The following is a 72,089-nucleotide window of genomic DNA, read 5'->3' on the forward strand; positions in this document are numbered from 1 at the left end:
TGTGTAGGTGCGAGGGACTCGTGCGTGGCCTCCTACTGGATTGATACCTTGGTTCTCAAAAACTGAGGGAAATACTTACGCTGCTTTACTGCATCACCCTTTCCTCTTCAAGGGAAAACCAACGCAGTGCTCAAGAGGTAGCACAAGCCAAGCAATTGTTTCATACTTTTGGTGTTCTCAAACTTTTTCAATCTTCATGCAATACATGAGAGTGAGCCATGGACATAGCACTATATGTGGAATAGAATGGTGGTTGTGGAGAAGACAAAAAGGGAGAAGATAGTCTCATATCAACTAGGCATATCAACGGGCTATGCAAATGCCCATCAATAGATATCAATGTGAGTGAGTTGGGATTGCCATGCAACGGATGCACTAGAGCTATAAGTATATGAAAGCTCAATAAAATAAACTAAGTGGGTGTGCATCTAACTCGCTTGCTCACGAAGACCTAGGGCATTTTGAGGAAGCGCTGCATTGGAATGTACAAGCCAAGTTCTATAATGAAAATTTCCCACTAGTATATGAAAGTGACAACATAAGAGACTCTCTATCATGAAGATCATGGTGCTACTTTGAAGCACAAGTGTGGTAAAATGATAGTAGCATTGTCCCTTCTCTTTTTTCTCTCATTTTTTTGGCCTTTTCCCTTTTTTATGGCCTCTCTTTTTTTTATTTAATACGGAGTCTGATCCCGACTTATGGGGGAATCATAGTCTCCATCATCCTTACCTCACTTGGGACAATGCTCTAGTAATGATGATCATCACACTTTTATTTTCTTACAACTCAAGAATTACAACTCAATACTTAGAACAACAATATGACTCTATGTGAATGCCTTCGGTGGAGTACCGGGATATGCAATGAATCAAGAGTGACATGTATGGAAGAATTATGAACGGTGGCTTTGCCACAAATACGATGTCAACTACATGATCATGCAAAGCAATATGACAATGATGGAGCGTGTGATAATAGACGGAACGGTGGTAAGTTGAATGGCAATATATCTGGGAATGGCTATGGAAATGCCATGATAGGTAGGTATGGTGGTTGTTTTGAGGAAGGTATATGGTGGGTTTATGATACCGGCGAAGAGTGCGCGGTATTAGAGAGGCTAGCAATGGTGGAAGCATGAGAGTGCGTATAATCCATGGACTCAACATTAGTCATAGAGAACTCATATACTTGTTGCAAAAATTTATTAGTTATCGAAACAAAGTATTACGCGCATGCTCCTAGGGGGATAGATTGGTAGGAAAACACCATCGCTCGTCCCCGACCGCCACTCATAAGGAAGACAATCAATAAATAAATCATGCTCCAACTTCATCCCATAATGGTTCAGCATACGTGCATGCTACGGGAATCACAAACTTTAATGCAAGTATTTCTCAAATTCAAAACTACTCAACTAGCATGACTCTAATATTACCATCTTCATATCTCAAAACAATTATCAAGTATCAAACTTCTCATAGTATTCGACACACTCATAAGAAATTTTTTACTAATCTTGAATGCCTATCATAATTTAAGCAAATTACCACTCTGTTTTGTAGGACTCTCAAAATAATCTAAGTGAAGCATGAGAGAACAATAGTTTCTATAAAACATAACCACCGTCGTGCTCTAAAAGATATAAGTGAAAGCACTAGAGCAAAAACTATATAGCTCAAAAGATATAAGTGAAGCACATAGAGTATTCTAACAAATTCCGAATCAAGTGTGTCTCTATCAAAAGGTGTGTACAGCAAGGATGATTGTGGGAAACTAACAAATAAAGACTCAAATAATTCAAGACGCTCCAAGCAAAACACATATCATGTGGTGAATAAAAATATAGCTCCAAGTAAATTTACCGATGGATGAGGACGAAAGAGGGGATGCCTTCCGGGGCATCCCCAAGCTTTGGCTTTTAGGTGTCCTTAGATTATCTTGGGGTGCCATGGGCATCCCCAAGCTTAGTCTATTGCCACTCCTTGTTCCATACTCCATCAAATCTTTACCCAAAACTTGAAAACTTCACAACACAAAACATAACAGAAAATCTCGTGAGCTCCGTTAGCGAAAGAAAACTAAACAGCACTTCAAGGTACTGTAATGAACTCATTATTTATTTATATTTGTGTTAAACCTACTGTATTCCAACTTCTCTATGGTTTATAAACTATTTTACTAGCCATAGATTCATCAAAATAAGCAAACAACACACGAAAAACAGAATCTGTCAAAAACAGAACAGTCTGTAGTAATCTGTAACTAACGCAAACTTCTGGAACTCAAAAAATTCTACCAAAATAGGACGACCTAGAAAATTTGTTTATTGATCTTCTGCAATTGGAATCAATATTTTATCACGTTCTGGTAATTTTTAACAATTGTTTTCGTGAACAGAAAGTTTCTGGAATTTTCAGCAAGATCAAATAACTATCATCCAAGAAGATCCTAACCAGAGGCTAGATCAAATACTTATTCCTTAACAGAAGCAAAAAGTAAAAAAACTAAAATAAAATTGGGTAGCCTCTCAACAAGCGCTATCGTTTAACGCCCCTAGCTAGGCATTGATAATTTTAATGATGCTCACATGAAAGACAAGAATTGAAGCGCAAAGAGAGCATCATAAAACACGTGAAAAACACATCTAAGTCTAACATACTTCCTATGCATAGGCATATTATAAGCAAACAAATTTGCAAGGCAAGAAAAAACTAGCATATGCAAGGAAGAAGAAAGGAACAATAGCAATCTCAACATAACGAGAGGTAATTTTGTAACATGAAAATTTCTACGACCATATTTTCCTCTTTCATAATAATTACATGCAGGATTATAATCAAATTCAACAATATAGCTATCACAAAACATATGCTTAACACGATCCACATGTATGCAAAGTTGACACTCTTCCAAAATAGTGGGATTAACATTAGCTAAAGTCATGACCTCTCCAAACCCACTTTTATCAAAAAATTCATAAGATTGAGCATTCTCCAAATATGTGGGATCTAAAGTTGACACTCTTCCAAACCCACTTTCAATACGATTGCAAACATTATTATCAATGTCATATTCATCATGGGGCTTAAATAAATTTTCAAGATCGTAAGAAGAATCACCCCAATCATGATCATTGCAACAAGTAGTGGACATAGCAAAACTAGCATCCCCAAGCTTAGGGTTTTGCATATTATTAGCACACTTGACATTAAGAGAATTTATAGTAAAATCATTGCAATCATGCTTTTTATTCAAGGAGCTATCGTGAATCTCTTCATAAATTTCTTCATCACAATTTTCAGATTCACGAATTTCAAGCAAAACTTCATAAAGATAATCTAGTGCACAAAACTCACTAGCAATTGGTTCATCATAATTGGATCTCTTAAAAAGATTAGCATGCGGATGAGGATCCATAGACCTTTAGGTGATCTATTTAGCAATTAATAAACAACTAATCCAACCTAAACGAGCAACCGAGCCAAGTAAGACATCAAAGCAAACGAAAAAGCCGAACAGAAGAAGGGCGAATAAAACGGCAAGGGTGAAGTTGGGGAGAGGAAAATGAGAGGTAAATGGCAAATAATGTAATGCGAGGGATAAGAGTTTGTGATGGGTACTTGGTATGTTGACTTTTGCGTAGACTCCCCGGCAACGGCGCCAGAAATCCTTCTTCCTACCTCTTGAGCACTGCGTTGGTTTTTCCCTTGAAGAGGAAAGGGTGATGAAGTAAAGTAGCGTAAGTATTTCCCTCAGTTTTGAGAACCAAGGTATCAATCCAGTAGGAGACCACGCTCAAGTCCCTCGCACCTACACAAACAAATAAGAACCTCGCAACCAATGTCATAAAGGGGTTGTCAACCCCTTCACGGTCACTTACGAGAGTGAGATCTGATAGATATGATAAGATAATATTTTTGGTATTTTTATGATAAAGAGAAATAAAGATGAAAGTAAAATAAAAGGCAATAGAAATAGCTAAGTGTTGGAAGATTAATATGATGGAAAATAGACCCGGGCGCCATAGGTTTCACTAGTGGCTTCTCTCAAGATAGCATAAGTATTACGGTGGGTGAACAAATTACTGTCGAGCAATTGATTGAATTGAGCATAGTTATGAGAATATCTAGGTATGATCATGTATATAGGCATCACGTCCGTGACAAGTAGACCGACTCCTGCCTGCATCTACTACTATTACTCCACACATCGACCGCTATCCAACATGCATCTAGAGTATTAAGTTCATAAGAACAGAGTAACGCTTTAAGAAAGATGACATGATGTAGAGGGATAAACTCATGCAATATGATATAAACCCCATCTTGTTATCCTTGATGGCAACAATACAATACGTGTCGTTTCCCTTTCTGTCACTGGGATCGAGCACCGCAAGATTGAACCCAAAGCTAAGCACTTCTCCCATTGCAAGAAAGATCAATCTAGTAGGCCAAACCAAACTGATAATTCGAAGAGACTTGCAAAGATAACCAATCATACATAAAAGAATTCAGAGAAGATTCGAATATTGTTCATAGATAAACTTGATCATAAACCCACAATTCATCGGTCCCGACAAACACACCGCAAAAGAAGATTACATCGAATAGATCTCCACAAGAATCGTGGAGAACTTTGTATTCAGATCCAAAGAGAGAGAAGAAGCCATCTAGCTGGACCCGAAGGTCTGAGGTAAACTACTCACACATCATCGGAGATGCTATGGTGTTGATGTAGAAGCCCTCCGTGATCAATGCCCCCTCCGGCAGGACGCCGGAAAAGGCCCCAAGATGGGATCTCACGGGTACAGAAGGTTGCGGCGGTGGAATTAGGTTTTCGTGGATGCTTCTGTTGGTTTGGGGGTACGTAGGTATATATAGGAGGAAGAAGTACGTCGGTGGAGCAACGTGGGCCCCACGAGGTTGGAGGGCGTTCCTGGGGGGGTAGGCGCACCCCCCTGCCTCGTGCTCTCCTTGTTGCTTTTTTTGACGTGGACTCCAAGTCCTCTGGATCACGTTTGTTCCGAAAATCACGTTCCCGAAGGTTTCATTCCGTTTGGACTCCGTTTGATATTCTTTTTCTGCGAAACACTGAAATAGGCAAAAAACAGCAATTTGGGTTGGGCCTCCGATTAATAGGTTAGTCCCAAAAATAATATAAAAGTGTATAATAAAGCCCATTAAACATCCAAAACAAAATATAATATAGCATGGAACAATAAAAAATTATAGATACGTTGGAGACATATCAAAGTTTGACTACGTCAACCGCATCAACAAACGCTTCCGCTTTCGGTCTACGAGGGTACGTGGACACACTCTCCCCCTCTTTTTCCTATGCATCTCCTATATAGATCTTGCGTGAGCATCGGAATTTTTTTGAAATTGCATGCTACGTTTACCGACAGTGGCATCCAAGCCAGGCCTCTGCGTAGATGATATGCACAAGTAGAACACAAAGAGTTGTGGGCGGTGATCGTCATACTGCTTACCACCAATGTCTTATTTTGATTCGGTGGTATTGTTGGATGAAGCGGCCCGGACCGACCTTACATGACCACGTTCATGCTACCGTTTCCACCGATAGACATGCAACTAGTTTTGCATAAATGTGGCTAGCGGGTGTCTGTTTCTCCAACTTTAGTTGAATCGAATTTGACTGCGGCTGGTCCTTGTTGAAGGTTAAAACAGCAAACTTGATAAATCACCATTGTGGTTTTGATGCATAGGTAAGAACGGTTCTTACTAGAAGCCCGTAGCAGCCACGTAAAACTTGCAACAACAAAGTAGAGGACGTCTAACTTGTTTTTGCAGGGCATGTTGTGATGTGATATGGTTAAGACATGATGTGATATACATTGTTGTATGAGATGATCATGTTTTGTAAAAGTTATCGACAACTGGCAGGAGCCTTATGGTTGTCGCTTTATTGTATGAAATGCAAACGCCACGTAATTGCTTTACTTTATCACTATGCGTTAGCGATAGCTATAGAAGCAATAGTTGGCGGGACGACCACGACGCAACAACGGAGATCAAGGTGTCAAGCTGGTGACGATGGAGATCATGACGGTGCTTTGGAGATGGAGATCAAAGGCACAAGATGATGATGGCCATATCATGTCACATATATTGATTGCATGTGATGTTTATCTTTTATGCATCTTATTTTGCTTAGTACGGCGGTAGCATTATAAGATGATCCCTTAAAATTTCAAGGTATAAGTGTTCTCCCTGAGTATGCACCGTTGCGGCAGTTCGTCGTGCTGAGACACCACGTGATGATCGGGTGTGATAAGCTCTACGTTCACATACAACGGGTGCAAGACAGTTTTGCACATGCGGAATACTTGGGTTAAACTTGACGAGCCTAGCATGTACAAACATGGCCTCAGAACACTGGAGATCGAAAGGTCGAACGTGAATCATATAGTAGATACGATCAACATAGAGATGTTCACCATTGATGACTACTCCATATCACGTGATGATCGGACATGGTTTAGTTGATTTGGATCACGTATCATTTAGATGACTTGAGGGATGTCTATCTAAGTGGGAGTTCTTAAGTATATGATTAATTGAACTTAATTTATCATGAACTTAGTCCTGATAGTATTTGCATATCTATGTTCTAAATCTATAGCTTGCGATGTAGCTCCCCGTTTATTTTTGATATGTTCCTAGAGAAAAATAAGTTGAAAGATGATAGTAGCAATGATGCGGACTGGGTCTGTGATCTGAGGATTATCCTCATTGTTGCACAGAAGAATTATGTCCTTGATGCACCGCTAGGTGACGGACCTATTGCAGGAGCAGATGCAGACGTTACGAACGTTTGGCAAGCTCGGTATGATGACTACTTGATAGTTTAGTGCGCCATGCTTTACGGTTTAGAACCGGGACTTCAAAAACGTTTTGAATGCCATGGAGCATATAAGATGTTCCAAGAGCTGAAATTGGTATTTCAGACTCATGCCCGAGGCGAGGGGTATGAGACCTCTAACAAGTACTTTGCCTACAAGATGGAGGAGAATAGCTCAACCAGTGAGCATGTGCTCACAATATCTGAGTACTACAATTGCTTGAATCAAGTGGGAGTTAATATTCCAGATAAGATAGTGATTAACAGAGTTCTCTAGTCACTATCACCAAGTTACTAGAACTTCGTGACGAACTATAATATGCAAGGGATGACGAAAACGATTCTCGAGCTCTTCGCGGTGCTAAAATAAGCGAAGGTAGAAATCAAGAAAGAGCATCAAGTGTTGATGGTTAACAAGACCACTAGTTTCAAGAAAAGGGGAAAAGGAAAAGAAAGGGAACTTCAAGAAAGAATGGCAACCAAGTAGCCACTCGCATGAAGAAACCCAAAGCTAGACCTAAGCCTGTAACTGAGTGCTTCTACTGCAAAGGGAATGGTCACTCGAAGCGGAACTACCCCAAATACTTGGCGGATAAGAAGGATGGTAAAGTGAACAAAGGTATATTTGATATACATGTTATTGATGTGTACTTTACTAGTGTTCATAGTAACCCCGGGGTATTTGATACCGGTTCATTTCCTAAGATTAGTAACTAGAAACGGGAATTGCAAAATGAACAAAGACTAGTTAAGGGCGAGGTGACGATGTGTGCTGGAAGTGATTCCAAGGTTGATAAGATCACCATCGCACACTCCCTCTACCAAGAGATTAGTGTTGGACCAAAATAAATGTTATTTGGTGTTTGCGTTGAGCATGAATATGATTGATCATGTTTATTGCGATACGGTTATTCATTTAAGTCAGAGAATAATTGTTGTTCTGTTTACATGAATAAAACCTTCTATGGTCATACACCCAATGTAAATGGTTTATTGAATCTCGATTGTAGTGATACACATATTCATAATATTGATGCCAAAAGATGCAAAGTTGATAATGATAGTGCTACATATTTGTGGCACTGCCGTTTAGGTCATATTGGTGTAAATCGCATGAAGAAACTCCATACGGATGGATTTTTGGAATCACTTTATTATGAATCATTTGATACTTGCACTACTAGGGAAAACCTTATACACAGAACTTTAGCAGTAACGCTTGTTAAAAAAGCGCGCTACTGCGGTGTCGCGTGCAGAATAAGCGCGCTGCAGATACAAATGTAGTAGTAGCGCGTCACGTTGTAAAAGTGGTACTACTAAAATTCCCACCACCAAGCCGATAGGCTACACATAGTAGTAGCGGTCTTCCAGAAAACCGCGCTACCGCTAATATTGTTGTAGCAGCGCGTTTAGGTGTAAGGCGCTACTGCTAATGAAAATAAAATAAAATGAATAACAAATAGAAAAGTAAATGAAAATGAAAGAAATATAAAAAGGAAAAAAGTAAAATGTAAATAAAAATAAATGAAAAAGGGAAAAAAGGAGGAAGGCATAGCAGTAGCGCGTTTATTGAAACGCGCTATAGCTAACTTAGCTATAGCGTGTTTTCAGTAACGTGCTACCGTTATGTTTCACTCAACCAGCGGTTTCCCTCCCCCTGGCCACCACTTATCCCCCAAATCCCTTGCCCCACTTCGTCGCCATCTCCCCAATTCGCCGTCGCCCCACTTCGCCGCCGTCTCCTGCCGGCGTCGACGCCCGCAACCTCACCGGCTCCCCCCGAGGCCTCCCTCATCCTCACCGCCGCCGCCCTCGACCTCACCGCCGCCCAAGCCCGCCCAGGACCGCCGCTGCCCGAGCCCGAGCCCGCCCTCCCCGCCCCTGCCTCCGTCGCCGAGCACCTCCCCGCCACCGTCTCTCCCATCTCTGTAAGCCCCCCACCCCTCCTCACTCTCTGCATTTAGAGCAAAAGTTAGTTTATAGCAAAAAAAATTATTAGATCAAAAGATGTTAAGTAGTAGATGTTAGAGCAAAAATTAGTTTAGAGCAAAAAATTTATTTATATCAAAAGTTAGTTAGGGCAGTAGGGTTTAGTTAGGGTTTTTGTTTTCATAGATGTTTTTTAAAGAAAAAAATGAAGAAAATGTTGTAGCAGTGCTGCTAGTAGTATATAGTGATACTAGTAGATGTTAATTAGGTTAGGGCAGTAGTGGTACTAGTAGATGTTAATTAGATGTTTTTTAGTTTGGGAAGTAGGGTTTTGCTAGGTTAATTAGGTTAGTAGTGCTGCTAGTAGTAGTTGCACAGTAGGTTAATTAGGTGAAGTTAAATGAATAACCTTAAATGAATGAAATTAGTAGTTACCTGGATTTTTTTCCTTTCATCATTATAGAGCACTAAAGTTAACTGAATTTTGTTCTATTAGTAGTTAAATGAATTTTCTTCTACACTTAGTTTTTGAATTAGCTTGTGAAATTTGGACATGTATATTTGGACATGTGGTTGCTCGTGTATATTTGGACATGTGTTGCGGTGTCGAAGATGGATATTTGAACACTGTTTCCACGGAATGAAGCCGAGTGGCCTATGTTTTGCCGGAATGTTGATTCATTTCGGCAAATTTCAGGTGCTTGATTTGTCCACTTTTTAGCAAAGGTCATGCCGAAATTTTCCGTGAATTTCGGCATGACTTGTGCTACAAACTAGGACATATCGAGTGCCCTGGATTTTCCACACCGGGAAGGAGTCAACGTTCCTGCAAAACATAGGCCTTTTTTATGTCATTATTCATTTTATTAGGTCTAGAATTAATTGACTAGATTTAATCGTAGGAAACATGGCTAGCAACGATGAAGGACAGGGTTTTCATTGCGACGACGTCTACCTGGAGGCAGACGAATTTTTAGGGAAGCCGACGATCAACGCATGTTGTTGCTAGGCCCACTTGTCGCATCGGGGACTGATACCGACATGCAGACCGGCGATGAGACTGACACCGGTGCCGAGACAGGCACCGACACCGGCGCCGAGACTAGCGGAGCCGGTCTAGAACTGAAAGCAAAGAGGCCACGACGCCCAAACCAGCTCATGACTACTAGACTAGTGGTCACGGAGATGGACGACGGCATTTTTGAGCCAATAGCGCCCGAGGAAGCGCAATCGTGCTACGGCAATCAAATAGGCTGCATCGTACGGACAACCACCACCATCAACGATGAGAAACTAAAGAAGATAGATAATATGAGGCCCTCCCTCCTAAAGAAGCTGCACCAGATATTCTTGTTCCCGGGCCGGAATGAAAAGGATTACAAAGATCTAGATAAGGACCCGGCAATGAAGAAGATAAACAAACACGCCATGACCAAGTTTAGCGACACGTTGGCCGCCCGGGAAGCAAGGGTGAAACATCGGATCGTCAAAAAAAGGAACCCTAGTCCGAGATTGTAAAGGAAATCCGACAATCACGGTAGAGCACTTTGAAATATTCAAGGCGGCTTGCGAGGCCGAAGCTGCCACAAAAAAGTCGAACTACATGAAGGGGCTTCAACAGAGGAACATGGGCCACGGACAAGTTCTTCCTTCGATCCGATTACATCTTCGACATGTTTCACTTGAAGAAGCTGGATTTTACGTTTGTCCGCCTTTATGCCTTGTACATGAACTACATCATCGGGATTGAGCAGATACCTTATATCTGTGTCGCTAACCCGTACTTCATGCACGAGGCCTTCTTGGCAGTCTGCGCAGAGCACCATGAATACGTGAGGGACTACATCGCCAATTTCATGGTCGCCAATAAGGACAAGGAGGCGATTCTCGTGCCTTCATCCCGTGTAACTCATCCATGTGTATATCCTTCCTTCGATTTCAATCATTCATTTGCACGGTGGAGGTTAATTAATTGGAGGTGTACTTATTTTTCGCAGTGGCGGGCGCGCCGTCCTCATCATCCTCTACCCCCGATACTCCCATGCTCTTTACTTGGACTCATCGAAGAACATGAACAAAAAGGATTACACCCACATCAAGTCTGTTCTCGAGAGTGCTATGTTTTACTATAGCGTACGGGGTGGAGAGGTCAAGGACAAGAAGAAAAGGGACGGTAGGGCCGCCTTCAGCCATAAGACCGCCTTCTGCAGCATCCAGCAACCGAGTGATACTCTTAGTGATGGATTCTATGTCCTACACCACATGCTGGAGTACAGACAAAATCATCAGAACCTTCGCATGTCACCTAAATCCAGCGATGCCCATATTCTGCAATGGGCAAAGAACGTAAGAGATATCCCAGATCATCGACTTCGAGGTGAGTTCTATCGCATCCAGCATGAACTTGCCCAAGTCATCATGAAGGAGGTCCTCGACAAGGCAGGTCTGTTCTACGAGGAAGGGCAAATGTCGCGGGAAGACGTCCGAACACGCTTAGCCGCTCAGCTTCTCGACCTAAAGCCTTTCCCTAAGCTCGGGGACTATCTCCCTGACTTGGATGGATGGAACGACATGTTGGAGTGATTGACAATGTGTCCGTTTAGTCCATACTTTCTGAACGAAACTTTGAGTTATGCATGACGAAACTTGTAGTTATGCATGATGAAACTTTGAGTTATGCGTAGCCGCTCAGCTTCTCGTAGTTGCAAGTAATCGAGACTTGTATCGCTATTTTCGAGATGATGACGAGAGACCACTTTGTGTTGGATGATGACATTATTTGATGAGACTATTTGTATGTATATGCTATGTTTACATTTGTATGTGTATGATATGCTAAAGATTATTGTATAAAGCCTGTTCAGATACAAAAAAAATATGCAGAAAAAAATAGAAACTAATAAAACTAGCAGTAGCGAGGGATTAAAGTTAGCAGTAGCGCTCCCTTAGCAGTAGTGCTTCCTTCTAAAAAGCGCTACAGATATTAGCAGCAGCGCATTGCGATAAAGCTCGCTACTGCTAGCCATGTATAGCTGTAGCGTTGGATGACACGCACTACTGCTACATGTTAGCTGTAGCGCCTTATCAGTAGCGCGACATCACACGCTACTGATAGGCAAAATACCCGCGCTACTGCCAGGGTTTTTCCTAGTAGGGTTGTAAACCATGCCTCATGGGAAAGATGACCAAAACTCCGTTCTCTGGAACAATAGAGCGATCCACTGACTTATTGGAAATAATACATACCGATGTATGCGGTCTGATGAGTGTTGAGGCTCGCAGCGGGTATCGTTATTTTTTGACCTTCACAGATGATTTGAGTAGATATGGGTATATCTACTTGATGAAACACAAGTTTGAAACATTTAAAAAGTTCAAAGAATTTCAGAGTGAAGTGGAGAATCATCGTAACAAGAAAATAAAGTTTCTACGATCTGATGGCGGAGGCGAATATTTGAGTTACGAGTTTGGCCTTTATTTAAAACAATGTGGAATAGTTTCACAACTCACGTCACCTAGAACAGCACAACGTAATGGTGTGTCTGAATGTCGTAACCGTACTTTACTAGATATGGTGCGATCTATGATGTCTCTTACCGATTTACCGCTATCGTTTTGGGGTTATGCATTAGAGACAGCTACATTCACATTAAATAGGGCACCGTCTAAATCCGTTGAGACGACACCGTATGAATTGTGGTTTGGCAAGAAACCTAAGCTGTCATTTCTTAAAGTTTGGGGTTGCGATGCTTATGTGAAAAAGCTTCAGCCTGATAAGCTCGAACCCAAATCGGAGAAGTGTGTCATCATAGGATACCCAAAAGAAACTGTTGGGTACACCTCCTATCACAGATCCAAAGGCAAGATCTTTGTTGCTAAGAATGGATCCATTCTAGAGAAAGAGTTTCTCTTGAAAGAAGTGAGTGGGAGGAAAGTAGAACTTGATGAGGTAATTGTACCTTCTCTCAAATTAGAAAGTAGCTCATCACAGAAAACCGTTCCCGTGATGCCTGCACAACTAGTGAGGAAGCTAATGATAATGATCATGAAACTTCGGATCAAGTTACTACCGAATCTCATAGGTCAACCAGAGCACGTTCGGCAGCAGAGTGGTATGGTAATCCTATTCTGGAAGTCATGTTACTAGACCATCACGAACCTATGAACTACGAGGAAGCGATGATGATCCCAGATTCCGATAAATGGCTTGAGGCCATGAAATCTGAGATAGGATCCATGCATGAGAACAAAGTATAGACTTTGATTGACTTGCCCGATGATCGGCGAGCCATTGAGAATAAATGGATCTTCAAGAGGAAGACGGACGCTGATATTAGTGTTACTATCTACAAAGCTAGAATGGTCGCAACAGGTTTTCGACAAGTTCAAGGTGTTGACTACGATGAGATTTTCTCACTCGTATCGACGCTTAAAGTCTGTCCGAATCATGTTAGCAATTGCCGCATTTTATGAAATCTGGCAAATGGATGTCAAAACTGCATTCATTAATGGATTTATTAAAAATAGTTGTATATAATACCACCAGAAGGTTTTCTTAATCCTAAACGTGCTAACAAAGTGTGCAAGCTCCAGCGATCCATCTATGGACTGGTACAAGCATCTCGGAGTTGGAATATACGCTTTGATGAGTTGATCAAAGCACATATTGTTGAATTCATTCATGATGCTACTGAAAATTATTATGAGGGGGGGATATATGCTTGTAGGAATTGCAATAATATCAAAGTTTCCTCTCTATGTGTTGAAAATCTTGAAGCTATGCCTGTTTTTCTTTCCTATGCTAGTTGATTATTGTTCTCATAAGTTGTTTGCTCACAAAATCCATATGCATAGGAAGTGGGTTAGACTTAAATGTGTTAGTAATATGCTTCATGATGCTCTCTTTATGTTTCAATTCTTATCTTTTGTGCGAGCATCATTGGAATCATCTTGCCTAGCTAAAAGGCATTAAAGAAAAGCGCTTGTTGGGAGACAACCCAATATTTATACGTACTGTTTTTGGTGTGTCCACATGATTAAGCTACTGTAGTAATCATGTTTTATAGCTTTTGCTTCAATAAAGTGCCAAGTAAGACCTTTGGGATGGCTTACGGTGATAGTTGTTTTGACCTTGCTGAGAAACAGAAACTTTTGCGCGCACGAAAATAGTTTTCATAATTCACAGAAGCGTGCTATTGATCTGATTCTTTTTTCATCTGATTGGTACACAAATTGCTCAGGTTTTCCTAATTTGGTAGAATTTTTGGAGTTACACAAGTATTCGAATGATACAGATTACTACAGACTGTTCTGTTTTTGACAGATTCTAGTTTCTATGTGTTGTTTGCTTATTTTGATGAACCTATGAGTAGTATCGGAGGGTATGAACCATAGAGAAGTTGGAATACAGTAGATATTACACCAATATGAATTTAGAATGAGTTCACAACAATACCAAAAGTGGTGATTTATTTTCTTATACTAACGGAGCTTACGAGTTTTCTGTTGAGTTTTGTGTTGTGAAGTTTTCAAGTACTATGGAATAAGGAGTGGCAAGAGCCTAAGCTTGGGGAGGCCCAAGGCACCCCAAGGTAATATTCAAGGACAACCAAGAGCCTAAACTTGGGGATGCCCCGGATGGCATCCCCTCTTTCGTCTTCGTTCATCGGATTGAGTCTTTAAGGATTTGAGAACACTTGATGTATGTCTTGCATGTGCTTATCTGTGGTGACAATGGGATATTCACGTGATCTACTTGATGTATGTTTTGGTGATCAACTTGCGGGTTCAGTGACCTTGTGAACTTATGCATAGGGGTTGGCACACGTTTTCGTGTTGACTCTCCGGTAGAAACTTTGGGGCACTCTTTGAAGTTCTTTGTGTTGGTTGAATAGATGAATCTGAGATTGTGTGATGCATATCGTGTAATTATACCCACGGATACTTGAGGTGATATTGGAGTATCTAGGTGACATTAGCGTTTTGGTTGATTTGTGTCTTAAGGTGTTATTCTAATACGAACTCTATGATAGATCGAACGGAAAGAGTAGCTTCATATTATTTTACTACGGACTCTTGAATAGATTGATCAGAAAGAATAACTTTGAGGTGGTTTCGTACCCTACAATAATCTTTTTGTTTGTTCTCCACTATTAGTGACTTTGGAGTGACTCTTTGTTGCATGTTGAGGGATAGTTATATGATCCAGTTATGTTATTATTGTTGGGAGAACTTGCACTAGTGAAAGTATGAACCCTAGGCCATGTTTCGAAGCATTGCAATACCGTTTACGCTCATTTCTATCATTAGTTACCTTGCTATTTTTATATTTTTAGATTAAAAAACCTATATCTATCATCCATATTGCACTTGTATCACCATCTCTTCGTCGAACTAGTGCACCTATACAATTTACCATTGTATTGGCTGTGTTGGGGACACAAGAGACTCTTTGTTATTTGGTTGCAGGGTTGTTTGAGAGAGACCATCTTCATCCTATGCCTCCCACTGATTGATAAACCTTAGGTCATTCACTTGAGGAAAATTTGCTACTGTCCTACAAACCTCTGCACTTGGAGGCCCAACAACGTCTACAAGAAGAAGGTTGTGTAGTAGCCATCACACAGCGGCAGCGCGAGGGTCGGTGCAGCCATGGGGACCACCTGAAGAGGACGCCCTCGAGATGGCAGTAGACCGCGGGCTGCGACACTTCGACCCGGAGGGGCGACGCAGCGGCAACGCGCGGGTTGGTGCAGCCGCGTGGAGAACCACGGAGCGGTGGCGCTGCGGCTCGAAGGGGCGACACAGCGGCGGCCCGATACTCGATTGATGTAGGGCATGCTGTACCCGGGGTAATCTTCATGGGACCTGCAGAGACGCACGCGGATGGTTGATCAGACCGAAAGCACGGTGGGCGAGATCAAGAAGAGTGGACCAGTCGTGGCAGAAGCGGGACATGAGCTGTGCACGAGAGCTGAACAGGACATCGTGCATGCGTGCAAGTACAAACTCGCACTGGATGCATGGACGCGCGATCAAGACGAGACATATGCACGTGATGCTCAAGTGTACTCGCTGTAACGTGGATCTATGGGTCAACTCGGGCACCCGAGCAACCCACGCACACGCCGCGCGGATGGACACGCATGTGGATGATGCGAATAGCGGCCGCCTCCGATGTGCTGCCAAGCTTCGGTCGCGGGGATACAGCCAATGGAGGCCGCATGCGGAAATAAGCTAGGGGGAGACAGGTCGGTGCAGTCGCTATCAGGTCGGAGTAGAGGCGCACTGTAGACGACGGACGGTGATGGGCGACGTAATTCAATCTTAGACCGAAAAACCAAAAAGGAAGCACCGATCAATGCGACAGGTGGAAGAGAGAGAAAACCGGATCAAGCGATCAGGAAAAAGACTCTCTAAGGCAGCCGGTTAACACGACATGCGAACGAACCCTAGGTACAGGCGGCGTGGCCCCCGGCGGTGGTCATGAAGGCCGACCGGCCCGGGGGCGGTGTGCGGGGCGGAAGCGTCGGGCGACGACTAGGGTTGGATCGGTTAGGCAAGGGAGAGAGGAGATCGACAGAATATGATGGATGTTGTATTGAGCCTCACAAGCGCGTATATATATGAGTACAGAGTTTGAGGACAAGAAGCCTCTCTTAAAAATAAGGTAGGAGTTGGATTATAAATTCTAGACTACCAAATATATCTCTAACAAATCTCTCGGATATGATTGGTACACGACTGCGATGTCTGGTACCGAGCGCACCAGCGTCACCTTCCTAGCCATGAAGAGCGCGAACGTCACTGCCGGGTTTATGTGCCCACCTGCATTGCACACGGAAGGCGACAATTAGTTCAAGATACACTCATTTCTATTTATTTCTGTGACAAGTAATTATGGATGAAAAAAGTATGTTGTGACACAGATGTGTATATACCTATCTGAGACGCCGCTGGTAGAGTAGACGAGGACGGAGACGGTGGCACCGAAGGAGCAGGTGGCGCCGAGGTAGCTGACGCCGGTGCATCGCTCATCGGCGGCGGAGGACTGGTTCCTGTACCCGACGACGGTGGCTTCCACGTAGAGGAGGACGAGAGAGGCCGTGAACTCGCCGATGAGGGCGCAGTACAGGGACCACGTGGTCAGCTCGCTCGTGTCCAGAGTCCGGATCGCCGGTGGGTCCGAGTACGGCACCCTCTGGACGATGATATCTGTTATCTCTTCGTCGGCGGTGACCACCTTCTCCACCTCCTTGGCTGCTATGATCGTCGTCGACATGGTCAGCCGGCTTGGTTGGAACGTGTGTGTATGGCAATGGCAGTCTGGTAATAGGAGTATCCACACCAAGAGTGCAAGCTTAAATAGGTATGATCGTGGTCAATTGCTTGCAAAGCTGCATGCGTGAGGGAGACTCTGCTTGGATTAGATATTTGGAGTTGGAGGAGGTTTTCTCCTTGGAATCTACTACATGTCCAAGAGCTTCTACTGCACAGGTGATTTACGTAACGGCTGAGGTGGAATGTAACAACAATAACCCTAAACCTACGAAGCTGGTACTAAGCTTTTACATTAATCACATAAAATTTCTTACGTAGGTGTAGCATTACTCTTCCAGTTACCAATTATGTCGAGCGGATCTCCATCCATTGTCCAATGTCCAATGGTGCATCGCCCCATTATTTCTGTTGAGTATATTGATTAGATTGGAAATATAGGTTAGACTAGGAAATATTCTGGCTTGCCTTGTACTCCAAGTAGATCATGTACTCCTATATATGTGCCCACGAAGCTCAAGTAATATAACGAGCTATTTCACCAATCCTCTCTCTCCCTTCTAACAATTTCTCTTTTCTTATTCTTAACTGATCCCTAAATACATGGTCCTCAATTTTGGATCTCACAGCTTCTCCCCTATCCTAGACACTATTCCCAGATCTTGCATCGCCATATACCTGTTTCTTCCCTAGATCAAGCCACCCCGTACCCCCGGTGTGCTAGGCGGTGGCAGTGGCGGTCGATGTTGTTCTCATGAAGGCATGTTGTTTCTTTTGTTGTTCGTTGGTGTTGCTCGATGGGCATCGTTGGGGAAATCATCGTCTTGATCAACAACTTCTTCTTCCGAGACTTTGTGAGCAAGATCATCGGCTTGGTCTCATGATATTGACTAACTGCTTGCCTATGTCAGGGTGATGCCCCTGTCGTTACGCTTGGCATGTTTGCCAATCTCTGTCATACGTGGTGGCCTACTATTGCGTGGGTTAAATGAGGTTTGGTACTTTAGTGGTTGAATTTCTCTATGTTTTCCATTGCAAGTGAAGCTATGGTGGCACAACGAAGACGAATTCGGCTAAAGCTTCGGAAAGAATATTGAGGTGTATGGCATGGGTTGTAATCTCCCATTTTTTTAGGGCTATTTTGTCTGTGGATTCAATTACTCATTATCTGGTTCTATCTTATGTTCACTTGATCATATTTGCCTAATAAAACATATTGATTTTTTTAATGTGAGGCCAAGTTTGGTTGCTTCTTCAGTTATTCTGTGAGCTTGAATAATTAATGAGAAGAATGAGCCATGCATGGTGATGATGTGTAGTCAACTATTTAGGTTAGAAATTCTGAGATTCTGAGATGCATTTCTGTGACGCTTTGTGCAAAATCAAGAGTCTGTTCATAGTACGGGGGATTCCTTCTTTGGGCCGGGGGAAAAAAGAGGGAGATTCCAAAGAGTAATGCTTGTTGGGGTATGCAAGTATCGTCCGAAAACCAGGCTTTGAGTGGTGAACTCGATTCTGGTTGTTTGCGTTAGAAAATGTCAAGAGTGAGCAGCGCAGTGTAGCAGTCATGAGGAGCAGCGCAGTGGCAGCAATGTCAAGAGTGCTACACTGAAACGGATCATCAGGAGAGACCAAGGAGTGCTCATGGTGGTGAGCCGGCACCAGAGGCGTCAGCCTTGTAGAAGAAGTTGTATGCCTCGGCCACTTCCAGCTACCACATCGCTTCACGGTCCGGCTGCGCAGAGAGATCCACTATCTTGTGCACCTGCAACGATCAAGTTCAGGGATGCTCAAGTAAGAGGCCGACAACATGCACCGTGATGCAGGATATTCCTATGAAATCTCACGTGTGGTAAGCATTAAGAATACATACAGTAACCACCTACTTCAGACAAAAGCTTTCATTTTGATTTACATTGGTAAGCCATGGTAAAGTGGCAATTAACTGGAGACTGAACACATAATCTAATGATAATCTAGAGAGTCAAACAAAAAGGAATCCAAAAAACTGCAGGCGTGAAGCTGGCGTCTGGCGCGGATCCCAGAGGCGATTGCCTGGGTATCTGCAGCTCTGATCCCGAGAGGGATATGCTCCCCATGCCGCGGCACATGTGATATAGCTCATTTGAATTGATTTCTTCACTATTTTCATTGTTGTTTCCACTGTTTGGTGCCCCTGTAACATCACCAGATGACTCATGCGCAGTGTTAAGAGGGTTAGCCAACATATGACCATCACAATTATTAACGCCCCCTTGATCATAACCGGAGAGACTAGGAGGAAGCAAGAGGATTTCTTCTTGGAGTAGGGCACCGGCGTTAGGGTGAAGATCCGAAAAAGGAAACTTTATCTCATCGAAAACAACATCACATGAGATGTAGACTCGACCAGTGGAGTTGTTAGGGCATTTTACATCACTACTAGGAAAATGGTTATACAAAGAACTTTACCAGTAACGTGTGTTTGGGACCACACGCTACTGGTACATACCAGTACCGCTTGGTAGAAAACGCGTTGCTGATATTAGTTAGCAGCAGCATGTGTTTTTCTGGGGCACGCTACTGATAAGTGTACCACACCACACCTTCAGGACCATAATAGTAGCATGGGGTATAAAAACCGCGCTACTACTAAATTGATAGTAGTAGCGCGGATGTGCAACCCCGCGCTACTACTATGAATAGATAGGATCAGCTAGTCGGCTCACTTAGTAGTAGCGTTTGTTCCTGAGGCCGCGCTACCATTAGGAACTTAGTGGTAGCGCGGCTCACGGGTATGCGCTACAACCAAGCGCACACCTCCCTCTCCCCCCCCCCCCCCCCCCCCCCCCTCTCTCTCTCTCTCTTCACGTTCTCTCCCCTTCCTCCCTCTCTACAACCAGTGATTCGCCGCTGCCGTCACCTCTGCCGCCGGCGTCAAGCCTCCAGGGAGCGATCCCTTCCAGCTACCCATCAGACACACACCCGCGGCCCCCGTTCCCCCTCACGGGCCCCGCGTCTCTCTCGAGGCGAGACGAGCCCGCCCGCCTAGGGTTTCCGCCGCCGCCGGAGAGGGAAGGGGAGGGGGTGAGGAACTGAACCGGAGCACGATGGTACGTGTGCTCGCCTTTCGATCACTCTCTCTCGATTTGATCCCTACTCGAGCTTTGGATTCATCTAGGAAGGCCCGTTTCTTAGTCGCGTGGCTCATGATCCGATTGGATGATTCGGCAGGCCGGACGACTCCTCGGGCAGCTCCTCGTCATGGGCGGCGCCGTCGTCGGCAGGGCCGTGGTCCAGGCCTACCGCCAGGCAATCGTCAGTGAGTGCCCCCTCTCCCTCTCCCTCTCCCCCCTGCAAAAATATTTGTTCCCTGCTTCCCTTCCTTTGCCCCTGACAATGTGAATGAATCCATGGTGGTACTGTATTTGTTTGCCGGGAAGGATAGCTGTAGCGGGAGAAATTTTGCAGCTCTTCCTAGATGGCTGGGTATCTAGCTCACAGCGTCCATGGAAAAACATGCTTTCTTTTACCCCTTTTATTTAAACATGTTCTAGTGTTCCTTGCTGTCCGAAACTGAGTGGTGGTGGTGATGGGATTTGTTTTAGACTTAATGGGCATAATCTTCAATCTGGAATGCTACACTACCGAAAATGTATGTATTTTATACCTGATTTACCTGATCATGCTCAAGCACCAATCTGAGTATATACCTGATTTACCTCTGACGGAAATAGTTTTAGTCTCTGCTGTATGTGTTTTATACTGCAGTAAATTAGCATTGTTAATTGAAAAATACTTGTACTACAGAGTGGGAGATGGGGCTACACAAGCACCAATTCATACATGCATGCATACTGTACCAATCCCGTTCATCAATTATGTGACCAAATAGTGTTTCTGAAAATTTACATACTGTACAAGCACACATGGTGTTTTCTGAAACCTTAACCAATTAGTTGGATGCTACATGTTGATTTTCCAGGTTATGAAGATGTGTCCATCCGGAGCCATTAAAACAATATGCTACATATACTGGGTAGATATCTCTGATTATTCCGTTATTACGGCGGGCGAGGAGAAACAATATGTACCGTGTAGTATGCTGAAGTATGTGCCATCCCTGATGCAGAGTAATCCATTGGAGTTTTTGCGATGCTTGCTCTATTCGGCTTTGAGTTCGAGTTCGCTAATATTGTGTTCTGTTTTCTCTGTATTAAATAAAGTGGTTGAGGATATTCAACAAATTGGTGTCGCAGGTTCTCAGTTCATGGGATCATTGGTTGGATCTTCTTCCAATGCCACAACACGTGTATGGACACTGTAGAAAAAAATATGTGAGGCGTTTTGCTGCAATCTATCCATACTGCCCAGCGCATGTTGTAAGTGAAGTTTCCTATGAGATTGCTAACAGTTTAGTGAACGTAACTGTCGCAGTTTATTCTGTCCCTAAAACAGATGTAGATGAAGAATTAATATGTTGTTGCAGAGAAGATAGATAATGTGGTGTCTGAGTTTTAGCCTAGAAGCAGACACATAGTCCATGAACAACATATTAATTTTTCCTTAAGAACGTTGCAACTGTCATCTGGATTGGGACAAATTTATCCGAGTTGATACTAACTCCATCCTTGATTTCATCATATATGTTTAGGTGTTTACTTCTTTTTCTACAACCACCAGCACTCAAATTTCCCATCTAGACATGTGTGTACTCCATGTTTCATTGAATAAACAAAAGAAGAACCATAGACTCACTGGCAGGTTCCTTATCTTTCTTTTTGTTGAGAAGGAGTTCATGATTATGATAGAACTTGGCAAGCTTCATTGATAATGACAATTATTGTTAGATGCAATTCAGGAATATATCTTGACCAAGTGAATTTTCTTAGATTATGGCATTATGCACTCCTATACTTTTAAGGATTTGGTTTTCCCAACATTACACGCTATACATGCATGTTTGTCACCTGCACCTAATTTACATACTGTATGCGTTGCCACTTGGCACTTCTACCCTTTTTCTATTCTCCATATCGTGTAGCTATTGTTTTCTAAATTTTCCATGTATGCAGATAGCAGCCAATTAATAGAAGCTATAACTACAAAAGTAACAGCAGCCTGTTGGTGCTCTTTTATGATGTCTACTTCCGACTGAATATTGGTTGGCATTACAAAGCTAGGTAACATTTATATCTTCACTACTCACATCATTTTTAATATAGATCCAATATTTTTGCATCTCAAATTTCTCTTAGCTTACATCTAGAGATACTTTAAAGAATAGTCTTCTCTTTCTTGCTATCTATCTTATGACACCATGGAAATTGATCCCGCTACAAATTTGTTCATATATGAGCTCTTTGTTGGCCGAATTTGGCAGCGCAGATACTGCAAAAAAAGGATACTGCTCCATCTTTTTTTTATGTAAAGAGTTGGTGTTTTCACATACCTGTTTATATTCTAGTAGATATTGATCTCTGTGATCGAAGTGTGTCTGTTTAATACCTCTAAAATCAACAATTGATACTTCTTGGTGCAGCATTGTAGCTTTATTTTTTACACGATCAGATTACCTTTGGTATGCAGCATGCATCCAAACTATGTTGTATATCTACAGTAGTAAATGTATCATCTTAATAGTGTATTGAAGCTATATTACTTCGTAGCTCGAATTTTAGGATTTCTCCATGGTTATTATAAGTTATGTAAAGCAATGTTTACCTGGAAGTGTAACTATAGTGCCATTCTTATCCTTTAATGTACCACCCATTGTTCTTATTGATGAATACTGTTACCCACATTATCCTAACTCATATAATGATCTTTAGGATTCATGTTTTTTTCTTTTTTCTTTAGGATTCATGTTTTTTTTCTTTTTGCTTGTTATTATGCATTACTATGAGTTCGTTGTATTGAGATTCCTTGCAACTTCAGGCACCTGAGCTATTTACAGAAGGAGGGGACCCGACCTTCTTCATGTCCCGCGGCAGTGTTTTCCTTTGATCCGTTCGTGCAACAAGGAGGGGACCTGGCCTTCTTCATGTCTCGTGCAACAAGTAAGGACTAGCCTCCGGCTGTTATTATTGATGCATGCGCATGTGCTAAAAAGAAAGAAAATACCCTGCGGGATTTGAACGCTGACGCGTACTAACAAGTTTTCACTTTCCCGACTTGGCCGTAGGGGTGATGGACATTGACTACGACAACCTGGTGGGCGTCGTGCTCTTCAACCACTCAGAGGTGGACTTCGCCGTGCAGCCTGGCGACCGCACTGCACGGATGATTGTCGATGTGATCGCGACGCCGGATGTCGCCGAGGTGGAGGACCTCGATGCCATCGTTCAGGGTGAGGGAGGATTTGGGTCCGCCGGCGTCTCAACTCCGAGCCTTGCTAGATACATGTAGAGAAGTGGTCTGTTTAGGCTGGTGGTGGAACATTAGGGAAGGTACCCACCTTTGGTTGTGTGCGTTTAATTTATTTTGCACTGGATGTGTCCCTGATTTCTATCTATGAATAACGCATGTAATTTTTTTTAATTCATAATTTGTTAGTAGTAGAGCTAGGGGAAAACTACACGCTACTAGTAGCTACCATAGTAGTAGCGCCTGGTATACTAGAAGCGCTACTGCTATTTTGTTACTAGTAGCGCGGGTTCAAATAGTAGTAGCGCGGATGGCGGCGCTACTACTAACTATTTTAGCTATAGCGCGGGATAAAAAACGCGCTACTGCTAAAAGTTTTTAGCTGTAGCGTCATAGTAGTAGCGCGGGAACCCATACTACTGGTATGCAAAAAACCTACGCTACTGGTAGTGTTTTTCCTAGTAGTGCATCCTTGTGTTGGGCATTGTACCCAAGAAAAGCACATTGTGTTGACCTAAACATGAGCTTGCGCTTGTTGTAAGGACGTAGATTAGGCTAAACTAGTCTTACCTCGATGTGAGGGGACGCGTTGCATGTTATAGGCAGGGGCGCAGGATCCCTGATAGCGCATACATGCGGTTGAGAGAAGATCGGGAGTACAACTTGGAGGAGAAGAATAGGAGAGATAAGGCACACGAACCTCTATCACACCTAGCAGCCCTAGCCCTAGCGCCGCCCCTCCCGCGGGCGACAAGGGCGGCACCGCCACCTTCTGCCGCTAGCCCTCCCCCTCCTCCCCTCCCCCGCCGCCGCCGGGGCAAAGCCCCCCGCGGTGGCTGGCGGCGGGGGCCTTCTCCCCTCCTCGCGGTCGTGGCCTGCGGGAGCGGCCAGGCCGAGCGGAGGCGCCGGGGCGCGCGGATCCTGGCGGTGCGGCGGCGACGATCTTGACGGCGGCGGGCCCATGGCACGGCTGCAGATGGGTCGACGCCGAGCTGTGTGGCGGCTGCATGCGGGTCTCCTCGTGGCGGCGGCCTTCGCCGGCGGCGGGGCGGCACATGCGCGGCATCCGGCGAGGGTTGGGTACGCGGCCACGGTGGCTTCCCGTGCGAGTACGCGGAGAAGAGGCTGTGTCGTGTGTTCTCGGGGAGGATGGCTATCCTCGCCCAGATCCGTCGGCGGCATGGCGGCAGAGGTCGCAGTGGCCGGTCGGCGGTGGCGGAACTTGGCCGGTGGCAGCGGCGAGGTTCTGTCTGGATCTAACGCATGTAATTTTTATTTTTTTAATTCATAATTTGTTAGTAGTAGCGCCTGGTATACTAGAAGCGCTACTGCTATTTTGTTAGTAGTAGCGCGGGTTCAAATAGTAGTAGCGTGGATGGCACCGCGCTACTACTAACTATTTTAGCTGTAGCGCGGGGTAAAAAACGCGCTACTGCTAAAAGTTAGCTGTAGCGTCGTAGTAGTAGCGCGGGAACCCACACTACTGGTATGCAAAAAACCTACACTACTGGTATTGTTTTTCGTAGTAGTGCATCCTTGTGTTGGGCACTGTACCCAAGAAAAGCACATTGTGTTGACCTAAACTGTTGTAAGGACGTAGATTAGGCTAAACTAGTATTACCTCGATGTGAGGGAACGTGTTGCATGTTATAGGCAGGGGCGCAGGATCCCAGATAACGCATACATGCGGTTGAGAGAAGATCGGGAGTACAACTTGGAGGAGAAGAATAGGAGAAATAAGGCACACAAACCTATATCACTCCTAGAAGCCCTAGCCCTAGCGTCGCCCCTCCCGCGGGCGACAAGGGCGGCGCCGCCACCTTCTGCCGCTAGCCCTCCCCCGCTGCCGCCGGCCAGAGCCGCCGGGGCAAAGCCCCCCGCGATGGCTGGCGGCGGGGGCCTTCTCCCCTCCTCGCATTCGTGGCCTACGGGAGCGGCCAGGCCGAGCGGAGGCGCCCGGGCGCGCGGATCCTGGCGGCACGGCGGCGACGATCTTGACGGCGGCGGGCCCATGGTGTTGGAAATATGGTCTAGAGGCAATAATAAAATGGTTATTATTATATTTCCTTGTTCATGATAATTGTCTATTGTTCATGCTATAATTGTGTTATCCGGAAATCGTAATACATATGTGAATACATAGACCACAACATGTCCCTAGTGAGCCTCTAGTTGACTAGCTCGTTGATCAACAGATAGTCATGGTTTCCTGACTATGGACATTGGATGTCATTGATAACAGGTCATCATTAGGAGAATGATGTGATGGACAAGACCCAATCCTAAGCATAGCACAAAGATCGTGTAGTTCGTTTGCTAGAGCTTTTCCAATCTCAAGTATCATTTCCTTAGACCATGAGATCGTGTAACTCCCGGATGCCGTAGGAGTGCTTTGGGTGTACCAAACGTCACAACGTAACTGGGTGACTATAAAGGTACACTACAGGTATCTCTGAAAGTGTCTGTTGGGTTGACACGGATCGAGACTGGAATTTGTCACTCCGTATGACGGAGAGGTATCTCTGGGCCCACTCGGTAATGCATCATCATAATGAGCTCAAAGTGACCAAGTGGTTGGTCACGGGATCATGCATTACGGTACGAGTAAAGTGACTTGCCGGTAACGACATTGAACGAGGTATTGGGATACCGACAATCGAATCTCGGGCAAGTAACGTACCGATTGACAAAGGGAATTGTATACGGGATTGATTGAATCCTCGACATCGTGGTTCATCCGATGAGATCATCGTGGAACATGTGGGAGCCAACATGGGTATCCAGATCCCGCTGTTGGTTATTGACCGGAGAGTCGTCTCGGTCATGTCTGCATGTCTCCCGAACCCGTAGGGTCTACACACTTAAGGTTCGGTGACGCTAGGGTTGTAGAGATATTAGTATGCGGTAACCCGAAAGTTGTTCGGAGTCCCGGATGAGATCCCGGACGTCACGAGGAGTTCCGGAGTGGATCTCCCAGGGGCCGGTGCCGCCCAAGGCCCCTATATATAGTGGAGGGGAGGGAGGGCAGCCGCACCACAGCCCCTGGCGCCTCCCTCTCCCTCCCGTGACACCTCTCCCTCTCGCTGAGCTTGGCGAAGCCCTGCCGAGATCCCCGCTACTTCCACCACCACGCCGTCGTGCTGCTGGATCTCCATCAACCTCTCCTTCCCCCTTGCTGGATCAAGAAGGAGGAGACGTCTTCCCCAACCGTATGTGTGTTGAACGCGGAGGTGCCGTCCGTTCGGCGCTCGGTCATCGGTGATTTGGATCACGACGAGTACGACTCCATCAACCCCGTTCACTTGAACGCTTCCGCTCGCGATCTACAAGGGTATGTAGATGCACTCCTCTCCCTCGTTGCTAGATGACTCCATAGATTGATCTTGGTGATGCGTAGAAAATTTTAAATTTCTGCTACGATCCCCAACAGTGGCATCATGAGCTAGGTCTATGCGTAGTTACTATGCACGAGTAGAACACAAGATGGTTGTGGGCGTAGATCATGTCAATTTACTTGCCGCTACTAGTCTTATCTTGATTCGACGGCATCGTGGGATGAAGCGGCCCGGACCGACCTTACACGTACGCTTACGTGAGACAGGTTCCACCGACTGACATGCACTAGTTGCATAAGGTGGCTAGCGGGTGTCTGTCTCTCCCACTTTAGTCGGACCGGATTCGATGAAAAGGGTCCTTATAAAGGGTAAATAGTAATTGGCATATCACGTTGTGGTTTTACGTAGGTAAGAAACGTTCTTGCTAGAAACCTATAGAAGCCACGTAAAAACATGCAACAACAATTAGAGGACGTCTAACTTGTTTTTGCAGCATATGCCTTGTGATGTGATATGGCCAGAAGATGTGATGAATGATATATGTGATGTATGAGATTGATCATATTCTTGTAATAGGAATCACGACTTGCATGTCGATGAGTATGACAACCGGCAGGAGCCATAGGAGTTGTCTTTATTTTTTGTATGACCTGCGTATCATTGAATAACGCCATGTAAATTACTTTACTTTATTGCTAAACACGTTATCCATAGAAGTAGAAGTAATCGTTGGCATGACAACTTCATGAAGACACGATGATGGAGATCATGGTGTCATGCCGGTGACGAAGATGATCATGGCGCCCCAAAGATGGAGATCAAAAGGAGCAAAATGATATTGGCCATATCATGTCACTATTTGATTGCATGTGATGTTTATCATGTTTTACTTCTTATTTGCTTAGTACGACGGTAGTAAATAAGATGATCCCTTATAATAATTTCAAGAAAGTGTTCCCCCTAACTGTGCGCCGTTGCGAAAGTTCGTTGTTTCGAAGCACCACGTGATGATCGGGTGTGATAGATTCCAACATTCATTTACAACGGGTGTAAGACAGATTTACACATGCAAAACACTTAGGTTGACTTGACGAGCCTAGCATGTACAGACATGGCCTCGGAACACAAGAGACCGAAAGGTCGAACATGAGTCGTATGCAAGATACGATCAACATGGAGATGTTCACCGATGATGACTAGTCCGTCTCACGTGATGATCGGACATGGCCTAGTTGACTCGGATCATGTTTCACTTAGATGACTAGAGGGATGTCTATCTGAGTGGGAGTTCATTGAATAATTTGATTAGATGAACTTAATCATCATGAACTTAGTCTAAAATCTTTACAATATGTCTTGTAGATCAAATGGCCCACGCTAATGTTGCCCTCAACTTCAACGCGTTCCTAGAGAAAACCAAGCTGAAAGATGATGGCAGCAACTATACGGACTGGGTCCGAAACCTGAGGATCATCCTCATAGCTGCCAAGAAAGATTATGTCCTAGAAGCACCGCTAGGTGATGCACCAATCCCAGAGAACCAAGACGTTATGAACGCTTGGCAGTCACGTGCTGATGATTACTCCCTCGTTCAGTGCGGCATGCTTTACAGCTTAGAATCGGGGCTCCAAAAGCGTTTTGAGCAACACGGAGCATATGAGATGTTCGAAGAGCTGAAAATGGTTTTCCAAGCTCATGCCCGGGTCGAGAGATATGAAGTCTCCGACAAGTTCTTCAGTTGTAAGATGGAGGAAAATAGTTCTGTCAGTGAGCACATACTCAAAATGTCTGGGTTACACAACCGCTTGACTCAGCTAGGAGTTAATCTCCCGGATGACGCGGTCATTGACAGAATCCTCCAGTCGCTTCCACCGAGCTACAAGAGCTTTGTGATGAACTTCAATATGCAGGGGATGGAAAAGACCATTCCTGAGGTATATTCAATGCTGAAATCAGCAGAGGTGGAGATCAAAAAGGAACATCAAGTGTTGATGGTGAATAAAACCACTAAGTTTAAGAAAGGCAAGGGTAAGAAGAACTTCAAGAAGGACGGCAAGGGAGTTGCCGCGCCCGGTAAGCCAGTTGCCGGGAAGAAGCCAAAGAATGGACCCAAGCCGGCGACTGAGTGCTTTTATTGCAAGGGAAGTGGTCACTGGAAGCGGAACTGCCCCAAATACTTAGCGGACAAGTTGGCCGGCAACACCAAAGGTATATGTGATATACATGTAATTGATGTGTACCTTACCAGTACTCGTAGTTGCTCCTGGGTATTTGATACCGGTGCGGTTGCTCATATTTGTAACTCAAAACAGGAGCTGCGGAATAAGCGGATATTGGCGAAGGACGAGGTGACGATGCGCGTCGGGAATGGTTCCAAGGTCGATGTGATCGCCGTCGGCACGCTACCTCTACATTTACCTACGGGATTAGTTTTAAACTCAATAATTGTTATTTAGTGCCAGCTTTGAGCATGAACATTGTATCTGGATCTCGTTTAATGCGAGATGGCTACTCATTTAAATCCGAGAATAATGGTTGTTCTATTTATATGAGAGATATGTTTTATGGTCATGCCCCGCTGGTCAATGGTTTATTCTTAATGAATCTCGAACGTGATGTTACACATATTCATAGTGTGAATACCAAAAGATGTAAAGTTGATAACGATAGTCCCACATACTTGTGGCACTGCCGCCTTGGTCACATTTGTGTCAAGCGCATGAAGAAGCTCCATGCTGATGGACTTTTAGAGTCTCTCGATTATGAATCATTTGACACATGCGAACCATGCCTCATGGGCAATATGACCAAGACTCCGTTCTCCGGAACAATGGAGCGGGCAACCAACTTATTAGAAATCATACATACTGATGTGTGCGGTCCAATGAGTGTTGAGGCTCGTGGTGGCTATCGTTATGTTCTCACTCTCACTGATGACTTGAGTAGATATGGGTATGTCTACTTGATGAAACACAAGTCTGAGACCTTTGAAAAGTTCAAGGAATTTCAGAATGAGGTGGAGAATCAACGTGACCGAAAGATAAAGTTCTTACGATCAGATCGTGGGGGAGAATATTTAAGTCACGAATTTGGTACGCACTTAAGGAAATGTGGAATCGTTTCACAACTCACGCCGCCTGGAACACCTCAGCGTAACGGTGTGTCCGAACGTCATAATCGCACTCTATTGGATATGGTGCGATCTATGATGTCTCTTACCGATCTACCGCTCTCATTTTGGGGCTATGCTTTAGAGACTGCCGCATTCATTTTAAATAGGGCACCGTCTAAATTCGTTGAGACGACACCGTATGAATTATGGTTTGGGAAGAAACCTAAGCTGTCGTTTCTAAAAGTTTGGAGATGCGATGCTTATGTCAAGAGACTTCAACCTGAAAAGCGCGAACCCAAGTCGGAGAAATGCGTCTTCATAGGATACCCTAAGGAAACCATTGGGTATACCTTCTACCTCAGATCCGAAGGCAAGATCTTTGTTGCCAAGAACGGGTCCTTTCTGGAGAAAGAGTTTCTCTCGAAAGAAATAAGTGGGAGGAAACTGGAACTTGATGAAGTACTACCTCTTGAAGCGGAAAGTAGCGCAGCTCAGGAAAATGTTCCTGTGGTGCATGCACCGACTAGAGAGGAAGTTAATGATGATGATGATCAAGGTACTTCGGATCAAGCTCCTACTGAACTTCGTAGGTCCATAAGGACACGTTCCGCGCCAGAGTGGTACGGCAACCCTGTCTTGGAAATCATGTTGTTAGACAACGGTGAACCTTCGAACTATGAAGAAGCAATGGCGGGCCCAGATTCCGACAAATGGCTAGAAGCCATGAAATCCGAGATAGGATCCATGTATGAAAACGAAGTATGGACTTTGACTGACTTGCCCGATGATCGGCGAGCCATAGAAAATAAATGGATCTTTAAGAAGAAGACAGACGCGGATGGTAATGTGACCATCTATAAGGCTCGACTTGTCACTAAGGGTTATCGACAAGTTCAAGGGGTTGACTACGATGAGACTTTCTCACCCGTAGCGAAGCTGAAGTCCGTCCGAATCATGTTAGCAATTGCCGCATTCTATGATTATGAGATATGGCAAATGGACGTCAAAACGGCATTCCTTAACGGCTTTCTTAAGGAAGAATTGTATATGATGCAGCCGGAAGGTTTTGTCGATCCTAAGAATGCTAACAAGGTATGCAAGCTCCAGCCCTCCATCTATGGGCTGGTGCAAGCATCTTGGAGTTGGAACATTCGATTTGATGAGATGATCAAAGCGTTTGGGTTTACACGGACTTATGGAGAAGCCTGTGTTTACAAGAAAGTGAGTGGGAGCTCTGTAGCATTTCTCATATTATATGTGGATGACATACAGTTGATGGGAAATGATATAGAATTCTTGGAAAGTATAAAGGCCTATTTGAATAAGTGTTTTTCAATGAACGACCTTGGAGAAGCTGCTTATATATTAGGCATCAAGATCTATAGAGATAGATCGAGACGCCTTATTGGTCTTTCACAAAGTACGTACCTTGACAAGATATTGAAGAAGTTCAATATGGACCAGTCCAAGAAGGGGTTCTTGCCTGTATTGCAAGGTGTGCAATTGAGCACGGCTCAATGCCCGACCATGGCAGAAGATAGAGAAAAGATGAGTGTCGTACCATATGCCTCGGCCATAGGGTCTATTATGTATGCCATGTTGTGTACCAGACCTGATGTAAACCTTGCCGTAAGTTTGGTAGGAAGGTACCAAAGTAATCCCGGCATGGAACACTGGACAGCGGTCAAGAATATCCTGAAGTACCTAAAAAGGACTAAGGATATGTTTCTCGTTTATGGAGGTGACGAAGAGCTCGTCGTAAAGGGTTACGTCGATGCTAGCTTCGACACAGATCTGGATGACTCTAAGTCACAAACCGGATACGTGTATATTTTGAATGGTGGGGCGGTAAGCTGGTGCAGTTGCAAGCAAAGCGTCGTGGCGGGATCTACATGTGAAGCGGAGTACATGGCGGCCTCAGAGGCAGCACAAGAAGCAATCTGGATGAAGGAGTTCATTACCGACCTAGGGGTGATTCCCAATGTGTCGGGCCCGATGACTCTCTTCTGTGACAACACTGGAGCTATTGCCCTTGCTAAGGAGCCCAGGTTTCACAGGAAGACCAGGCATATCAAGCGTCGCTTCAACTCCATTCGTGAAAATGTTCAAAATGGAGACATAGATATTTGTAAAGTACATACGGACCTGAATGTAGCAGATCCGTTGACTAAACCTCTCCCTAGAGCAAAACATGATCAACACCAGAACTCTATGGGTGTTCGATTCATCACAATATAACTAGATTATTGACTCTAGTGCAAGTCGGAGACTGTTGGAAGTATGCCCTAGAGGCAATAATAAAATGGTTATTATTATATTTCCTTGTTCATGATAATTGTCTATTGTTCATGCTATAATTGTGTTATCCGGAAAACGTAATACATGTGTGAATACATAGACCACAACATGTCCCTAGTGAGCCTCTAGTTGACTAGCTCGTTGATCAACAGATAGTCATGGTTTCCTGACTATGGACATTGGATGTCATTGATAACGGGATCACATCATTAGGAGAATGATGTGATGGACAAGACCCAATCCTAAGCATAGCACAAAGATCGTGTAGTTCGTTTGCTAGAGCTTTTCCAATGTCAAGTATCATTTCCTTAGACCATGAGATCGTGTAACTCCCGGATGCCGTAGGAGTGCTTTGGGTGTACCAAACGTCACAACGTAACTGGGTGACTATAAAGGTACACTACAGGTATCTCTGAAAGTGTCTGTTGGGTTAACACGGATCGAGACTGGGATTTGTCACTCCGTATGACAGAGAGGTATCTCTGGGCCCACTCGGTAATGCATCATCATAATGAACTCAAAGTGACCAAGTGGTTGGTCACGGGATCATGCATTACGGTACGAGTAAAGTGACTTGCCGGTAACGAGATTGAACGAGGTATTTGGATACCGACGATCGAATCTCGGGCAAGTAACGTACCGATTGACAAAGGGAATTGTATACGGGATTGATTGAATCCTCGACATCGTGGTTCATCCGATGAGATCATCGTGGAACATGTGGGAGCCAACATGGGTATCCAGATCCCGCTGTTGGTTATTGACCGGAGAGTCGTCTCGGTCATGTCTGCATGTCTCCCGAACCCGTAGGGTCTACACACTTAAGGTTCGGTGACGCTAGGGTTGTAGAGATATTAGTATGCCGTAACCCGAAAGTTGTTCGGAGTCCCGGATGAGATCCCGGACGTCACGAGGAGTTCCGGAGTGGACCGGAGGTAAAGAATTGTATATAGGAAGTCCAGTTTCGGCCACCAGGAAAGTTTCGGGGGTCACCGGTATTGTACCGGGACCACCGGAAGGGTCCCGGGGGTCCACCGGGTGGGACCACCTATCCCGGAGGGCCCCATGGGCTGAAGTGGGAGGGGAACCAGCCCCTAGTGGGCTGGTGCGCCCCCCTTGGGCCTCCCCCTGTGCCTAGGGATGGAAACCCTAGGGGTGGGGGGCGCCCTACTTGGCTTGGGGGGCAAGCCACCCCCCTTGGCCGCCGCCCCCCTGGAGATTGGATCTCCCAGGGGCTGGCGCCCCCCCAGGGCCCCTATATATAGTGGAGGGGAGGGAGGGCAGCCGCACCACAGCCCCTGGCGCCTCCCTCTCCCTCCCGTGACACCTCTCCCTCTCGCTGAGCTTGGCGAAGCCCTGCCGAGATCCCCGCTACTTCCACCACCACGCCGTCGTGCTGCTGGATCTCCATCAACCTCTCCTTCCCCCTTGCTGGATCAAGAAGGAGGAGACGTCTTCCCCAACCGTACGTGTGTTGAACGCGGAGGTGCCGTCCGTTCGGCGCTCGGTCATCGGTGATTTGGATCACGACGAGTACGACTCCATCAACCCCGTTCACTTGAACGCTTCCACTCGCGACCTACAAGGGTATGTAGATGCACTCCTCTCCCTCGTTGCTAGATGACTCCATAGATTGATCTTGGTGATGCGTAGAAAATTTTAAATTTCTGCTACGATCCCCAACACATGGCGCGGCTGCAGATGGGTCGACGCCGAGCTGTGTGGCGGCTGCGTGCGGGTCTCCTCGTGGCGGCGGCGTTCGCCGGTGGCGGGGCGGCACGTGCGCGGCATCCGGCGAGGGGTGGGTACGCGGCCACGGTGGCTTCCCGTGCGAGTACGCAGGGAAGAGGCTGCGGCGTGTGTCCTCGGGGAGGATGGCTATCCTCGCCCAGATCCGTTGGTGGCATGGCGGCAGAGGTCGCAGTGGCCGGTCGGCGGTGGCAGAACTTGGCCGGTGGCAGCGGTGAGGTTCTGTTTGGATCCGGGGCGGTGGCCCTGGAGGGTGGCAGCTGGTGAAGCTAGGGCTTCCCGCGGAGGCATGGCTTGGTGCAGTCCCTGTCCAAGGCAGATCTATGACGGCGATCTGCTTTGGATTTGTTCGGGTCAGAGACGGTGACGAGCGCGCGGGATCCTTCTCGGTGGCTCTCGCGACTTGGCGAGGCGGGGTGGGAGCCCTCCTCCTAGGCTCCAGTGGTGGCACGCTCAGGCAGTGGCCTGTGTGACAGGGATCCCACGGTGGCACTGTTGCTGTGGTTGGTCGCCGGATCTAGGCGGCTGGATCTGGGGCTTTGAAGGCGATCGAGACGGTGCACAGGTTGCTGGGTGGATTTCTTGGGACGGATCCGGGTGAAAACCTGGTCTTCGGTTGATGGCCAGAGCCGGTGATGACGATGCCCTTATCATCGTTTCCTTCATGAAGGCATCATCGAGGTGAAGCTCCCAACTCCAATCAATACTTCCGGGGGAAACCCTAGATCAGCTGATCGGATGTTGGCGGCATTCATGTGTCGTAACCCCCTTTGGGGCGGCATTCTTGGAGGTGCACTCGGCTTCGCGGGACCAGCGGACGGCTTTTTTGGTGGAGCGGTGCTTCATCCTACACATTGATGGCGACGGATCTTGACGGCATGGTGTAGTGCAGATTCGGAGTTCGATGTGGGAGGATGGACTCGCGCAGGAGGACGTCGCTGTCTGGCGTCATGGTGGCGTCGATGCCAGAGACCTGGCACAGTAGATGCAACAGTACAGCTCTGAAGATGGACTCGTGGCAGGTGGCTGCGGCGGCCTCATACCCGGCAGGCGTCCTGGTTGAGGAGTGCGCCGGACTGGTAGGTGCCCCATACCAGGCAGACGTCCTGGTTGGGACCTCAGGTCTTAACTGTTTAGGTTTGGCTGCGATGTCTGTTTGGTATTAGGTCCAGGCTATCAGCGCCTCTTCATCAATTGGATAGGTGTAGCGACAGTTGTTGCTTAGACGGTGGCTTTAGTCTTACTGTTGTATGACTTTGTAAGGTCTTATCAGAATAATTAACAAAGTGGCCGCATGCATCATCCAAATGCAGAGGCCGGGGTCATCCTCCTTTTCTAAAAAAAAGTTACAACAGAAAAGAGATAACAACGGGGCCTAACTACGTATCTAAGTTGATCTCCACAACATATACAAGTCCTGCACATATACGCCTTGTTTGACACTAATAAGTACTACTCCCTCCGATCTATAATAAGTGTCGTGGTTTTAGTTCAAAATTTTGCACTAAAACTACTGACAGTTTTTCTTGCGGAAAACTTCCAATCTATTCATCTTCAATCATGGTAGTACAACGAACACCAGAAATAATAAGAATTACATCCAGGTCCGTAGACCACCTAGCGACGACTACAAGCACTGAAACGAGCCGAAGGCGCGCTGCTGTCATTGCCCCTCCCTCGCCAGAGTCGGGCACAACTTGTTGTAGTAGACAGTCGGGAAGTCGTCGTGCTAAGGCCCCATAGAACCAGCGCACCAGAACAGCAACTGCCGCCGATGAAGGATAACGTAGATCGAAAGGATCCAATCCGAAGACACACGAACATAGACGAAAAACAACTAGATCCGAGCAAATCCACCGAGGATAGATCCGCCGGAGACACACCTCCAAACGCCCACCAACGATGCTAGACGCACCACTCACTACTAGGAAAAGGGCTATAGATGGAATGGCCACTAATGGCGCACTGTACATGTGGTGCGCCATTACTAAATACTAATGGCGCACCATGTGTCGGTGCGCCATTAGTGTGAAAATACTAATGGCGCACCACATCCACGGTGCGCCATTAGTAAAAAAAAATTAATTTTTTCAAAACTACTAATGGCGCACCGTGGGATGGTGCGCCATTAGTAGTTCAACTAGTAATGGCGCACCCCCCACGGTGCGCCATTAGTAATTATGTTTCAAAAAAAATTTTAAATTTTTTTTATTTTTATTTTTTAAACTACTAATGGCGCACCTGTGAGTGGTGCGCCATTAGTAGTTCAACTACTAATGGCGCACCACTCCCACGGTGCGCCATTACTAGTTGAACTACTAATGGCGCACCACTCACAGGTGCGCCATTAGTAATTTTATTATAAATTTTGTTTGTTTCAAATATTTTTTTTTGAAAAACTACTAATGGCGCACGGTTGGGGAGGTGCGCCATTACTAGGTGAACTACTAATGGCGCACCACCCCCACGGTGCGCCATTAGTAACTGGGCCCATTCCACCGAATGCACCCCCCCGGACCGCCTTTTCAGTTTTAAAAAAATAAAAGAAAATGACGGAAATGTCAAAAAAAAAAATAAGTTTCCCATGTGATACGGGGCTTTCAAAATCCTCAAAAACCTAACAGAAAAAATAAATTAAAAACCTAAGAGGGGGAACCCCGTTTTTTCAAAATCCTCAAAAACCTAACAGAAAAAAAGATACGGGGCTTTTAAGATCTGGAGAGGCAAAAAAATTCAAAAAAAATCAAACTTACTAATGGCGCACCTGCCCATGGTGCGCCATTACTATCTTCCCACCTTCAAAATTCAAAATAAATTAAAAAAATAAAAAAAAAGTTACTAATGGCGCACCTGCCCATGGTGCGCCATTAGTATCTTCCCGCCTTCAAAATTCAAAATAAATCAAAAAAATAAAAAAAAAGTTACTAATGGCGCACCTGCCCATGGTGCGCCATTAGTATCTTCCCGCCTTTAAAATTCAAAATAAATAAAATAAATAAATAAATAGTAATGGCGCACCTGCCCACGGTGCGCCATTACTATGCCGTATATATGGCTGGGCGTGTCCTCTCCTCCTTACCTCTTCATTCTTCTCCTCCACTTCATCTCCTTCTCCCTCCTCTCCGGTGAGCTCCTCCTCCCTCCTCTCCGGTGAGCTCCTCCTCCCTCCTCTCCGGTGAGCTCCTACTCCCTCCTCTCCGGTGAGCTCCTCCTCCCTCCTCTTCGGTGAGCTCCTCCTCCCTCCTCTTCGGTGAGCTCCCCTCATGGTTTCTCCTTCCTCCTCTCCGATGCTCCGGTGAACTCCTCTCCGGCGACCTCCTCCTCCTCTCCGGCGATGTAGGCGAGCACCTCTCCGGCGACCTCCTCCTCCTCCTCTCCGGCGAACTCCTCTCCGGCAAAAGAACACGGCAAAAGAACGTACAAGATCCAAAAACAGGAACAAAATTTGAAATAATATCATGCAAAAAAATGAGCCAAAAAAAGAGCAAAAAATGGGCAAAAAAATCGCGATCCAGATCCAAATTCAAAAATAGCAAAGGATACTAATGGCGCATCACTAAACAGTGCGCCATTAGTATGCCGAAGTTACTAATGGCGCATCCTGTTGTTGTGCGCCATTAGTATGCCAAAGCACCTGGGTATAGATGGCCCCCTGGGAGGCATACTAATGTCGCACTGTTGTATATACTAATGGCGCATCTGGGGTGCGCCATTAGTATACCAGATACTAATGGCGCACCAGTGGTGCGCCATTAGTAAAATATACTAATGGCGTGGCACTAATGGCGCACCACTAATGCGCCATTAATTGCCAAATTAGGTGCGCCATTAGTAGGCCTTTTCCTAGTAGTGATTGGAATGGGGGCTAGGCGGGGAGACCTTTATTCCATCTTCAGGGAGCCGCCGCCGTCTCGTCTTCTTGAGCAGGGACACAAACCCAAACAAATCTGAAAGGAACGACTAACAACGGAGCCCTCTCGCTGGCCCTTACCAGGTTCCACCTCACCTCCATGGCCCTAGGGCCACCGAAGACGAGGAAGACCTGCGGCGAGCCGGCGAGAGGCACAAACCCTAGCTTTTTTGGTGGAGGAGGAGGAGGAGGAAGTTGCGGCCGTTTTGACAAAAAAGGCACAAGCTTAACTGACGTCCAGTTTGGACCATCGGCTGACAAACAAAACGATAGTTATTATGGATTGGAGGGAGTGGCACTTTTACCAGGTCAGATAATAATGAATTAGGCCAGCCCCTGTTCCGGTGATGCGTCTAGCATCATCGGTGGGCGTGTGGAAGTCAAGATGGCAATGGGGACGAAACCCATCGGGTTTTGCCTTCCCAAACCCATCCCCACGAGAAAATCGTAAACCCGTCCCCGTCCCATCACCGTGTGCGGGGCTAGTTTTCTGCCCGTCCCCTAAACCCATCGGGTTTCGGGGAACCCACGATAAAATCAAAATATTTAAACAAACATAGTGGCGACAAAGAATAACATTTCAGCAGCAAAACAAGCACATTTCAGCAGCATAACTTGAGTAAATTTCGACAAAAAACAATAGTAGATGGTTCAACAGCTATATAAGTTCTGAAATAGAACTTATAGTTCACAAATCACTTTAAAGTTGGAATCATCATGGCATCTTTCACATCTCCAAGCCTCCAAACGACCATCTTCAAATCTTCCAATGCCAAATCAAAGTGCCAAGTCCTAGGGAAGATCAAAATTCGCTCAAGCTAAAGTTAAACATGAGAAAAATATGCAGATTAGTATATGAAATTTTCAAGTACCTGTACTTCACCTGCATTCCCTCTTGAATGTCTTGAATACAACTCCAAAAGCTTTGTCCTTATTCATTGTCAACATCTATGAGAATCAAATAAGTAGTAATGAACATCTTATGAAACATTGCAGCAAGATAATGACAAACTTTATGATGATATGTAAAGAAAGACACACCTTTATATTTGTTTCTTATCCAATCTTGTGAGCACATCAAGGCCTCTAAGATTTCAGGGGTAAGATGACTACGGTGGTAAAAATATAATGTAATTTCGCGGGTATTGCCGGGTTTCGGGTTCAGGGACTACCGAAACGGGTGTAAACCCACGAAATGTGTCGTGTTGTATAATGTGCCCAACAACAGCCCCGCGGGGATGAAAAGATGCCCATCCCCGTCTCCTAATAGGGTAAAAACCCACGGGGACGCGGGTTTCGGGGCCCCATTGCCATCTTGATGTGGAGGTGCGTCTCCGGCAGATCTGTCTTTGGTGGATTTGCTCGGATCTGTTCGTCGTTCGTCTTCGTTCGTGTGTCTTCAGGTTGGATTCTTTTGATCTACACTCTTCATCTGCGGCAGTTGCTGTTCTGGTGCGTTGGTTCCATGGGGACTTAGCACGACGACTTTCCGACTGTCTACTACAATAATGTTTGCCCGGCTCCGGCGAGGGAGGGGCGATGACAACGGCGCGTCTTCGGCTCACTTCAGTGCTTGTAGTCGTCGCTAAGTAGTCTATGAATCTGGATGTAATTTTTATTATTTCTAGTGTTCATTGTACTACCATGATTGAAAATGAATAGAATGAAAGTTTTACCCGCAAAAAACAATAATGAATTAAGCCGTGTTCGGTAATTCTCCGCTCCTCGCCAGGGAGCGAAGCGGGCGGAGCGCCCATTTGGCTGCTCTCTCAAATTACACTAGATGCCCCTCCGCTCCTGCAGCGGAGTTAGGAGCGGAGAGTTTCCGAACGGCCCCTTAGTTCATGAGGCCATCTTGTCGTAAAAGAAGCCTTTACTGCAAAGAGTAGAGCTGCAGAGTATTTTGATGGTGGCTGGGATTGTTCAACTCTTGCATCGATCATCCTGAGGGGGTTCTAAAGTAAATCCCAGGTTATCTTTGCATGCAGTTTCTTATTACATGATTCGGCTTTTTTTTTCCAGGGGAAATACAGGCATACAGCTAATGTTGCTAAGCAACAGCAGCAAATGTTGCGGCACAAGCAAAGCTGGTCAACAGACACGTCTATCACATTCACATCTGAGAAACGGAGAAGGCAAGAAAAAACGAGGGAGGTTTGGGAGATCCTGGGCGCCAGGGCTGGCCCTTGGCATCCTCGGGTCGGAGAAAACAAGCAAGGGACGGGCCAGGGAAGAAGGCGGCCAGGACCTGGATCCAGGCGCGCTGGAAGCGGATGCCCAACAGCATCTGCGCCGGGGAGGAGCCCTCGGAGGAGGTGGAGCCCGGGAGCTGCGAGGCCAACAGCTTCAGCGCCGCCAGCGAGCAGTCCATGGCGGTCCCTCCATTTTTCTCACTGGCAGTTGTGGCCTTTGTGGGCGCAAATGGTTGGAAGGGCTGGACATAATCGATGCGGCCTTTTAAGCTGGGCTCAGACGGTGAAAGGCCCCAATATTTGTGGTACGGGCATTCATGAGCTAAAAACAACACTTCTTTCGAAATTGTAGCATGAGTGACAATTAATATTCCCTTAAAAAAAGACTGACAATTAATATAGATCCGAGGGAGTAACTAGTATTGCTTCCGTAAAAGAAGTACATACTATAACTCTTTTTTTTTCTGCGAAAAGATCAGATCTATTATAAAGATTCACCGAAAATACAGAACACCTTAAACATAAATTACATCGAGGTCTATGGACCACCGAACGACCATTGCCACCGCCACGCCACGCCACCTACAGTAACTATTAGGATATGAATAACTCGAAAACTGCCACAGGAACATGATGATTTAAACTTGAAAATTAATCCCAACTCAAAAACCTAAATTGTTGGTAAAGGTAATATTCAATATCATGATGATACTAATTACACCTGACCGACCTAAACCTTGCTTTTTCTAAAAAATACAAAAACAAGTGCTGCTTCCATAAAAAAAAACTTAATAACACTGAACCTTGGGTTTCATACAATAAAACTGAACCTTGCCGCCACTACGGGTTACAATGGAGAAAAACAAAATTCATAGTCAGCTTCAGGGCAAAAAATAAATTAATTTGCGAGTACAAAAAGTGTGAATAATAACTTTTTATATTGTGCCGCATTTGTTTTCTATTCACCCAAAAAGTGTCAGTTCTTTGCCGAACTTTTAACACCAGTATAACACTACATCATTTGTTAACAAAAATAGTTTTTAAAAAATTGTTTCCAAAATGTCTCGGGATGATAGTAGCTGCGTTTGTGCCTTTACAACGGTGCTATTTGATTCCAGTCAAAGAGGGTACAGTATTTTCACCAAGAAGTAAGAGAAAACTGGCATTCAAACGTAGCGATAAAAACCACATCTGCATCCATGTCTCAGGTTTACATATCGATTCGGATGACAGAGATAGTTTTTACCCAGAAAACAAAAACTTTAGGCCAAATTTGCGATTTATCAAACTTGGCAATCGGACATCCCCCCCCCCCCCCCCCCCCCCAAAAAAAAAAAAGCTCTATCACCACCCATGCCCAAAACTCGTATATCCCCACCCATGCCCCTAGTTAATCTCCATTCGCCGATTTTCTTTACAGGTTGCAGTAGTCTGAAACGACAGTAGACTATAACCGACTCCCGGTTCCAAAATCACAGCGGCCAGATGCCGCATTCTCTCTCAGGTCAGCACCGTTGATTACAAACCGCAGCAAGCTTGTCAGTGGAGTGGGGTTTCCGGTTAGCAGAGCGCGTTCTGGCAGTAGCTCAGCACCTTCCGAGCATTGTCGATGGCGTCTTCGTTGCCCTGGGAGGGCTTCTCCTCGATCCATCTCACCATGAAGAAGGAGATTGCCATGAGCTGTTACAGATATTTTGTAGCATAGGAAAAACAATGCGATTGCTGCTGCCGAGATGTATCCCATCATGTTAGTTTGTAAATGTAGCTTAAGATCTAGACTTCCATGAAGGTCAACTTGTATATATTGTTTTAAAGGATACACATGTCGATATCCATCCCTTCAGGAGAGCATCCTCAGGTGTCACCTGACTCTCGAGGTCAGCTTTGATGAGGCCGAACTTGCCTGAGAACAGAGACGCAAACTGGTCGAGGGACGAGGAGTTCAACCCAGTTCCTTGCACTTGTGCCAGAATACACGATAAGATACTCCAAAGTGCATATCGAGCTTGGTCATCATCAGGGACCTCTGGAAGAACTTCAAGTAGGCCCTCCAGGAACGGTAAATCTGAAACAATTGAAAGACTGGATCACTGTAATGGCACTAAATGGAAACATTGATTTCAAGTCATGCAGTGCACTGCTTAGCAAATACGATAGTTGCTTAGAAAATAAGATAAGTGCTAACAAAAAATGTGCCTACCATGGGATATCTTAGGCACCAAATGCTTTCCATCTGTCAAAATATTTGATATTACAATCACCACCGAAGCGCAATAGCTTGCAACCTGAAGAAGAGTTTGTGAATAAGAATACAATTACCATGCTTGACTTGCAAGGGTGGGGACTCACAAGAATTAATGCAAGGTGAATTTTGCCAAATGTAAAAATGGAAGAGGCAAGGAATGTTTCTTCAAATTTCCGGAAAAAAAATTCATGACTTACTGACAATCAAAAAAATAGGAACAGCTTGCTTGTTAAGAGTTATGAGTTGGTCAAGCTAACAATTCGGTACTAAGGAGGCAACAGCATAATGCATTTCTTCCAAAATGTATGAACCAGAATTCGACTGGGCTGATGAACAAATATATGAAATGGTAGCGGTGGCAACAAGCTCACCTCAACTTTATCAGGCGACTTGATCATGTTAACTAGCACTTTAATCAGCCGGTCATTCGATGTCATTGCCTTTGAAACACAGTGTATGGCTGATAATTCTTCCATGAAGTGAAGGATCAAATCAAGAGAACCCTTTCTGAAACGTGTTAAGAAAAAGGTAAGGTGAATCCATTACTGTCCCAGGTTGTTAATTCAAAATTCAAAAACTAAGAAGGGTTATCGCAGTGACAGAGAAATGCAGCTACAGTCCTATTAAATTAAAACTAGGAAGTGGGAATGTAAGAAATTTAAAATGCTCAGACAATATTATTGGAAAACAACAAATGGCCGCATCTCAGAAGACAGGTTAAGGACCAAAACTTTGCCTGGAAGGCATGAATATAAAAAATATTCTATGAAGCTTTAAGGATCTCTTTTAAACAATGACTTTAAACGGGACTATGGAGGATTCAAATCCTTGAGGGTTCCTTACACAACTGTTTTGGGAGCTTCAGCATTCAGCCCATAATCGAACTGAATGCCATAAATCTCCAGAGAAATACCACATATCCAAACAGGCCCTTAGGTGTTTTTCCTATGATTTCTTCTTAAACTACAGAAAATGTACCAAATACTCCCTCCAATCTAAAATGTAAAGTGTATTAGTTTTTCAAAAGGTCAAACGCTTTTCTATTTGACCAAACCTAGATAAGTTTGACTTTCTCAAAATTAATACACCTTGCATTTTGGATGGAGGGAGTGCATAGGAGAAGCTCCCATGATACATTGAACAATAATAGTTCAAAATCTGTAACAGATAACTTTTATAAAATGAAAATCTTGCCGAATTTCAAGTTAGTTCAACATACCTGTCTAGCTTCTCATCCGGTGGTCTTTCAATCTCATTTGTTAGTAACCCAATAACACGGTCAACTAAACCCAGTTTAAGCAAGGGCTGGATAAGTATAGCAATCACATCTCGATTATCAATGACAGTTGATAGGAAGTCAATGATCTGCAACCAGTAATTCACATAAGAAATAACCAAACAGTTGAACACATGCAAATATAAAGGATGGACATTTTTCAGCTGAACCATAGTATAATAAGATGAAAGTAGTTGTGATAGTTCGGCTGGGCTGACAATTTCAACCAAATCATACAACACATAACAATAGGCAACATTAGTTTTACAGTATAATTGTAGGAAAATAAAGGCTTTCACTGCTATAGAAGTTATTGTAGAATGATAAGCAAATAGATGCTAGTTCAAATAGACCCCTGCAGCTAAAAGTTTGATAAAATTGCAATTTGCAGTCACATGTTTCTCAAGAGTATCAACTGTTACCAAAATGCAGTCAAAAAAATTCAGATATTCTCCTAAGAGAAGAATTTTCACAGAAGAGAACCAAGCAATTGCCATGGATAAAAAAGGACCTCATTCTGACCAAGGATAATTCTACATTGTTCAGATAACATGGATATAGTAGCAATGAGTAACACTGGACCATACAACTAAGAAGTGTTTGGGAAGATGAAACAGTCCATAGAAACTATTCGATGACGACCTTCTTGAAACTACCTCAGGATATGGTGAACAGATAAAAGAGTTAAGCAGGCAAACACACATGCCTAACCATCACATATAGAAAAATGAGCTAAGATGATTCAAATCATTTATGTTACACAAGTCCTACAAAAGAAATATAATGTATCCATATATGTCAAAATTCAATTTAAAAAGAACAAAAGTCACTAAAGTTGTGTGGACCAACTCTACGGATTAGTCACAACAAGTTGCATATACAAATTCAGTACAATACGCAGTCACAACAAGTTGCATATACGAATTCAGTACAATACCTTTTCAATTAATGTAGTACTATCTGTCTTCCCAACTATCAGTAGAATACGTGAAAGAATCTCATCAGGTAAAAGAGCTTGAGCCCAAGAAACAGATGCACTGGACTGAAGAATGGCAGCCAACAACCTGTCTAAGAAAAAATGTGTGAGGATGCACCACTGATGAAATTTAGCAGCAATACTCATTCCAACTATCTCGGGGTGTAAGAATTTTGTTTACAGACAGTAACACAAGTCAAAATAAGCAAAAAAGAACAGAGCATAGATGGACCTTCTCAGTTCTCATTGTCTACAACTCAGAACAATTAGAAAGCAGCTTCTCCAAGTTTTGAACATCGACAATAGAAAGTTAAATTATCAAGAAAAACAAAATCTAAATTTACTTAGCTCCTATCCCCCAAATGATTAATAACATAAGTACATAACCTACTAACACAGTTGAAAAATGATTATATTTTTGCAAAAGTGCTGTATGTTCAAGCATTTTCATCCACAACTTCAACAACTTCTGATTGATTGGGTATGTCCAAATGTAGGTATGCATGTAACATGTGATGTAAGTATGTGTAGTTTTGCATTTGGGCATTTGCATAGTTATGTGGTAAAATTGAATGGGTATCTGGCCAATACAAAATGCACAAATTCAAGAACATAAATAATATATCAACATGGTAATCGTGTGTGTGCTGAGCTAAACTACCCAGATCTATTTCACATGATATAAGACTTAAATTTCACGGGATGAAATATCTTGCAATGCTAGAATAGTAAATAGCTTGTCAAACGGCTGATAAATAAATAATAAAAAATTGGTTCTAAATAATAACTTTGAGTCCGGCAAAAAAAAGAAAACATAATCCCAAAGATACCCAACCTGAATGTTTCAGAAAGGCATTTGACATGATTTAGAAACAATTGCTCCACGACAGTTGCAATTAAACCATTTTTCAAAGAGATTGCAGCAACTAGAGATTCATGACAGACTAAGTTTCCCATGATTCCAAGACAAATTTCCTGCAGGAACAAAAGATTCAAAGAAACAAGATACTTTAATACATGCTTAGCAAAAAGAGAGGAGGTAGCAGTAGAGGAAAATTTCATTTCACCTTCACCCTAGAAGAATTTGCCGTACGAAGGTTTTCCAAGAGCACTTCAATCACAAGGTTATTAATCTACAAGGGTTAAATATAATGTGTTGTTAGCAGCAGAAGATGCACAATTACTAAGGTATAAAGGAAGGTGGGTAATTCTGTTTATTATGCCTTAATTTCCTTTTGTAGTTCCTTTGAACACTTGATTTGCTCTTAGATCAATTAGGATTTAGGAGAAATACTTTTGACTTACTGCAACCTGGCCATTCTTCCATTTAGAATGTTTGTTAGAATTAGCATGTTATTATGACATAAGCATTCACACTACATGTAGCTATCACCAGCAATAATTTATATGGTTCACAAATTATAGTAAAGAATTTGCTACAATAAACTGATACAGAACAAAATTCAGGGCCAGGAAGATAAAATATAAGCACAAAGGAGCTACAAAACTAAAGGAATGAAACAGTTACAGTTATCCACCTTAACTTTTTGCTTATCTACTACTAATTGATCTAACAAGCCAACCACATCGTATTAAAATCCAGGATATCCAAACAATGTCTACAGCCAGTGCAGAAAAGGCAATCAAAATCTCTCACACTTCCTGCTTGCTAGTATCTTGTTCAGTAAAAAATTGAGCAGCAATAAACAAGTTTCATATAGCAGAACAGTCCGCCTTTTCTTTATGACAAACCTATAGAAGAAATACATCCTTCTACAAGAGAATGATGCAGATAAATACCATAAGTTCTGCTTGAGGTGTACTAGCCGCAAGTTCCCACAGAATATAACCACACTCTTCCCACTGATCCTTAGGACTGACACTCCTTTCTTCTGGAAGACCCTGCTTGTCACTTTTCTCAGAAGGATCCGTGTTATCCGGTTGCGTTGAATCCCTGTCATTAGAATTGAACGTTTGCTTGTCACCTTTTGCATGAGGTAGACATTATTAGGACAACCAGGTCGCTTTAATAACAGCATTCATTGCTAAACAAACTTTATGGGGGGGAATCTGGAAGTACCACTCACCCGAACTCTTTCTCCAAACTGGATCCCTTAGGTATTAGTTGCCTTATAAGAGAGATAGTATAGCTTGGATCGACTGTAGTTGTCTCCTCAAGTGACTGCAGATAATTACAACCAGAAGATTGAACATTAACACAACACGATATTACTATAATTCCAAGGGAGCATGTTTGGCAACTATTTACGACTTCCTGACAAGGCATCTAAATGAAAATATTGATGACAAAGCAACTAAACAGGGCAACTAAGCACCAATTGCGAAAACTATGTACATTAAAGTTTCATATTCACGATAAGCAGTTGCTTGGTAAGTAAACTCCAGTTGTAGTGCCATATTCATAGTAGTCAGCTGTAAATGCAAATTGGCATCATCTAGAAACAATTGCTCCAAAAACGCTGCAATTAAACCCCAGTTGTAATAACAGATTTGGGCGTCTAAACATAGTGGCAGTTCTCAGCCGTAAATGCAAATTGCATGGCCCACAAATCACAATAGCAAAGCAAATGCAAGATGGATGTTCGTGTTCCCCAGGAATTCACCCTCTGTCCCATGGATGGAGGAGGATTCAACCAGCATCGGGCACAACGTGCCGCGCGGGCTGTCCTCGCTCACCCTGAGGCGCGGAATCGCTTGGTTATTCTAACAACAGCGGTCACCCTCGAAGCGCGCACCAACCGCTCGACGGAATGCTCGCGAGAGCGAGGGAAATGGAAACCACGCGAGCGACGCAAAAACCCTCGTCGCGCGGCCGCAGAGGGAAGGGCACGCGAGGCGGGGAGATGGGGTGGGAGGCGAGGCGAGGCGAGGCCGCGTACCTCTTCCTCCGCGGGCGCGAACGGCAGGTGCGTCGGGGCGTCCTCCTCGTCCTCGTCCTCGTCTCCCTCCTCCTCCTCCCCGTACCCCTCCTCCTCCTCGTCCTCGTCGTCCTCCGTGGTGTCTCCGCCCTCTTCCTGGTCGTCCTCCGGCTCGGGCGCGTCGTCCTGCCCCGCCTCGACTGCTCCGCTGGCGCCCTCTTCCTCCTCGGAAGCGCCCGGCGACGCCGGAGCGTGGTGATCGGGGCTGGTTCGCTCGCCCGCCGCGTCCAGCTCCCGCGGCGGCTCGGGCTCGTCGTCCTTCCCCGCTCCGCCCGCCATGGGAGCTTCTTCGGCGGTGGCGGGCGTGGGCGAGAGGAGAGGAGAGGAGAGGAGCGGGGGTGGCGAGGCCGTTCGACTGCGAGGGCGCACGCAATGCGGAACGGGAGCGTAGGTCTGGTTTAATAATTGCACGAAAACCCCACCCAGACGCAGAGCGTTTGGGCTTTTCACAGGGCCGGGCCGCGGCAGGGCGTTTGGGCGGCCAGCGAGTTTTGGCCTGGCCCTGATAGTCCTTTGCTTTTTTTTTTCTGAGGTGGTCCTTTTTTCTTTTCTAGAAAACTTGCAATCCTGTTTAAAAGAAGCTAAGTTCAAGCTATAAATGGACTTCATTGATTATAAGATTGATGCTTGTTCTCGTCTTTGTAATATAAATACTCATCTACTAGCTGGTTATGGTTCGAGGGATATGATCGACAACCAACATATTTGGCTTACTGATCTACCCCGAGATGTAAGCGGTGTGTTGTGGCCGGCAATATTGATGGACCCACTAGTTAATCGAATGAATGGTGTTTCACGTCAAATAAAAGAATTTATAATCGGCTCGGTTCGGGCTAAATATTAGTCAAAGAGACACGCTCCTGGCGTTTTAATGTGACTTTGGTAAAACTACTATATAGCATTGAAATGTTTTGCAAAGTATTAAGTCTGAATCGATGCACTCAACCCTTTTGTGATCATGGTGGACGCTTAGGGGGTTCGGTGGTTCATACTACCAATTTGTTTATGATGATGGAGTTGCTTCTTGTAAAAAATGGTATAAATCTATGTTAATTTTCCTAAAGCGATAAAACCAAATAAATATTTTTCCTATATTTATGAACGTAGATGCGGAGGGGGCGCTGCGAAATCTGGTGGGAGGCGATGCTCGATTTACCCAGTAAAGGCATGCAATCAAATCAGATCGCGTCTAGGAGAAACTTGCCTTATCGGAATTAACACAAGGGTTCTAGAGGTGGGGCGCGGGGTTGCCACTTCAGGTCTTGGTGGCAAATTTTCTGCAAATCAACAACTATTTTACAACATCTGATAATATATCCACCCATTTTTATCATCAAAAGTATTAATCTCTTGCATGAGTTTATTCTTATCTTACCATGAAGTGGCAATAACTCATGCCACAAATGAGCTGCTGGAAGAAGTACTTAGCCTTCAGGAACAAGGCAACCATCAGTTACACGAAGCGGTACAAAAAATGGACACAGGCAATGAACCGCCTGAGATAGTGTAAGTGAGTCATGGTTAAGCAGCTGAAAACGGTCTAGTTAGGTAGTAGTGGAGCAGCAGCAAAAGCATCGCCCAAATACTTACCATGAAGCAAACTAACAAATGATCCTGCACTATAAAAAAATGATCCGGAGACACAAATCCCAATGAATAAAAAGGAAAAACAATGACAATATGATGCAACGTATCCACGCAGCACAACACACGGTGTTACAATAGTGCAATTTTGCAGAGGAGAAGGGGCACCCGCCCCTTGTTGCGTCCAACAAGGTGCAGAGAAGGCAAAACTGCCGCTGCCACAGCTCTAATCGACGCATGGATCCCGGTTCAGCTTTTGATTCATCTCCGCTGGTTCGGAAAATTGAATAAGCTACATATATGGACTAACAGCTAAATGAAACAATATTTAATCTCTATATATAGTAGAGTATGATCCTGCAGATGGTGAACTAAATGAAGCTATAATGGACCAGTTATGTACTACATGGAGCATACATCTGCAAAATGTCGATTTGGTATACATAAAAGCATTCCCATAGGTAGTAGGATCTTGTGCTTATCTTAGACATCTGGCATGCTGGTAGACTTCACTCACATAAGTTAACTTTTATTTGCTAACGAATATTTGAATAAAATATATTCATAATGAAGCATAACATTTACAAGTGGAACGTGTACAAGTAGGTTTTGTTTCTATTATAGATTGAGATGGATCACACTTACCAAATATTAATTCATTCTTCACTCAAAAGTACTATAAATGTGCCATGATACTTACTATGTAACTACTGTGAGGTTAAATATTACCAAAATTAAGAAATTTAAATTCAGTGCTGGATAATACAAGAGATAAATTTGAAAGGGAAATATCTGGCATATTATGCAAGCATCATTCTCCACAAGGGACAGATCTGAAATGCAAGCTGCCATGGGAACATACAAATTTAACCTCAATTTTTCTCGGACGTAGCTTTCTAACAAACCGGTATTGACATATCGAATCTGTTCTTCCAATGCTAGGAGCTCCTGTAGGAGAGCAAGATCACATTTTATCAGTTACATACAAACCCGCAACCTAGTGAGTCGGTGTTCTGCTTCATACCACATAGGTCATGCTGTCTATATCTTGCCCCATATGTAAATGTTGGACAATAACATGTCGTGCTTCATAAAATCTTGAAAGATCCATCAATGCAACATGATGTATGGACACATTGGTTACATCAGATACCCGTATTCCAACAAACATCCCTAATAAAAAGCAAGCCCAGATATGTAGAAGTACAGTGAGGTACGTATTAATGTATGTAGAACCTATTTTCCAACAACAGTAGTCAACAAGCAAGACAAAATGGAAAACTTGAGTCACATATCACAACAATGAAAACAACGGTTTCATTTGTCTTGGCCAAAATTAAGGTTGGAAAACACTCCTATTCGGTAGTCTGAAGCGACTCCATCGCCAGACCAATCGACGCCCGTCGATTCGTTCGAAAGCTGACGCTCCAGATTTCGTCCTCGTGTAAAAGAAAAAAGGAAAGCCCAAAATCTCTCGCAGCATTAAATCGCCTCCCCTAATCTCTCGTAGCATTAATCGCTGGCGCTGTCTCGTAGCATTAATCGCTAGCATTAATCGTCTGCTCCATCCTCCTCCTCCCACCATCCGCCGCAGCCCGGCCTCACCAGATTGCTCCATCCTCCTCGCACCTTCAGCGCCGGCGAGCATCGGTGGACCGCACGGCCCTGCATCCGTACCAATGTTCACCAGCCCATCCTCCACGCCGAGCAGCAGGGCTCCCCCCTAGTCGTCTCCACCGATGCCCCGTGCGACTCGTCGGAGTTTTCTCAGTCGCCAGGTTCCCCCATCTCCTCAGTTGAATCAGCTGCATCCCCATCTATTTGAATCGGCCGGCCGGAGTTCAGTCCTCTTGGATTTCAATATTGCGCCCATATTTGAAGCTCCCCAACACGAAATCGAAGGTATGTGCACTTCCTGGAGTGCCCCACATTTGTTTTTTTTCTATTTTTTGCGACTGATTTGTTCTTGTGTAATTCATCTGTCTGCTTGATTAAAATTGTTATTTATGTTCATTGCCGGCCTAGTATTGTTCCGATTTAAATTGTTTTTTATGTTCACTGCCGAGCACCAGTGCTTCAAATCTATTTTAGAAATGTTGAGATACTTCATGAGCAACGCATCCTACAATTCTTCCTGTATACAGAGCATCCTAGTAAACGTACCTACAAAATTGGCGGTAAAGTTGTTATGTTTTTCCTTTTTCAAAATCCCGTGCTTCCACCTAAGAAAAAAAATGCACCCTAAATTGGACATTATGCATCATAAATTCCATTATCCCGTCACACAAAATTCCTTCTAAATTGTCCCCTTTTCCATAAGATTTACTAGAATTATGCTTCCATGCCAAAAAAATTAACATATGCACCCAGGACATATCAACAATGCATCCTCGACATAGCAACAAGCTTACTAATTGCAATGCCGTAAGCTGTATTTTAAGTGGTCCTTTTAAGTGTCCATATTTTCATGCTTCTGTCCTTCTTGATGTTATCAGTCAACAAAAGTATAATGTTATTTCTAATGTATTGCTTCCAGACAACTAATTCCACAACATAGCTAATCTATCACTTCATTGCTTATGAAACATTTTTACAGAAATGCTAACAATTCGTATTCACTGTGTTCTCACGTCACACTCAACAATGACTAAAAAGGAGTCGATCATGCTCCAGAGTCGATATTCTGCTGGTCGGTTACATGATATTGTCAAGGGTCTCCCGTCGAGAAGGAAAGATCTCATTCGCATTAAAAATTGGGGTAATCTACTAAACATTAGCAAATTCTCAGCTCCAGAGGGTCTCCTAGAATGGATCATTGACCGGATTGACCCGAAGCTAGGTGAATTTCGGAATCCACGAAACAATACCAGCATTCTATTCACCCGAGAAATGGTTGAAAAGTTCTCGGACTTCCTGCTGGTACTAGGCCTGTGGTTATCATAAGCAAGCATGAAGAATCACCTCACCAAGAATTCTACAAGACGGAATATGAACATGGGAGACGGGCGCCCATTCACCATGCTGCAACTATGCTAGAAAAAGGCAATGATCTAGATGATGAGACCTTCTTCAGAACCTTCTTCCTAGTAGCATTGGCTACTCATTTTACACCCGGAACTGGAAATATGGTTCCTTTGGAATATTTAGGCAGCCTTGAAGTTGCTTCCGAGGTTTGCGAGTATGCATGGGGAGAGCAAATTCTCGAAGATGTCATGTCCGAGATCGATACATTCCAAAAGAAAAATAAAAAAGCACTACTAGACGGGGTATTCAAAAAAAATTTGGGTTGACAGCTGCCTGCCCGTGCTCGCAGTATCCACAACTACACATCTTTTCCTATAGCAAATTTTATTGCCTTATTGTTTTCTATTTAAATACACATGTTTTGATCATGCTTTTATTTCCAGATTATATACATGGACCATCTTGACTTTCCCAAATCATCTTTGTCGACGCATCGCATAAATTACTCATTTCCCAGAGCATCCCATGTAACCGATGCCGACTTTGATTTTGTCATGCTACATGATAAAAACAGACTGACGCTGAACCCACATATGTATGGCGCACGACCGGTAAGACACAACAAATTATGACTTTCATACCATTTATGTAGTCATTGCGTAAAATAGGTGCAAAACATACATCTTTTCTTCATACACATCTGGATGTAATCATTCTTAATCCACTAATGATCCACCACTATTCACTTTATTTTCTCGACCATTGATTTAATAGTGCATTTTTTTTGCAGTTCCGTGCACCCGACACCACCCCATATGCCGTTGAAGCGCCAAACTACCAGGAGCAACCTACTCAACAACCATATATACAACAAACTGAAAATGGTTCTACCAACCATCCACCTGAGGTACCCACCTAGTTTTTTAGTCATTTCGTAACATAATTTTGTATTACAAATCTTCTACTCCATGTTTCTTTTTTGCTTTGCTAATCTTTCCTTCCGTGCTTCACAACAGGACATGCATCACCAGGCCCCTACATTACCGATGCAGAAATCTGAGGTATCAAATTCTGAATTTTCCCTAGCTCACATATAACAAAAATAACATGCTATCAAGATGAGCAACAAGTTATACAAAGCAAACCATGCTTCTGCATTCTTATGTAAATGTTGCCTTTGTTTACTTATCATGCTTCCTGCTAGCAATACGGTCAAATAAAAAACCACAAATTATATAAATCAACCCATGCTACTACCTTCCTACCTGGTTGTTTCAAGCGTCAACTTTTGTTGCTTCCAACATAACAATTTTTTTACTCCATTCTTCATGCAGGAACTACCAGCGTTCATACTTCCAATTCTGCAAACGCATAAAGCAAAATGGGCAGAAGATATTTCAAAAGCTACATCACGACTTAATAAACTGCACGCCAAGCGCATGAATGAGTTTGCACAAGATGTCATTGCTGCCACAAAAAATCATACTCCATTAACACCAACTTATTCTTCGCCCCCTAGGGTAGTCAAAGACTCATCTAATGAAAATGCTCAAGAAAATGGGACAAACGGCACAACCAACACCAAGTTTTGGCAGGAAGCCACTGCATATGCTGATGAGGTGGAGAAAAGTGCCAGAAAAATACCTCATAACAACCTGGATGTTGCTTCTACATCTGCTCCTGCGACGAAAGAATCCACCGAAGAGGAAGATACAAGGCGGAGGATTCTTGCATCGCACGAAGATCTGAGTTTCAGTTTTCTACCGCATGGTCAGACTTGGACCCAAGTATGGTCCGAACCTGCTCCATCGTCACAGCTGACACAAACTCCCGATGCTGCTACTACAGTTGGACAATCCTCAACTCCAGGTCAGTGCATCGGATGCCATTACCAACATGACTTCATTACTAATTGTCCACCACTAACACTAGTAGAAAACAGGGCTTTGGTCATAGGGCAATATTCACATTATTCCCGGTCCAGTCACGAACCGGGACTAATGTGAGCATTGGTCCCGGTCCGTGCGGCTAAGGCATTAGTCCCGGTTCACCTGAGCCCTTTAGTCCCGGTTTGAGACACGAACCGGGACTAAAGGGTGTGATGCCCATTAGTACCGGTTCGTGGCACCAACCGGTACTAAAGGTTAGACCTTTAGTCCCGGTTCGAGCCACCAACCGGTACTAATGGGGTTTGAGGCATTAGTACCGGTTCATGGCACGAACCGGTACTAAAGGTCCCATTTTCAAACTCTACCCCCCTGGATCGCCTTTTCAGTTTTGTAAAAAGCAAAAGAAAATGATAAAAACTTCAAAAATTAAAATCCTTCCAGATGTAGTTATGTTACTACATGTATTAGTTAGGAAAATTTAAAAACGTAAATTTGGACATGTTGCAAAAAGTGTAGGGAAAATGTAAAACGGCTATAACTTTTGCATACGATGTCAGAAAAAAAACGTATAATATATCAAAATGTTCAACACGAAAATCCGCATCCGATTTTGACCGCCTACAGCCTGTTTGCAAATTTTTAGAATCCTCAAATTCTAAAAGGAAAAAAAGTTATACTCAAATTTCAGTTTTTTTTGAATTTTTTTATAAATCTGGTCAAACTATGCTCAAACTACTTATTCAAGAAGTATTAGTGTTACTAAATAATTATTCAAGAATATTAGTGTTACTAAATAATTATTTCAGTTTTTTTTGAATTTTGGTCAAATCTGGTCAAACTGTGATCAAACTGTGGTCAAACAATGGTCAAACTAATTATTCAAGAATATTAGTGTTACTAAATAATTATTTCAGTTTTTTTGAATTTTGGTCAAATCTGGTCAAACTGTGGTCAAACTATGGTCAAACTACTTATTGAAGAAATATTAGTGTTACTAAATAATTATTTTAGTTTTTTTGAATTTTGGTCAAATCTGATCAAACTGTGGTCAAACAATGGTCAAACTAATTATTGAAGAAATATTAGTGTTACTAAATAATTATTTCAGTTTTTTTGAATTTTGGTCAAATCTGGTCAAACTATGGTCAAACTGTGGTCAAACTATGGTCAAACTACTTATTCAAGAAATATTAGTGTTACTAAATAATTATTGTTTTTTAAAACAATAGTTTCAAACTCAAACATTGAAATGTGTGACTTCATGCTCAAGCTAAATTCCCGAGGGTTAATAAGATTGACATCTTACTATTGTTAGCAAAACAACAAGTGCAGACTTGGAAACGAGGGAGAATAGAACCCGGAAGTTAAGCGTGCTCAGGCTGGAGTAGTGAGAGGATGTGTGACCGTCCGGGAAGTTAGATGATTTGGAATGATGAGGGGTGATTAGAGATTAGAGGTTAAATTGAGCAGTGATGAGGGGTGGTGATTAGAGATTACAAGTTAAAATAATTGAGAAATTTGAAAATAAAAAAATTCAAAAAAAATTTGAAAAAAAAATCATAAAATTTCCTTTAGTACCAACCGGGACTAAAGGTGGAGCTCCAGGCTGCAGCCACGTGGACGGCCTTTAGTCCCGGTTCGTGTAAGAACCGGGACTAAAGGGGGAGGCTTTAGTAACGACCCTTTAGTCCTGGTTCCAGAACCGGGACTAAAGGCCCTTATTTTACTAGTGTAACACCACTTGCATATATCTCGGATAATTCACGACCAAAAACCATGTCAACAGTGGACGCAAACTTGGCACACATCACTCATGGAACACCCCGTGTACAAATGCCACCACCACCATCCCCAACCCAACCCATCCCTTATAAACCGGGACAAAAGGCCCTTTTTTTACTAGTGTAACACCACTTGCATATATCTCGGATAATTCAGGACCAAAAACCATGTCAACAGTGGACGCAAACTTGGCACACATCAGTCATGGAACACCCCGTGTACAAATGCCACCACCACCATCCCCAACCCAACCCATCCCTTATAAACCGGGACAAAAGGCCCTTTTTTTACTAGTGTAACACCACTTGCATATATCTCGGATAATTCAGGACCAAAAACCATGTCAACAATGGACGCAAACTTAGCACACATCAGTCATGGAACACCCCGTGTACAAATGCCACCACCACCATCCCCAACCCAGCCCATCCAGGTGCACATTTTAATTTTCCAACACTGCATCCATTCAACCCCGCTTCTAGCTTCCAGTGCATATTTCCCATGTTACCAACAACCAACATTTGTAGCTTCCATTTACATATGTACATTACATATTTCCATTCATTACTGAACACATGCATCCTCTCAGCTCATTTCTAGCTTCCATTACTAATTTCACAAGTTTCCAAACAAATGTTTACATGCTTCAACATAGGAAATTTGAACCGAAGCACCAACCAACAACTGTTTTGTGACCGAGGTACTGATGCATCCTTTCCAACCCAATCTCACCCCAAAACTCCAATCTCTCTACAACAACCACCATTACCCACACATAATGTATTATACATACCTTGATCCATTCAGGTACAACAACCCACCGTGAAGGATCTCCCTGAAACCATTGGCACCCAAACTCAAGAAAAGAATAATAGGAAGAAGCGAGCTTGTCTTTGAAAAACTGAGGACACAAGGTTGAAGAAGCTCAAGGTTAGCAGTTCCTCAATTGAACTGTACAATAAGTATATTACTACCAGATGTGTGAGACCTCCGACAAAAAAAAGAAAACATGTTAGAATATCCATCATTTCTAATCATTCTCATCCATTACCATATTATTCGTCAAACCGTTGATTATGTATGTGTTTCATTAATAACCAAACCATGCTTCCAGAATATCATACTCGTGCTTACAATCTTTGAAACACTGCTTCCATCACCATACTAACACGCGACATTCTTTCCATGTTTCCTCCCAGGCCTCATTTTGTTGATTACGACGGGTATCACATATCAGATGAAGACTTCCGCGAGGCAATGAAACCACGTGGGTTTATAGACACCCACACAATGGAGCTCTACATTCGACATTTCAACCTTGAACAATCAATTGACACTTGTGGCTCTGCTCTTCCAACCAAATATGCTTTCTCAAAATCTTTGACGGTAACTACATTTCAACCCTGTCTCTACTGTTTCATCATTTACATAATTTAAAAATCCTGAAATGTTGTTTCAACCATTCATCAGTCCAAACTACTTGTTCCCGAGGATAAATTCTTTGCCAGCGACAGCCTTCATGAATTCGGCATCGCATACCAAGATGGCTCGCTCAAGTCAAAGGACCTCGTACGCCTACTTACATCTTTGTGAATGTTGCTCATTACCAATAAATGTTCAAATCTGAACAATCAAATGCTTCTAACCTTTATAATTTGTAGCTCTACTTTGCCATCCCCCACAAACAACATTGGATCCTATGCTGCATCAACCTTCTTTACAAACAGATCAACATTTTTGATTCACATAAGAAGTTCAACAATGACGAGGTGTATCCCTTGTGCGATAATCTGGTTAGTAATCTATGCAACCTACAGTACCAAATCCTGCTTCCATGTTTTACCATGATGCATCCATTACATGTTGCATCCATGTCCTTTAGGTTACCAATTTTTTGACACTTGCGGTACATGCCAAAGCATACACAAAGTTGGATTTCATGAAGTTCACGTGTTTCAACCCCCAATGCCCCCAACAGAAAACACAGTAAGTTTCCTACAATATATTGGGAACTCAAATATGACGAACCTTCACACAAATTTTGATTCTCTGTCCACTATGTTGCCAGCTACGATTGTGGAATTTTCACAATGCTCTTCATGAAGCAATGGGATGGGAAGAAAATGGCAGAATTTTGCAAGGTACTTCACCTCAAACATGCATACACCTTTTGTTTTCCATGCTTCCTACAACCAAAAATACCTTTATATTTGCTTCTGCAAACAAGCATGTTTCTGCTTCATCCTACATACACCTCACAAGCAAAGCTTTTCTATTTTCATATGCAATCAACACATCCTTGCCATTCTTATATCTAAACAGGTCTATGCTTCTTCCCTCTAACCACATGCATATGTCTATTGCAGGACACTTACGACCATCGCGCGCTCATCACAGAAGAGATCCTCACTTCACAACTCAACACCCAAGATCCAAGCTGGGTTCTGAAGATGAAATGAGAAGCCTGCCTAGCCGTGTTCAATCGAATAAATATCCGTGCTACATAAGCCATCCTAGAAGCATACAACACAATAAACGACGGCGCTTCTACCAACTATGTGTTTTTTTGCGCTTGCTTTCTATAAGACACTACTTCTATATTCCCAACTAGAAATCTCAGCTGTGTCCACAACTTGTTTCCATTGTAGTCATCGGTTAACCTACAACATCTACTTTTTAGAATACATTTTTACCCTTTCTGGGTGTTCAATCTCTATTTTGTGAAATACTTACAAACAGATATATCGAAGGTTTACATTTGCTATTTTTAACTATGATTACTACCATGTATAACCAACATCCACATGCTCCTACTTTGTACATCTTTTGTTTCCACTACATCCTACTGGTGCATCTTGCTCATTTCACTCACACATAAAGGTATAACCGCCTACTATAACTCATGAATTCCCAACCTTCCAACGGGATGTTTCAGTCAAATAGACAAGATGCTTCCAGGGAGTCTACTAGTAATCTAACCAACCCAATTGGCCTTCACACCACTTCACAAGTCTTTCCACAAACATATTACATTTTCCTTTACAAAAATGAGGCATTCTATTACCAAACTTTCTGACACATAAACCATGAAAATGAGTATGAAGTGGCATTCACACTGTTCATATCTTGATTCAAAATCAAACTAGTATGCTAACAGGTTCACAGAATATAAATCTTACATGTTCTGACCAACTTATTACACCACAAAAACACTACGTGCCAACATTTCAGATATTGCATATTTTCATACTGGTTGACAATTTTTCATAAGAAGATTTACAGTGTCAGCTCCGTCTGTCGCCTAGCTTTTTCAACTCCACCTTCTTCCTTTGTCTCTCAAGCGCTAGATACGGGCCAGTTCTCTTGTCGTGCCAGTCCTCTTTACAGTACGAACACAGACCCTTCTTCTTTTCTTTTTGCTGCGCCTTTTCCTGCCGAATCTCCACCAACGGTTTCTTCCTCTTCTCTTTATCTTTTGGTCTACCTTTTTTTGCAGATTTAGGAGGATTTTTTACGCTGCTGTAACCTACTAGTTCTTCATTGGGTGCTGCTGACTCAGGCAAACCACTAGACAACAACCTCCACTTCCACACCAGGTTGCTTAACTCATCAACTCCTTCAGCAACAATCTGAAACGTTTCCCCGGCAAAACATGCATCCGAAGCTAGGGTACACATCCGAATGCACAATTCATTGTACCTCAAGGTATTTGTTCCCGGTACATCTGAACAAAATGCGTTGCTTCTCGCAGGTCTAATGGTTGCTTCCTCAGACCATCTATACAACAAGTACTTCTCCGGTATTACTTGCACATTAGTATGCACCATGACCTTCAGAATGTGATGAGACAGGATCCCATTCATGTGGAATCGGTTGCATGAGCACTCATATGAGTTGTCAACTGGGTCGACAACAACCACACGGATTTTAGTGGAACTAGGATCGCAACGTCGAAGCTCAAACTTTAACTGATTACCTTCAACCGGATTAATCGTCAAAGCAGTTGTTTCCTCCATCATTTGTTTGAACTTTCCAATGGCAGACCTGGTGTAAAACTTTGACGCTTGCTCCTCTATCTTGTACCTAGTGAAATAAACATCAACAAATTAGAACTGATTGCAGAAGCATGAGCAGAACAATACAGGAGCATTAACACAGTACTGATGATGCGTTGAATAAACAATTATGAAATTTGAATAAAATATCCATCCTTACCTGGACCACAACGTTGCAACTGTCGCCTCGCCGAGGAACCCAGCATTGTCCTCCCGGTCTAGCCTAGTTTGCTGAATGTACTCGTACTGCTTCACGAATTGCCACACGAAGTCATGAGGGTGCACAAGCTTCTTGAAGAAGGAGTTCAAACCTTCTGATCTACCAGTCGTTCCAGTGAAGGGAAAGAATTTTTTTTGAAGTACGCTGGTGCCCAAGTCTTTCTGCAGTCCCACATGTTAATCAGATGTGTGTGCTCAACAAGCTCATGCTTCAACACCATCTGCTTCCATGCTTCCTCAAATTCTTCTACAGTGTCCGTCCCGTTCACACAATAATAGAATTCTTTCTCAAAATCCTCTCTTGTCCTAAACAAAATACCAAGTTTTTCCTTCGCAATCTTTAGGACATGCCACTTGCAACATCTGTGTGTTATACCTGGAAACACCATACCAATAGCAGTCGCCATCGCTTGATCTTGATCAGTCATTATGCCCCAGGAGGATCATGCCCCATTGCATCCATCCACCTCTCAAACACCCACTTGAATGTCTCAATTTTCTCATCCGGAATCAACGCACATCCTAACATTATGGTCTGCATGTGGTTGTTGATCCCCACTATTGGTGCAAACGGCATATCATACCTGTTTGTACAAAACATAGTGTCAAAGAAGACGCGGTCTTTGAATTTCTTGTATGCCTCCCGGGTTCGTCCATCCACCCAGAAAAGTGCCCTCACTGCTTTATTCTCATCTTCTAGCTTCGCATAGTAGAACCGTGGACTCTCTGCAGAAAGCTTCTCAAAATACTCCATTGTTTTCGCCATATCATTCAAAGACACCTCATCCCTCATCTTAGTTCGAATGTTTGCAACATCTCTGTCAGTGTATGGTAAGTTGCCTACTGTCCCACGCAAGTCTCCAAGTGTTGCCATGATCAATGCGGTCGGTATGTTCCGATTATGCAGTGTCTTCAGAAACATGTAGTCCTCATATGGCACCTTCCTATGAGATCTGTAGAACCTCGTCCATTCTTCCCTACTCATCATTGGGTGTGTATGTTGCTCCTCAAAAACAGAGACTTCCCATTTTCCATTCCTCAACAACACAGTCATCTGTGCTCTGCATTCATGCATGTTCACCTTATTTCTGCACCGTTTCGGAGCAACCTTTTTATTACCAAAGTCTGGTTCTTTGTTCGATGCGCTGCCATCTTCTTCTGTTGCGTCATACCATTCAGGATCACAACCACCTTCTTCTCCTCCTACCTGCCCTTTCCCCCCTCTTGCATGAACACACTCAAACTCTCTCCTGATTATGTGATCACACCCCTTCTTCTGTGTCCTCTTTGTGTAACATATCCTAGTGCCAAATCCAAGCTTCTTTGCATACTTATTATACACCTTCTGTGCTTCCTCGATGGTGTCGAACACCTGACCTACATATGGTGCAACTGGTCGAGGAGTAGTTGCATCATCAACAAATGGCATATACGTGTCACCTTCGATGTCATCCATGATTTCATCCTACAAAGAAAAATATATTTTTTAGCACCGACATTTGCATCCAACAACATGCTCCAAAATTCATGCTCACGCTTCTGTATCTTAATCTTCTGTCTACATTTTTGGTTGAATGATTCAATCCCTACTCAACCAATGCATCCTACATATCTTGGGCTATATAGGAAATGTAAACTACATAATCCAATGAATAGCATGCGAATTCAGCAGCTGATGCACGGAGAATAGCACTACGCCAACGCTGGCGCTACACACTAGCAGATATCTCAGACTCGACAGTAACAAAAAAGCATCCTGCCGGAATTCAACTTGCATCATGGAGCAAAACATCATGCTTCATGAGACTAGAGAACACACACTAGCAGATATCTGAGACGTCACAGCAACAAAAAAAGCTTCCAGCAGGAGTTCATATTGCACGGAGAATAGCACTACGCCAACCCTGGCGCTACACACTAGCAGATATCTCAGACTCGACAGTAACAAAAAAGCATCATGCCGGAATTCAACTTGCATAATGGAGCAAAACATCATGCTTCATGAGACTAGAGAACACACACTAGCAGATATCTGAGACTTCACAGCAACAAAAAAAGCTTCCAGCAGGAGTTCAAATTGCATCATCGAGCAAAACATCCTGCTTCTATCTACATACCATTAGATATTTCAAATATCTTTATCAACAATCCCATACTAGGTGTTCTGAACGACAGAAACTTGAATCCAACACCGAGCATCCATCACAACGACCCCAGAACTCGAGAAAAACACCCAAAATATGTGAAACAATTATGGAAATTGTTCATCTTACCTCTTCATCTCCATTGTTCACAACCGGTGGATTCTGGTAAGACTGATTCATCCCGGCTGCAGATTGTCGTACAGCTTCTGAATTCATGCCCGGAATGGAAGCACGACGCCAGTTTTCATCAGAAATCGCACGATACTCAATTTCGCGGCTGAGATGCGCCATTTTTGCATCTACAGGGAAAGAAGCATTCGTGCCAGGAAATCAGCCACTGAAAGAGAGAAACGATCGAACAGGAGGAAGGCGTACGTCGGGGGCGTGCGTTCAGGAGCAGTTATTACATGCATGGAAGCACTTAATTACCGTTCATTAAACCACCTATGCGAGGGGCCTGGTAGCATATCCGATGGACCTGATTTCCTACATCGAACGGTCCTTCTGTGGTCTGTGGTCTGATGGATGCAATCCTGCTGTAGTCTGACGCCTAGTGGTCTTCATTAGGGCATCTACAATGCCAGGCGCCTGACCAGGCGCTTACGAAGGAAACAAAATAATAATATTAAATTAGAAAAATCTAAGAGCCTGACCTTCCAACGCCAGATGCTAACCATGGACGCTAATTGTACGCTAATTAAACTGACTATGCGGCGCATGCGAGGGAGAAAAGGAAGGAAGCGTCTGACGCAACCTTTTGCGCCCGCTGGCGTCCGATGCCAGGATTTGACAGCTCCAACTGCCCATCGACCGGGATATCAGCAGGAAAAAATCCCTGGCGCCTCTCCAAGCGCCCAGCATTGGAGATGCCCTTAAGGTTTGCTATTCATGCAACACATATTGCAAGAAAAAAAGACATGATAGAGGGCTCACTAAAAATGGTTAGGTAATTTGATTTATAGAACTTGATGACAAACACATATTTTGAAGCACTTCAAGTAAAACAGAGGTCCAGAACTAGCACATCACCTGAACATCATCATATGTGCAACCAATAAAAAAATTATATAAGTGCAGCAGCTACAGAAACATCTCAGATCACCAGAGAAATTATATAAATGCTGCTCCTGATTGTCGTGAAATTTCTGCACCAGAGGGGACAAAACAGTGAACAGAGAAGGGAGAGATGGTGTTGTTGTGGGACGTCCGTTGTTGTGCACCCTGCGCCCTCACCTCCCGGCCCTGCAACATCAAACCGCCGCCGCTGCAGGGCAACGACATATGTCCCTCACCCTCGCTCTAAGCTCTAGCGACACAAGCCAAACAAGCTAGTAGAACCGACCGATTTTTGCTGCAAGCCAGAGCTGGATGACCTCCACAGGATATTGCAGCGTGAGATTTTGGTAGACATCCGCTTTCCAACTCCATTGCGGCGCCGCAACCTTATCCGTCAGCCACGGGCGTCCTCCGGCCACCGCCGTACCGCCACCCCACGCACCGATGATGGAGATCGATTCCACAGGGAACCCCTCGATTTCAAGCCGCTTTAGGATTTATGGTTGGGGAGGGGCTTGGGGGAGGAGCGACCGTGGAGGTCGCCGCCTTGGCTGACTTGCTGCGGCCTGCAAGCGTGGTTGATGGAGAAGGAGAAGCCGTCGGCGGCGACGACCATCTACGTACGCCATAGGTGGGAGGATTGGGCGGCGGAGGCTTGGAACGAGTTCCGTGATGGCAGTCTCGAAGGAGTTGGATCGAGGGAGGATTTGGATTGAGAGGGGTGATGACGTCGGCGGTGGAGGGGAGGGGGGGGGGGGGCATGGGCGGATGGGGATGCGAGGGGGCCTCGCTGAGAGGGGCGATTGCGGCGGCGGTGGAGGGAAGGGGGCACGGGCGGATGGGGATGCGAAGGGGCCTCTCTCCCGGTTCGTCTGGTTTTCGTCCGAGGGGGCGTCGCTGCATTTTTCGTCCGCTTTTCTTTCATTCGAGAGGCCTCGCTACATGGTCATGGTCCGTTATTTTTTTGCGTGCGGTAGGTGCAACGGGATCGTTACTTGGGAGGTGGGAGTAGGACGAAAAAGAACCAGGCGAAGGTGGGAGGTGGGACGAAAATAAAACCAGAGTACCAGTCTACCAACTGCTCCATTAGAAGTAGAGATATATCCCTCACCCTCGCTCTAAGCTCTAGCGACACAAGCCAAACAAGCTAGTAGAACCGACGATTTTTGCTGCAAGCCAGAGCTAAGATGACCTCCACAGCGTGTTTGGTTCGGTGGAGTTGGAGAGAGGGAATGGGAGTTTGAGGCTTGAGAGTTTTATTCCTTTGTTTGTTTAGGTGGAATGGAAATTCGACAGGAAAGTGAAAGGGGAATTCACATGTAAAAGTCCCACTTATCTATTACCTGGGAGAGGGCTGGTAATTGAGATGGGGAAAGGGAATTAGAGTTAAACTCCTATTCCCCTTCCCTTCGTTTGCCAAACAGGCCGCCAGAGGATATTGCAGCGTGAGATTTTGGTAGACATCCGCTTTGCCAACTCCATTGCGGCGCCGCAACCTTATCCCGTCAGCCACGGGAGTCCTCCGGCCACGTCGAGAGCGTATCTCTCCGATGCTGTCGTCGTGGGCACCTCCTCATGGGTGCCGTGATCGCCGGGTTCTCGACGCCAACGACGTGCGCGCCGCCGCGGGCGTGTCGTTGCCTAAGCCTGGATGCGCACGTTCTCCATCTTCTAGACGCTGCCACCATGGCGCGTCGCCTCCTGGCTGGGCTCCTCGTCGACGCGGCCGCATGGGCGCGTCTCCTCCTCCTGCCCTCCCCCGTTTGTGCGTGGGTTGTACCCTGTATTTATAGGCGGCAGGATAGATATAGGACGGTGAGAAGGCTCGGCCGTTCGGCCGCTCCGATTTTCTAGTACGTGAAACCCGTTTATATCTCTCTCTTGATGCTTATCTCTATCTCTATGGATTTTCTTGGCGCCCACGTCTGTCTACGCACGAAACAATCCTCGTCTCTTACGTGCGTATGACTGCCAGTGGGCTCAGCCAGGACGTCGGGTACATCTGCCGGTATGCGAGTGCGTATGCTTCCTAGCCGGTCGGTACGCCGGTATTTGGGTACTGATGCACCCACGTAATCGAGTATATGTGTACGTAAGCTTCAAAAAAAAAGTATATGTGTACGTACACCAGCTTATGAGTCTTAGGATCACCTACAACCCAGCCAGGTCGTGAGCGTACACGTTGGATGTACCAGGTCTTGATCATGTGCTTGCATTGTGGGTAGTTTTGCCATGCATCAGTACATGTACGTACCAAGCCCAATATGCATGGCCATGCAGTGCAATTGCACACTTGCACCCCAACATACACATACATCAAGAACTAGGGCTAGCTAATTTATTAACCGACCATTAGCCCATAAGAATATCTTCCTATTAGTATTTTAAATGTACGGACACTCACATGCAATATCCACCGGCACTCCTTGCTCCACACAAATTATCATCAAACAACTCTTTTTTATTACCCATTCTCCTTATTTTCGTACTATATGTAGTACAAAATCCCGTCGAACACTCGAAAGAGTGTCGCCTAAGAGTACTGCCAAGGCATTCCAAGAATCAGATTGGAGGATCACCAGCTTGTCTGAATGCTCAATATGGCCAACAAGAAATCACTAGGAGAAGATCAAACAAGTTTATAGTTGGCGTGGTGACTGCTTCTGCTTCTCTGAGTCAAATCAACATAGATGGAGTGTTGGTTGGTCAAAATGCTTACATGCTAAACTTATTGTTAACTGAAATTTTGGGTTTCCGTATATTTCCTCCATCTATTATTAATGGGAGTTGGTAGGTACTAAATCAAACTATATATTATCAAAACCTTAACTAAATCAAAACTTTCCTCGCCTCCCATATTTATACTCAAATTAAATTAAATCTTACCAAAATCTAGGGTGGGTATTTGTATATGTCGAACAAGATTGATGTTGAAGCACTAGAATATCCAAGTCCCCACTTCAACAAACGGGCAATAAGCTAGTTATTGCACGTTCTTCTCTGCATGACTGCTGGTGATCACTATTTTCCTCCATTTACATAGGGCCACAAAATTCACGAGCATCATTTGGTTCCTGATTGACTAGTTGCACTGAAGAGAGGTAGAACACATACACATTGTAGTATGGGCAGACCTTCTATTAGCTAAAGAAATATATTCTACTGCACAGTGAATTTACTATGAAAGAGTCATTCACTGCTTCTACCAACCGAATTTATGCTCATGTCGGTACATTAGAGAACCCGCAAAAAAACATTGTATTAGTTTAAGTTGTACGACAGCAAACAAAGAAAAGTACATACTCGGAATCAGAAGTTATAAAAGGATATCAACTGCCATTGCTCCAGTGCATTGGAGAAAAGCTGGCCCTTGCTTTCCCTTATCACTTCTCACACCCTTCCATAGAAACAACTCTTGCCAGGATGGAGTAGGCAAAGTGTAGAACTAGCTATTTAGAAAGACGGGAATCGAGAAGAGATTTAACCTTTAATAGTTGGATACATACATATGGTTCTAAATAATGACTATGATAGATGTTATCACAACTTGTGGTTAGATCAGGTTCTCTTACGAAATAGACAACACCCCATAGTGTGCTGCAAGTATCTGTCAGTAACCATTCGGACACATGCATCCATTTGTAGACGAACATCTGTTAGATTGTGATGTGGCAGCTACAGTTTGAAACATAGAATTCGTGGTGTACCATAGTAGGAGGACTACGAGAAAACAGATTAAGGTGTAGTGATCTCTGGTGAAACAAGGACTCCCTTTTTCAGATCGTGCAATCATGGAGCTACATATAGATATTATTTTTGCAGTGAGGATTCCTTTTTTTTTGTGCAATGAGGGGTGCTTCTCGGTACACCCCCTCCTTAGAAAATATCAAAAACGGTATTTTTCTTCCTTGTGCTAGATGATTTGAGATTAATTAAAAATTAGTTGGCTAATATCATGGTTACACCACTCTAACCCAAATCAAAAATTCAATGGCTACGTCGTGCCTGATGGTTGGCACGGCACTATCTACCCCAAGGATATTAGAAGAATCATCACTAAAGCCGAACCCCTAGACCATAATTGTTAGAAGTGACTCTGGTAGCAGTATAGAAGTACATAAGAAAAGGAGATATAGTGATGAATGAAAGTACATGCGGCTTCTAAATGAATCTGCCTATGACACCATTGCATGGCGGCTGTCCCTCTTCTTCAATAGCATGATATTTGGTGGAATAAAAGGTGCACAATCAAAATAGAATGTCTCTATAAAGGGTGGTGGATGCCGAAACGTTACAATTTTGGGCGGAGGGCAATTAGTTGGAGAACGAGGTGGTGAGAATAAATGTGAAGCGTTCGACATGGCAAGACAAAGAGAGGTCAAATATATAAAAAAAAGAGACGTCAAATGAGAGCTGATGGGTGCGGACACTTGAGAGGGCGCGGATATAGCCAGAGGTTTAGCTTGCCCGTGATTGCAATTAATTGCAGATATGGGAGGACGACTATTATCAGAATGAGACACTAATCTCACGGCATTTATCTTTTTCTTTTAGTGCAAATGCAACATTTATCTTTTTTTAGGGGCACGCAACATTTATCTTTGATAAGGAATCACAGGCAATGTTCCCCAATGATTGCAAGCCCGGTAGCAAATTCGATTAGTGCATTCCGGCCTGCTATGGCCCTAGAGTTGTCAGTGAGCGCAAATAACTTGATCATCGTGGGATGGGCCTTCCATAGGACGGGCATGTGGCCTATCATGGTTCCAGTCAACACTCATTTGAATTTTCATGCATCCATTGTAATTTCTCTCCTCTCATTTCATTGGTCAATTAATTGATGGATCAGGGTTTGTCTATATCCTTTGACAACCAGGTGCTCAATCACGCTTAACTTTTGAGCAACCAGCCATGGGGGACACCCCGACCTGAAGATTGATTATATGTAGTATGAAATTGGCTTCTTTAATTTTTTTTGGAAAGGAGGATTTCCCCCGGCCTCTGCATCAAAAATATGCATGCAGTCATAACGGTTAGCAAAACATACATACAGCCATTGGTTACCATGTATGCATCGGCAACTTGACGGTTGTTGAACCAGAAATATTTGGTTTTGTGAGTTATGGTGTCAACTATATTAGACTAAGAACAGTCTAATTAACAATTGCTCCCGTCGTTCATACAGTGTAATCATGCAGCCTACTGCATATGCCTATAAATGCAACTATGATGTGCGCACTTAACAACCTGTGGAACTGTACAACTTGGTAGTGCATTCAAGAAGGACCGCGCCGGAGATAAAAGGGAGCAGGTGACCGAGAGCGTGTCATTCGTTGTTGTACCTTTCTACACCAGCCCTTCTATAGAAGTAGATATATGAAAGAGTGAATCGGGCGGAAGTTGGCAAGTAGAGATCTTGCTAATGGGAATGGGAGGGATCAGGAATAAATGGTTGTTTGAATAAACCACGCTTGGACTTGAAGCTGTATGTATATTTGGAGAGTGATGGCTCTGTAATTGTATTTGTCGCTTGCCACTGACCTTGCTCTAGTTTCCTGGTATCTAACTAGTAGTGTAAACACATCTATGAAACTTCACCAAGACGCATAAAACAACATCATCATCAACATGGCGTACTTCACCAAGGACTTCATTGCCGGGCTCCGGGCTGAGGCCTCGGTGGAGCGTGGCCGAAGGTTCAGCCAGTTTGAAACCATCCTCGTCTACCTCTGGCGCACTATGACGCGGGAGCGTGGCCTGTGGCCCCGCAAGGCCTCGTCGATCCGGATATCCATGATTGGGCAGCACAGGCAAAGGGGCTATGCGCGTCGGGCGATAGCAGCGAGGTAAACGGGGTCATTTTATTTATACAAAAGGGTCGCAGTTTAATCGAGCCCTTCACGTCCATTACCTCCGCGCTCACCCCTTTGCCGCGTCAGCCAGTTGCCACATCAAAGTCGTGGTCAAGCTGCGTTTAGTGGTTCTGTCAAAGTTTACTTTTGCTTTCGGTGTTTTTTCTCAGGTGCATGTATTGTGGTGTTTTTTCTGCTAAAGACGCCAGTATTGTGGTGGTTTTCTGCATTTCACTCATTTTAGAGGGACAGTGACCGATCGTGTGTCTGGTCTTGCTAAATGGGTCGGGATAAGAGGCCTAGTTTATCATAGGGCTCTGATTCTTCTGCCAGGGCATGCCCTTAGAACTTTGGCCAAGGAATTAGAACCCGCGGTAGAGGCCGAACTAAGCTGTAGTTCTGACGGCCAAGAACATATCAATCACAAAAACGGAAGGCCAAATTCGTAGAAGATGTTATATGGCTGGGAAATGGTTCGGTTTTACTGTCCGGAGTAAGTACATGACATGTTAATCATGTAAAAAAGTCAAACATACTAGAAAATCCAAGAAAAAGTAAAGCATCTCACAAAAATACCACCCTATGGAACAGTGTGTTAACGTTCATATTTCATGTACTGTTTGGATGTAACGTACTCCTGTAAATGACTGTTGTAGCGATCCCTGTTCTCTTGGATCACGATCTCCACTCCTCGTACGGGCCTGCATGCCCAGCTTTACGGGAGTCGTTGGGAGCTCGGCCTATATGTACCATGTAACTCTGTTGAGTAATGCAATCAATACAGTGCGGCAAATCCTCTCTTCTAACTTGGTATCAGTCGCCCAGCCATGGCGTTTGAGGACATCTTCGACGAACCCCCATCTCCGTCCGCCCACTCCACGCCGTAGTCATCCCCACCTGGGACTTCTCCTTCCCTTCCCTCCTCCCGCCCCGCCGCCACTTCTGCCCTAGCCACCGTGCCAGCTCCTTCCCATCCGCCACCACCTGATCTTCTCGAGAACTTCCACAACGATCACATCTCCAACCACATCAAATTCGAGCTCGACCCCGCTGAGAACAACTACATCAAGTGGCGCACCTTCTTCACATGTGTCCTCTTCCAGTAGCACGTCCAGGACCACATCTAGCGGCGCCATCCTCCCAACCCCGACGCGGCCTGGCTCGCCGTTGACCAACGCCTGGTCCTCTGGATCCTTTTCACCCTCGCGGACTCCATCCTCGAGCTCATCATAGGCGGTGCTGTCGACGTATACACCGCCTGGTGGCGCATCCGGGATTACTTCCTGGCTAACCAGGGGGCGCAGAACCTGCATCTGACGGGCCAGCACCGCAACTTGAAGCAAGACGAACTCACCGTCTCGGAGTACGCCCGGCGCCTCAAGTCTGCGGCGGATGGCCTCGCCGACACCGGTAATCGGTCTCTGATCCCGACCTCGCCATGCAGTTTCTTCATAGGCTTGACGCGCGCTTCAACACCATCCGCACCATTCGGGGAAATACAGTGCCCCTCCCTCCCTTTGGCGTCGCGCGATCTCGTGTGGATCTCTCTGAGTACAACATCAACTTGTGCGCTGCCGAGGCCGGATCGGCTGCTCTCACCATCACCGGCGGCTACAACTCCACCAACGACCGCACTGATCGTCGTGAGGGCGCCCCCTTCGGGCTGCACCCCTGGTGGCTCCAACAACAACCGTGGCAACTCTGGTGGCGAGTGTGGTCGCGGTCGCGGCCGTGGCGGAGGTGGCCGTGGGCGCGGTCGCTCTGACTCCGGTGGACGCGGCTCCTCTTCTCCGGCCCCGACGCCCTGGACCAGGTACTTCACGCCGTATGGCATGGTGCTCCCCAACCCCTGCCCGGCCTGGGTCCCGCCCAACGCCTTGGGTGTTCTTGGTCCCCGCCCTGGAGTTCATTCTCAAGCCTACCCCCTGATGCTGCCGGGTCCGTCCTCGTCGTCACAGCCGCCGCCTGCGCCCTCGCCGTTCCCGTACGATACACCGTCGTCGGATCATGCGTCCCTCTTCCACCACGCCTACAGCTAGCAGGTGCTCCCCCACGGCAGCGCGTACTTGATCCTGGACTCTAGTGCCGCCACTCATGTCACAGGACATCCCGGTAAGCTCTTTTCGTTTCGTTCTCTTCCTAAGCATTTTCCCTCACACATAGTAGTCGGCAATGGTGATCGTTTACCTTACTGGCGTCGGATCCACCACCCTCCCCCCGCCGAACTTTTTCCTAATGACGGTCTTGTTTGCCCTGGCATCGTTAAGGACCTCATTTCTGTTCGTACATTATCTTGCGACAATCATGTGGCTGTTGAGTTTAACCCCTATGGTTTTTCTGTGAAGGCTCTTCCAACCAGGACTCCACTCATGACGTCCAGTAGCACCGGTCCGCTCAACCCCGTCTATGGATCCCACGCTCACAGCGGCAGCGCTTTCCTTGCCACAATAGGCGAATTGTGGCACAAACATCTTGGCCACCCCGGCAAGGCGTCCCTAGGCTCTCTATCTAAAGATTTCCTTCCAGATTGTAATAAAGCAGTTAGTTCTTCTTGTACCTCATGTCAACTAGGGAAACAACCGCGTTTATCTTCTACCTCTTCAAATAATTATACCACTGCGCCGTTTCAACTTATCTATTGTGATCTTTGGACCTCTCCCGTTGTAAGTTTCTCGGGTTATCAATATTATCTTATCATACATGATGATTATTCCCACTATTCCTGGTCGTTTCCTCTACGAGGCAAATCCGAGATGTCACCTACTCCACAACGTTTCTTCTCCTACATTCTTACTCAATTCAACACACTTATCAAACGCATGCAATGTGACAATGGAAGCAAGTTCATTAACACATCCCTCCACACCTTTTTCTCTACCAAGGACATCATTTACATCCTCTCTTGCCCCACACCTCTCCCTAAAACGGTAAGGCCGCGAATGCTTCGTACTACTAACGATGTTCTCCGTACTCTACTTCTCCATGCCTCTCCACCGCCTCCTTTTTGGGTCGAGGCATTGCACACTGCCACCCACCTTCTGAACCGGTGCCCATCGGCCAAAACTCATGCCCATACCCCCTACTTTCTTCTCAC

At 44.5% G+C, this 72,089-nt stretch overlaps 1 protein-coding gene, 2 long non-coding RNA genes and 1 pseudogene across 4 annotated transcripts; 2 read left to right on the forward strand and 2 right to left on the reverse strand.

Moving 5' to 3' along the window:
- Positions 1-15,386: 15,386 nt before the first annotated feature.
- LOC141027098 (uncharacterized) lies at positions 15,387-17,077 on the reverse strand (annotated as a pseudogene).
- A 2,830-nt stretch (positions 17,078-19,907) lies between these two features.
- Positions 19,908-24,069, forward strand: LOC109759786 (uncharacterized). 2 transcript variants are annotated; one of them, XR_006664370.2, is made up of 7 exons: positions 19,908-20,165; positions 20,287-20,374; positions 21,038-21,162; positions 21,312-21,434; positions 22,128-22,235; positions 22,990-23,111; positions 23,237-24,069. It is a non-coding gene; the product is annotated as an uncharacterized lncRNA (long non-coding RNA). The 2 variants fall into 2 exon arrangements; XR_006664364.2 differs by having other exon boundaries at positions 21,312-22,235.
- A 17,314-nt stretch (positions 24,070-41,383) lies between these two features.
- Positions 41,384-47,820, reverse strand: LOC109759780 (uncharacterized). The gene is made up of 11 exons (XM_020318621.4): positions 47,412-47,820; positions 46,599-46,693; positions 46,312-46,465; positions 45,579-45,644; positions 45,347-45,486; positions 44,473-44,599; positions 43,479-43,624; positions 42,631-42,766; positions 42,215-42,299; positions 41,835-42,079; positions 41,384-41,694 (listed from the first exon to the last, which is right to left on the reverse strand). The coding sequence occupies exons 1-11, from the start codon at positions 47,727-47,729 to the stop codon at positions 41,575-41,577; spliced, it is 1,632 nt and encodes a 543-aa protein (XP_020174210.1). The 5' UTR covers positions 47,730-47,820; the 3' UTR covers positions 41,384-41,574.
- Positions 47,821-57,273: 9,453 nt separating this feature from the next.
- LOC120969221 (uncharacterized) lies at positions 57,274-58,424 on the forward strand. The gene is made up of 4 exons (XR_006665775.1): positions 57,274-57,462; positions 57,552-57,655; positions 57,738-57,810; positions 58,036-58,424. It is a non-coding gene; the product is annotated as an uncharacterized lncRNA (long non-coding RNA).
- The last annotated feature ends 13,665 nt before the right edge of the window (positions 58,425-72,089 follow it).

Source organism: Aegilops tauschii, chromosome 1 (genome assembly GCF_002575655.3).
Source record: "Aegilops tauschii subsp. strangulata cultivar AL8/78 chromosome 1, Aet v6.0, whole genome shotgun sequence".
Lineage (NCBI taxonomy): Eukaryota > Viridiplantae > Streptophyta > Magnoliopsida > Poales > Poaceae > Aegilops > Aegilops tauschii.

What these genes read in the sequence shown, in the direction of transcription:
- LOC109759780 (XM_020318621.4), bottom strand. Translation starts at nt 47,729, where the DNA reads ATGGCGGGCGGAGCGGGGAAGGACGACGAGCCCGAGCCGCCGCGGGAG. An exon ending in AGTTTGGAGAAAGAGTTCGG is followed by an intron (nt 46,466 to 46,598) that starts GTGAGTGGTACT and finishes TTCTAATGACAG; the next exon opens with GGATTCAACGCAACCGGATA. An exon ending in GTACTACATTAATTGAAAAG is followed by an intron (nt 43,625 to 44,472) that starts GTATTGTACTGA and finishes TACTGGTTGCAG; the next exon opens with ATCATTGACTTCCTATCAAC.